Consider the following 72089-nt stretch of genomic DNA (forward strand, 5'->3'; position numbering starts at 1 on the left):
ACCTGCCTCATTAAACCCTGAGACACAGAAGGAGACCCGTCACTCGTAGTCCCCTTGGAACTACTATCCAAGTTGTTATACTTGGGCTCAATTCTGAAAATAAGATAAGAATCGATTAGAATTCCTATATCCTACAAAGTTAACACAATCATTAAAAACTAATCATGTCAACTACAACTCTCATGGGTCCAGGTCTGTCCTACCACACCGACACGAAACCATCAATGGTTTGCCATGGTTTTACTGAAATTGTCATTCCAAGAAAAACACAGATCACCGCCAATAAGTCCCCGTCTATCAACAGAACAACCGTCGACCTACTCTACCCATTTCCTACATCCTATACTCTGGTATGTACACAAAGCTACACCTAACCAAGTCTACAAGATCTAACCACCTAGTTTTGCTCTGGTACCAAGATGTCACACCCCAAACCCACAAATGGGTCCTAGGTGTGATTTAGTAACCTAACCTGTCTCTGTATCATTGAAAACATACATGATACTATACTGAATGAGGGCCTGACCTCGTGGAGTACACGTAAACCCTATACACATTCACATACAAATCCATATACATCAAATACGTGGCAAAAATATTCTTTCTAATACATACAACGTACCATATCAGAGTCTATACATATCGTTGCTAGTACGGTGTCCACTCACACCCATCAGTGACCAGCTGGAACAAACAGGCAATATTTCACACCCTCGGATATAGAGTCAGACACTCTCGCACACAGTATTTAGCCGAGATATGGCATTTGCCCACGGTAATTAGCCGAGACGTGGCAAAATTTCACAAAACCTGGAACAATTTTGGAACTCATGTTCCTATACCCATTAGCGTACGGTAATTAGCCGCCCCTAGTTGTTTTACAAAACTTGGAACATTTTACATACAACAGTTTATTCCACATATATTTGAGAATACACAAATCATATCATTTTCAGTTCGAGAATACAGTTTAATACAAATATGTTGATTTAGGTGTAATCCTAAGAGGGGGGTGAATTGGGTATTTTAAAAAATTATTTGAAACTTATTTACCAATCAATCCCTATTTCTATGTTTAACTAATTAATGGCTGGAATTTGATGTTGAATTGAATTACTAAATCAATGAATTCCCTTTTACCCAATTAAATGCGTGTAAAGTTATTCAACATACACAAGCAAGCAAATACGATGCAAAAAATGAAAAGGATAAGGGAAGAGAGAATGCAACCACTATTTTACGAGGTTCAGCCAACCCGGCCTATGTCCTCGCCTTGAGCAACCCACTCAAGGATTCCACTACAATCCCTTCTCCTTAAATTGGGACAGAGCTTCCCTTACAATCCGCTGCATACAAGAGGTACAGCTCCCTCCTAATCCGCTGCTTACAAGAGATACAACTCTCTCCTCAACCCCGGTTCACAAACCAAACCTTGAATATAATTTAATCTGCAAAACACACAATATTGCTTCTAACAAAGCTAGTGAGTACAATTCAAAGTCCTAGTACACAATCATATGATGAAACTTGAAGTTCAGAATGTATGGAAACGATACAATCGTTTTATGAATGATTATACTTCAACACACAATACTCTTTTTATGAAATCTCCCAAATAAAGATATATTTAAGCACTTTGGAGAATTTTAGGGTTCTATTTCACTTTGCAAAAATGCACAAATATATTTGATGTGAACTTATTAATAAAAACTTTGTCTTGAATATTAAATCAATCAAAATCACAAAGTTTTCTTTCAAGTATTCAATCACACAGTGATCTTTGTAATAAGCCAATACATACATATATATAGATAATGATTTTCAATGATCACAAACTGAATATATTTTTTTTTCAGAAAATATCCCTCAATAAAATGTATATTTATAAATACCAAGGATATTTAATCAAGCGTTAATATATCTAAAATATAGATCCTTTAACAAACACACACTTGAATCAAATCATTCAATCAACAACACAACCTTAATCAAGCAATGATCTTGTTTAAAATAACTATGTATATGTATAGGCACTTTCAAGATCAATCTTTTAATCAAAATAGATTTTTCAATAATAAGCTCTATGAGCAATATATATATATTTATATACTATTGAATCAAAAACCAATCAACCAATTGCTAAAAAACTTTCTCAAGTATTGATCTTTTCAAATACAATTTTTATATATGTTTGTGCACACTCAAGATCAAACTTTTCTAATGAAAATCAAGAACAAATGATGGGATGAGAAACTCTTGAAAATATTAACTTGAATGATCAAACCTCAATACCAAGTTGACAATCAAGATGTATAAGAGAGATCCCTTTGAGATTCTGAGTTGATTTGCCCAAGCTCGATGAGTAGAAGTTGAAGTGTAGGCAATCGTATATCAATAAGAGCAAGTTTCTCAATATTCTTTCAATAAGATGTGTTCTTCTTTTCTTGTGTGTCTTAGCTTTGTCCTAGGGTTTAGATATTCAATATTTATAGTGTCTTACCCTTAGGATTGATCTCAACCGTTGGATCAAAGAAAAAGCTCGCGAGTTCTTTTAATAAAAATTTGATTTTTAAACTTTCCCGCGACTTCAGGCTACTAATGTTGAAGTTCAGGCTCCAAAAGTGACTTCAGGAGACTGAAGTTCTAGGGTCAGGCAACCGAAGTACCTCGTCCTTCTTGCTGTGTTTTCCCATTAATTCTTCAGGCTATCGAACTTAATCTTCAGACTTCTGAAGAAATTCGTCAGGCTACTGAGGGTGAGTTCAGGCTACTGAAATCTCTTTTTTCTTAATTTTTTTTTAATTTAAAAATCTATTTCTTTCTTTCTTGGCTCTTTTATAAAGGTAATTTCCAAGGTTTTAAGAATATTTTTAAGTCCATGAAAGTCCCCTAATGATATACATGAAATGCATGAATCCTAAAATCATTCTAAGTTATGTTGAGCCTCAAATTAAATCATACAAGAATGTAAATACATAAGTTCTAAATACCCATTCCCAAGATGTTCTTGAACTTTGCCGCTTGCATCTTGATTCTTGTACTCTTTGATTTCTATGGAGCTTGCCAAAATGTAGCAGCTTTACTTTATGGCTTCCATGACTTGTTATCTTTCCGTGCATGCTTAATATAGGTCATGTTCACAAATTCAATGCATAGATTAAATACCAAGTGATTTGACATTATAAAAATCATATTGGACTCGTAGAGTCAACAAAATACATGTACGGTCATCTCAAAACTACAGTTTTATACAACATACAATTTTCCAATAAAAATAGAGATGATACCCGAAACCCCCAATTTTTCCCAAAACCTGTAACCTGGAAATCCCATATTTTCACGTGATAGATTTTTCCAAATAAGTAGCCAAAATGTACATACGAACATAAACTTCAAGTTTACTGATCTTGATTTCAAAAATGATTGATATAAATAGAATCACCTTACCTGTTCCTGAATACCACAAACTCGAACTCTATGGCTCCAAAACTACGAACCGAGATCCCAAAACCTAAACATCCAAGAACTATACTTCACTATAATTCTTGCTACTACATATATACCAAAACAAAAATGAAATCGGACCCTTACCTCGGTTTTGGGTCAAAACCCAAAAATCCTCGAAACGAATTTCTGATCCGCTAAAAACGTAGAGATTCCTCCCCTGATCCACGCAGTAACGTCAGATCGTTGAATCAAGCGATGAACAACGAAGAATCAAAGAGAGAAGGAGAGATTCGGCTAGTTCTAAAGAGAGAGAGAGAGAGAGAGAGAGAGAGAGAGAGAGAGAGTTTTAGCTTTCTTAGCAACTAAGCAATGAAGGAGAATATTTATAGCCCCTTTGACCTGGCCAACCTCGTCGACGAAACAGCGCCTTCATTAACGAATCATTAACACATTTCATCGCCGAACCGGTTCCTTTGGCGATGAACCCTATTATGATATTTTACAACTCGTTTAATATCTTTTCGTCAACGAGGCTCTGAATTTCGGAGATGAAGAGTATAAGGGCCTTCGTCGACGAGAACAATGGCTTTGTTGATGAAGCCTGCTAATTTTACCTTTTTACTCTTTTTCATTTATTCAATCTACATATCTCGGGTCGGGTTCATACAATTTGTCCCATGACTAAGCAACATCGCTTGCCATTTCCTTCAAGCATTTCGGTGACTACTTTTAATTTTCATCTTGTTCATGCTGATATTTGGGGACCTTTTTTTTGTCGCTTCCTTATGGGATTTCGTTATTTTCTTTCCATTGTAGATGATTTCTCTTGATGTACATGGATATTTATAATGAAAAATAAAAGTGAGACATGTATGCATCTTCATAATTTTTTTATTCTTGTTGAAAATCAGTTTCATACCTCAGTCAAAATTCTTTACACTGATAATGGACAGGAATTTATTATGTTTGATTTTCTTACTTCAAAAGGAATAATCCATCAACGCATTTGTGTTGCTACACCTTGGCAAAACTCAGTTGTTGAACGAAAGCATCAACATTTACTTAATGTTGCCCGTTCTCTTCAATTTCAAGCTCATCTTCCTTTACCCTTTTGGGCAGATTGTATTCTCACTGCAGCCTATCTTATAAACCGAATGCCTACTCCTCTTTTGTCTAACAAATCCCCTTTTAAAATTCTCTTTTCTAAACTTCCTTCTTATAATCATTTAAGGGTATTTGGTTGTTTATGTTTTGCATCAACTTTATCTTCCTCGTGTAACAAGTTTGATTCTCAAGCTCGAAAGTGTGTATTTCTCGGTTATCCTTTTGCTATCAAAGGTTACCGATTGTTTGATCTTCAATCTCATAAATTTTTATTTCACGAGATGTTATTTTTCATGAAACACAATTTCCCTTTTCATCTCTGCCTCCTAATATTCTCACATCTACTTCTAATTTTCTTTCTTCTTTAGTTCTTTCATATCCCTATGATGATTTTTTTTCTTTTCTTTTCCTTCACACACCATGGTCTCTCCTTCAAACACTTTGGCTTCTCCATTTAATTCAGTTTCTACTGATTCTCATGTTCCAATTTCTGATCCTCCTCGACGTTATACTTGTATTCCTTATCCTCCATTATATCTACGCGATTATCACTGTAATCTGGCCAATGTTTCACAACCCAGCAAATATGTACTTCATTGCTCTCGGCCTTGAAAACTAAGGTGTAGTCCCAAGAGGGGGGGTGAATTGGGTTATTAAAATTTTCTTTTAATTCTTTTTATGAATTCTTAATCTCTTGTTGATTTATCAAACACATAGCAAAAGCTTAGTTATTTATTCAATCCACAAACCAACACTTCAACACAACACAAGTAATACTTAAACAATCAAACAATCAATTAAGCAACTAAAGTAATCAACCACAAAATACCTAATCAAATATAATTTGCAGCACTTTATCAATTTTCGGCTCAAGGTACTTGGTTGTAGCCTTGTGAATTTATGTAAGCCCTGTATTGAATGAAATTTGTTTGCATTCTCTTAATTAAGATTTTTGCAAACGATTAAACAACGTACTCCCCTTTGGGTTTCTGCAAAAGTTTAATCAAAATGTACTTTCTTATATTAAGAGTCTTCTTTTAATCTCAATTTTTTATTTCAACTACTTGCACTTTGCATACACACAACACAATGTATATAGATGCTAAAAATAAAGATAAAAGAAAGAGAGACACAGAGATTTTTATGAGGTTCGGCTTATCCCTAGCCTACATCCTTGCCTTAGGCCAATACCACCTAAGGATTCCATTAGAACACTTCTTTCCGGGTGAAGCAAACCATTACAAGTGATACCCCACGCTTAGTCACTCCTTCAATAGGCTAGAGCAATGCCTCTCCAAGCAATACCCCACGCTTGGTTCAACGATCCAACAACCTAGAATCGTTAAAGAAACTACAAGACAAGAACAAATTCTTTATGTACAAGAGATGCTCTCACATAGAGCTGGTTAGTACAATTTAAATCTATATACTTCAATCAAAATCACGATATGGAAAAATGAAGCTCAAGAAGATATTATCAGGGTTTTTTCTTAGTTTTAAAACTCAGTTAAGAACACAAGAACCATGACCTTTAAATCAGAAAAATCTCAGTAGTGAAATTTAGAAATTGATTGCACAAGAAAGCTTTGAGATAATTGGGAAATTTGAGAGCATGAAAGCTTGATTGCTATATTTTCTTGGTGCAGTTAATTCTTAGCCTTGGGGGGTTATTTATAGATGGGAAATCAAGTCTATTTCATGTTCTCCAAGTGACTTGGAGTGTTTCCCAAGTTTATAGAAAGTTTGGAGCACAAGGAAAATACGAATTTGAATTTAAAAACTTTTTTAAAAAATATGTCCATTAATAGTATTTAGTAAACTAAAGTGTCGGGTTCAGTCTTCTGAAATACTTTAAAACATTGAAAAATTCAGTCTAGAAATAGGGTCAGAAGACTGGGGTGAAGAGTTCAGTCTTCTGAGGATATAATGCCTCCTTAAGATTTCTCCAGAAAATTCTTAAGTAGACTAAACTTAATCTTCAGTCTTCTGAAGAAATTCTTCAGTAGACTAAAGTTAAACTTCAATCTTCTGGGCAGACAAGAACTTCGGTTTCTTGACAACTTCGATCCCCCTTCAATATTTTGGTCGTAAATTTTTCTATATAACTCCAAATTATATGCTCTTGGTATCAACAAAAATCTAAGAGAAAATCCCACAACTTTCATGTTTAACACTTTTTTGAATAAGGAGTGTTTGATAGAGAAAAATGTACATCAATGCGGATATAGAAAAAATAATAGCATTTGGAAAATCCTATTTTTGGTGCTTTTCATTCCAAAAATAATTTAACCTTTTTGAAATAATTTTTGACCTTATAAAAATATTTTTCAAGTATTTTAAAAGGTATCTAGGTCCAAGAAATTAACCTAAGAGTTTCATGCATCCATATTGAAATTGTTTGAAGTACTTACATAAAGACTCTTAAGACTTTGACATTCTAAGCACTTAAGTCTTCATGCTTGTCTTTCTTTGGCTTCATCTTGTCTTCAAACTTCAATATTGTAAAAACTCGACCCGAGTTATATAGATTGAATAAATAAGAAAGGGTAAAAAGGTAAATTTTGCAAGCTTTGTCGACAAAGTCATTGTTCTCATTGACGAAGGCCCTCATACTCTTCGTCGCCAAAATTCAGAGTCTCATCGACGAAGAGATACCGAACATGTTGTAAAATATCGGAATAGGGTTCATCGCCGAAGGAGCCGATTAGTCAACGAAATGTACCGATAATTCATCGACGAAGGTGCCATCTCGTTGACGAGCTTGGCTGGGTGAAAGGAGCTATAATTATCCTATTTCATTGCTTAGGTGCTAAGAAACCTCAAACTCTCTCTTTCTCTCTCTAGAACCAGAGATCTCTCTCTCTCTCTCTCTCTCTCTCTCTCTCTCTCTCTCTCTCTCTCTTCGATTCTTCACTGTTCATCACTTGATTTGTTGATCAAACATTACTGTGTGAATCAGGGGAGGAATCTCTACATTTTTAGCGGATCATATCTTCATTTCGAGGATTTTTGGGTTTTGACCCAAAACTGAGGTAAGGGTTCGATTTCAATTTCATTTTGGAATATATGTAGTAGTATGAGTTGTAGTGAAGTATAGTTCTTGGGTGTTTAGGCTTTGGTGTCTCGATTTGTAGTCTTGGTGCCGAAGAGTTCATATTTTGGTATTCAGGAAAGGTAAGAGGATTCTATTTATCTCAGTTATTTTTGGAAATCGGAAATGATAAACATGTAGTTTATGATGGTATGTATGTTTTGGTTACTTATTTCGAAAAATTTATCAAGTGAAAATGCGGGATTTTTGGGTTACAGTTTTTGGGAAAATTGGGGGTTTTGGGTATCGTCTCTATTTCTGTTGGAAAATCTGCATGTTGCATAAAACTGTAGTATTGAGATGACCGTACCTGTATTTGTATTAAACTGTATTTCTCGAACTAAAAATGATATGATTTTTTGTATACTCAAATAAGTGTGGAATGAAATGTTGTATGTAAAATGTTTCAAGGTTTTGTAAAACAGCTAGGCGCTGCTAATTACTGTATGGTGATGAGTATAGGGACATGAGTTCCAAAATTGTTCTAGGTTTTGTAAATCAACTAGGGGCGGCTAATTACCGTACACTAACACCACGTCTCGGCTAATTACTGTCGGCGAGAGTGTCCAGCTCTATATTCGAGGGTGTAAAATATCGCCTATCCTTTCCAACTGGTCACCGATTGGTGTGAGTTACACCGTACTGGCAACGATATCCCTGTGAGGCTTCAGTTATTGCAGGGAATCGGGTGCTTAAGTGTGACAACACTGATCGTATGTTTGGTATCATATGTACTGGACTGAATTGTGAAAATACTGGAACTGTATCATGTTATGTTTTATGTTGAATAACACTTGTATGCCACACACTGATATATAACCTACTTTCTTCCTTACTGAGAGTTGTCTCACCCCGAATATACAAATGTTTTTCAGGTCCTTTGGGTAGTCGAAACTAGCATCCTAGCATCCGGAAGTGGGGGTGTCGTTTAGCTACGTTTGGTACCTAAGTAGGTACGAGTTTTGTAACCGGATTGTCAATGTTGTGTTTTGTAGACACCCGGAGTATGTATTGTATTTTGGGATGTATATTTCCAATTATGTATAGACTCTGGTATGGTATGATGTATGTATAGAAAGAACATTTCTACTGCGTATTTGATGAGTATGGATATGTATATGAATGTGTGTAGGGTGTACGTGTACCCCATGGGGTCGGACCCTCATTCAGTGTAGTATCATGTATGTTTTAATTGATACAGAGATAGGTTAGGTTACTATATTCACAACTAGGACCCATCCATGGGTTCGGGGCGTGACAACTTGGTATTAGAGCTAACCAGATTGTTAGGTCTTGTAGACCTATTTAGGTGTAGATTTGTATACATACTAAAGTATAGGATGTAGGAAATGGGTAGAGTAGGTCAAGGGTTGTTATGTTGCTAGACGGAGACTCATTAGCGGTGTTCTGTATTTTTCTTAGAATGACGATTTTAGTAAAATCATGGCAAACCACTGATGGATTCGTGTCGGTGTGATAGAACAAATTTGGACCCATAAGAGTAGTAGTTGACATGTTTAGTTTTCAATGATTGTGTTAACTATGTATGCTATAGGAATTCTAACCGATTCCTATCTTACTTTCAGAATGGAGCCCAAGGATAACAACTTGGATAGTGGTTCCAAGGGGACTGCGAGTGATGAGTCTCCTTCTGTGCCCTGAGGTTTAATGAGGTAGGTTATACAGAAGATCGAATGGAGTGTTAGGAGACGTGAGCACTCTCCTATAGCTACGGGTTGTACCATAAGGTTCACTCATACGCACCCTCTGACGTTTATGGGAGGACCCGATCTGATAGTGGCAGAGAACTGGGTGTAGAAGACCGAGAAGATATTAAAAGTTCTGCATTGCATTGACAGCAGAAGATTCTCTATTCTACCTTACAGTTGGCAAGAGAAGTGGAAAGATGGTGGACAACTGTGAGTTTGCTTGAGAAGCAGAGAGTTGGTCCATCTGGTATGAAGTGGAGTCATTTCAAGGAGGTATTCTTCGAGAGATACTTCTCGGCATCCACTCGTGACATGAAGGCTAATGAGTTCTTGACCCTGACTTAGGGAACCCTGACGGTGCAGAGATATGTTGCTAGATATATCAAGCTATCTCGTTTCACGCCATATTTGGTCTTGAATGAGTATGAGAAGGCTCAGAGGTTGAGACTGACCTCCATGGGGATGAGGTGGTATAGGAACAAAAGAAGATGCTGATTTCTTCTGGTTCTTAGACTGGTCCTCGACAGGGACAGTGGAAGAAGAAGAAGAACTATAGTTCAGGGTAATGTTAGAATACCGAACGACATAACTCTCAGGGGGATCTATCCTCCGCACCATGCACCAGATGCCGTAAATGGCATGACAGTGAATGCCAGCCGTTTTGGGGTAACTGCTACAACTGTAGCAAACCGAACCACATATCTCGAAACTGTTAGGCACAGAGAAGTGACATGCCTGCAAAGAGCCAGAACCATGGGAGTAATCAGATGCCTTGGGGAAACTATTAGGAAAACACGTCTCCAAAGAGGGTGTACTCCCTTACTCTAGCAGATGTGGAACACGCTAGGAATGTGGTGACTGGTTCCATGTTATTGCTTTTAAATAGAACTGTTGTTTTATTTGATTCGAGAGCAACCCATTTGTTTATATCTTCTAGTTTTGTGAAACTATGTGGGGTTGCAACCCAAGTGATGGATGAGTGGTTGTCTGTGGCTACACCAACTAGGAGTGTAGCGATCTATAATAAGATGTTGGGAAACTGCCCAATGGTTATTTAGGGAAGACTACTACTGAGGAACCTAGTAGTGTACGACATGTGTGGATTTGACGTCATATTGGGGATGGATTGGTTATTCTCTAGTTATGCTGTGATCAATTGTCGTAGGAAGGTAGTAGTGTTCAGACCTCCTAGGGAGTAGGAGTATGAGTTCGTGGGATCGTGTGTGTGTTCAATGCCACAGATTCTATCAGCTATACAGGAGATAAGGTTGCTCTTGGAGGGGTGTCAGGGGTACCTAGCTTGTGTGAAGGAACCACCTTAGGATGATTTGAAACTTGAAGATATTCGAGTGGTTAATGAATTTCTGAATGTATTCCTAGAAGACTTGCGATTTACCTCTTGGTCGTGAAGTGGAGTTTGCTATTGATCTGCTACCAAGTAAGGTGCCGATTTCTAAAGCTCCATACCAGATGGCTCCAGCTGAACTTAGAGAGTTAAAGGAGCAGTTGCAGGAACTACTAGAGAAAGGCTTTATCAAACCTAGTGTTTCGCCCTAGGGAGCTCCGGTATTGTTTGTGAAAAAGAAGGACAAGTCGATGTGGATGTGCATTGATTACCATGAGATCAACAAGGTAACAGTGAAGAACCGATACACGTTGCCTAGTATAGATGATATGTTTGACTAGCTACAGGGAACACAGGTCTTTTCGAAGATCGATCTACGATCAGGGTATCATCAAGTGAGGGTTAAGACTGAGGATGTTGCGAAGACTGCTTTCCGTACCAGATATGGTCACTATGAGTTTCTGGTCATGCCTTTTAGGTTGACTAACGCTCCGGTGATATTAATGGACCTAATGAATAGGGTTTTCCATGAATACCTAGATCATTTTGTAGTGGTGTTTATTAATGATATTTTGGTATACTCTAGGAGTTTGAAAAAGCACGAGAACCATTTGAGGTTAGTACTTCAGGTACTATGAGAGAAGAAGCTATATAATAAGTTGAAGAAATGTGAGTTCTGACTGAATCAGGTTGCGTTTCTAGGACATGTTGTGTCGAAGGGTGGTATCTTAGTTGATCTTGGTAAGATAGAAGCAGTGGTTGATTGGGTGACACTGAAGAATGTGGAGGATGTTCATAGTTTCCTAGAACTGGCTAGGTATTACCGGCGATTTGTGGAGGGATTCCCTAAGTTATCTTGACGAGGAAGGGGATGAGATTTGATTAGACTGACGAGTGCAAGCAGAGTTTCCAAGAGTTGAAACATCGACTAGTCACTGCTTCAGTTTTAATCATCCCATATAAGGACGGTGGTTTTGTGATTTACAGTGATGCATCGCTGAAGGGGTTGGGATGTGTGCTGATGCAATATGGGAAAGTAATTGCTTATGTTTCTCGAAAACTGAAGGAGTACGAGAAGAATTACCCCATACATAATCTGAAGTTGGCGGCAGTAGTATATGCGTAGAAGATCTGGAGACACTATTTGTATAGTGTACAGTGTGAGATCTTCATGGACCACAAGAGTCTCAGTTACTTTTTCACACAGAAGGAGTTGAACATGAGGCAGAGGAGGTGGTTGGAACTAATTAGGGACTATGATTGCATGATTAGCTATCATCCAGGGAAAGCAACGTGGTAGATGATGCGTTGAGTCGGAATTTAGAGCACGCATCAATATCTGCAGTAGTAGGTCAATATCATATCAATCAGGATCTGGAGAGTCTTGGCATGGAGTTGGTGAATGGTAATCATCAGGCTTTCATTGCTAGCTTGGTGATCTAGTCGACATTATTTGAGAGGGTTAAAACTGCACAAGCGAATGATGCGGAGTTAGTCGAGGTTATAGCGAAGGTGTAGCAAGGGTTGGCTGTAGATTTTAACATATATGAAGGAGGTGTACTGAGATTTGGAACCAGACTATGTGTTCCAAACGACGAGGGGATAAAGATGATGATTCTGGAGGAGACGCATTGTTCTTTGTATACGGTACATCCGGGTAGTATGAAGATGTATCGGGATTTGTATGAAACTTTCTGGTGGAGTGGCATGAAGAGCGAGATTGCGCGATTTATGGAGCAATTTTTGACGTGTCAGCAGGTAAAGGCTGAACATCATAGACCGGCAGGGCCATTGTAGCCATTGAGTATTACGAAGTGGAAATGGGAGCACATCTCCATGGACTTCGTTAGCGGGTTACCACCAACATTTCACGGGCAGAATGCCATCTGGGTAATTGTAGACAAGTTGACTAAATCTGCTCACTTCATACTGATGAAGGTTAGCTACTCTTTGAGTAGGTTAGCAGATTTGTATGTGCAGGAGATAGTCAAAATGCACGGGGTATTGGTGTCCATTATTTTAGATAGAGACCCGAGATTCACTTTTCCATTCTGGAAGAGTTTGTAGGAAGCACTGGGGACGAAGCTTACTTTCAATACAGTGTTCCACCCCTAGACTTATGGACAGTCAGAGATGATGATACAGATCTTGGAGGATATGTTATAGGCTTGTATTTGATTTCGGTGGTAGTTGGATTCAATTTCTACCATTGGTGAAGTTTGCCTGTAACAACAGCTTCCAGGGTAGTATCGGGATGGCACTGTTCGAGGCATTGTATGGTTGGAGGTGTCGATCTCTTTTGTATTGGGATAAGGTTGGTGAACGGTAGGTATTGGGTCCCAAACTTGTACAACAGGCTTTGAGAAAGTTGGTTTGATCAGGAATAGGATTAAATCAACTCAGAGTCAGCAGAAGAGTTATGTGGATGTTCACCATCGTGAGTTGGAATTTGAGGTTGGGGGTAAGATATTTTTGAGATTTGCTCCGATGAAATGGATGATGAGATTTGGGAAGAAGGGCAAGTCGAGCCCGAGGTATATTGGACCATTCGAGGTACTGGAACAAGTGGGTCCGGTGGCCTAGAAGATTGCACTACCCCCAACGCTTTCGAGGATCTATAATGTGTTTCATGTATCCATGTTAAGGAGGTACATGTTAGATCCGTCACATGTGATTAGTTACAAATCTTTAGAGATTGGTGATGCTTTGGCGTGTGAGGAGATACCCATTCATATTTTGGACCGTAAAGTTCAAAAATTGCCTACCAAGGAGATACCATTAGTGAAGATGCTATGGTGGAATCACGCAATTGAGGAAGTTTCTTGGCAGTTAAAGACGAAAAATATGCCAGAAATATCCGCAATTGTTCCGAGTAATAGTTCTGATAGCAGGGTCGGGATGGATATGTATGCATGTATGTAATACTCTGTTATCGTAGAAGTATTATATGGTTAGTTTCTAGGAGAGTATGTGATATTGTGAGCTCCCGAGACAGTGTATGTATGTAACCATGGTATTCCTCTGCCATAAGTGAGGGTATGTATGTATTTGGGATGGGGCTGCTATGTGGGTGACTGTCGGCTCTTCCTAGAGTCGGGTGTGCATTTGGGTATCTAGTGAGTTGGTAAGTAAGAGATTGCAAATTTCGAGGACAAAATTTTTGTGAGGGGAGGTTGTAAAAACCCGACCCGAGATATTTAGATTGAATAAATGAGAAAGCGTAAAAAGGTAAATTTTGCAGGCTTCATTGACGAAGGCCCTCGTACTCTTCGTTGCAGAAAATCAGAGTCTCGTCAATGAAGAGATACCGAACATATTGTAAAATATCGAAATAGGATTCGTCGCCCAATGAGCTAATTCGTCGACGAAGGCGCCATCTCGTCGACGAGGTTGGTTGGGTGAAAGGGGCTATAAATATCCTATTTCATTGCTTAGGTGCTAAGAAACCTCAAACTCTCTCTTTCTCTCTCTAGAACTAGCGGGATTGCTCTCATTTTCTCTCTCTTCGATTCTTCGCTGTTCATCGCCTGATTCGTTGATCCGACGTTACTGCATAAATTAAGGGAGGAATCTCTACGTTTTTAGTGGATGAGATCTTCATTTCGAGGATTTTCGGGTTTTGACCCAAAACCAAGGTAAGGGTCCAATTTCAGTTTCGTTTTGGAATATATGTAGTAGTACGAGTTGTAGTGAAGTATAGTGCTTGGATGTTTAGGTTTTGGTGTCTCGGTTTGTAGTTTTGGAGACGTAGAATTCGTATTTTAGTATTCGAGAAAGGTAAGGGGATTCTATTTATGTCATTTATTTTTGGAGATCGGAATAGGTAAACAAGTAGTTTACGATTGTATGTAAGTTTTGGTTACTTATTTGGAAAAATTTATCTGGTGAAAATGTGAGATTTTCATATTACAGTTTTTTGGAAAATTGGGGGTTTTGGGTATCGTCTCTATTTCTGTTGAAAAATTTGTATGTTGTATAAAACTGTAGTATTAAGATGACCATACCTGTATTTGTATTAAACTGTATTTCTTGAACTGAAAACAATATGATTTGTTGTATACTCAAATAAGTGTGGAATGAAATGTTGTATGTAAAATGTTTGAGGATTTTGGAAAACAACTAGGGGCGACTAATTACCGTACGTTGATGAGTATAGGGACATGAGTTCCAAAATTGTTCCAGGTTTTGTAAATCAGTTAAGGGCGGCTAATTATCGCATGTTGAAACTATGTCTCGGCTAATTACCGTGGATAAGAGTGTCCGGCTCTATATTCGAGGGAGTGAAATATCGCCTGTTCTTTCCGACTGGTCACCGATAGGTGTGAGTTACACCGTACTAGCAACGATATCGCTGTGAGGTTTTGGTTATTGCAGGGTATCGGGTGCTTGAATATGACGACACTGACCGTATGTTTGGTATCGTATGTATTGAAACTGAATTGTGAAAATGTTAGAACTGTGTCGTGTTATGTTTTATGTTGAATAACACTTGTATGCCACACATTGATATAACCTGCTTCCTTCCTTACGGAGAGGTGTCTTACCCCGAATATACAAATGTTTTTCAGATCCTTCGGGTAGCTGAAACTAGCATCCTAACGTCTGAAAGCAAGGGTTCCATTTAGCTACGTTTGGTACTTGAGTAGGTACGAGTTTTGTAACCGAGTTGTCAATGTTGGGTTTTGTAGACACGCGGAGTATGTATTGTATTTTGCATTATATATTTCCAATTATGTATAGACTCTGGTATGGTATGATGTATGTATAGAAAGAACATTTCGGCTACATATTTGATGAGTATGGATATGTATGTGAATGTGTATAGGGTGTACGTGTACCCCACAGGGTCAGACCCTCATTCAGTGTTGTTTAATTGTTACAGAGATAGGTTAGGTTACTATATTCACACCTGGGACCCATCCACGGGTTCGGAGCATGACAAATATACCTTAAGCTTTTAGCAAGTTCTCTTTAATTAATATTCATGCTCTCATGATCTTCAAACTTTATTAGATCATTTTTGAATTCGTGTCTTAATATTCTTTAAGCTTCATTTGATCATCTTTCTTTGGAGTATAAGCTTTCAACAATCCTTGTGAGCACTTCACCTTGTATTTACATACTTGAGTCCTGAAATATCATTACTTAACCAAATATGTTAAGTTCCTCTTATTTGTCATCATCAAAACAAGATTTCAAGCCTTGTAAGGCCAACAGACCTTCTTCAGGTAAGCCCTATGATCTTAGTTCAGTTCTTTTATATACTTCACTATCTCCTTCCTATTACTCTTTTGTTCTTAATGTCTCTTCCATTGAGGAACCACAATTCTATCATGAAGCTATTAAGTTTTCTCATTGGAGAGATGCTATAGCTGCTGAGACTAAGGCCCTTGAAGAGAATAATACATGGACTGTCACTGCCTTGCCTCCCATACATCATCCCATTGGCTGTAAATGGGTATATTGGATTAAATATCAATCAGATGGATCCATTGAACATTATAAAGCTCGTTTAGTAGCTAAAGGGTATACTCAACGTAAAGTTTTAGATTACATTGAAACTTTTTCACCAGTTGCTAAGCTTGTTAGTATTCGGTGTTTACTTGCGATTGCTGCCTCCCAAAATTTTTATCTTCATTAGCTTGATGTAAATAATGCTTTTCTTCATGGTGATTTGTCTGAGAAAGTATATATGCAGCTTCCTCCTGGCTTTGCAGCTCAGGGGGCGAATATGGTTTGTAGATTAAATAAAAGCTTGTATGGTTTAAAACAAGCATCACGTCAATGGTTTTCCAAGCTTACATCAGCCCTTTTATCTTATGGTTTTACTTAATTAAAGGCTGATTTTTGCTTGTTTACTCTTGTTGATGGTGTTGATCTTACAGTTCTTCTCATATATATTGATGACATTATAGTTGCTAGTTCTAATATGTCTTCCATCATAACCCTTAAATCATTTCTTAATGAGAAGTTTAAGATCAAGGGTCTTGGTTCCTTATGTTATTTCTTAGGCTTGGAGGTAGCTCATTCTTCAAAGGGTGTTTCTCTTTGCCAGTGGAAATATGCCATAGACATTCTACAAGATTTAGGCGTTTTAGGATGTAGGTCTGTTGCTTTTCCAATGGTGTAGAATCTCAAACTTAACAATGAAGATGGTGAGTTATTTGCTGATCTGTTACCCTATCGAAGGTTGGTTGGTCGCTTGCTATATCTCACTATCACCTGGCCTGATCTGACCTACAGTGTTCATGTTCTAAGTCAATTTATGGCCAATCGATGCACTCCTCATTTACAAGCTGCTGATCGTGTCTTACGTTATCTCAAATCCAATCCTAGCCAAGGATTGTTCTTTTCAAGTAATTCAAGTTTTCATCTAAGTGCTTTCACCAACTCAGATTGGGCTAGCTGCTTTACCACTCAACAATCTCTTATTGGTTTCTGTGTCTTTCTTGGTTCATCTCTAATATCCTAGCATTCTAAAAACAAGTAGTATCCAGATCCTCTACTGAAGCTGAGTATAGGGCTATGGCATCTACTACTTGTCAGCTGGTTTGGCTAATGTCTTTACTTAGGGATCTCCATGTTTCTCATCCACAATTTGTAGTTTTATACTGTGACAACTAAGCTACTATACACATTGCGTCGAATCCAGTTTTTCACGAACGCACCAAACGTATTGAAATAGATTGCCATCTGTTTTGGGATCATGTTTAGTCTATTTTTCTTCATCTACTTTATGTGCCTTTGCATCATCACCTGGTAGATTTCTTTACCAAAGCTCTAGGTTTAGTTGTCTTCCATCATTTACTTGCCAAGTTGGGCATCATTAATATACACTGTCCAACTTGAGGGGGCGTATTATGAATTGTTGGTAGCAGCAAAACAGCAGTAGTAGCCTGAACCTGCAGCAGTAGCCTGAACTTGCAACATTTTGTTAGAAGAAATTTGTTAGCAGCATAAGAGCAGTTGGCAACAGCTATTTAATTTAGTTATAGTTATAATTTAGTTATCAAGTTGTTAAGTTTTCTGTTATTACCTTCTTGTGTATATACACTCTATTGTAAGCTCTTGACTGTAATGTAATATGATTGAAATTTTTCATAATTTTCATATAGTGTAAAATGGATGACATAGCAAAGATTATGGAATCGTTTTATTTACAAGATCTTTCAATATTCTTTGAAATGTGATGTCATGACACCCTTCCATATATTTGTATACAGAGGAAAAATGATGTAATTATAATTTCACCTTGGCTATGAATGACTCATTTCCACTACAAAAATAATTTCATTTCTTTGCTTAACCATGGGCATCTTAAATGGGAATTCCATTTCTATAGGCATCCTATTTTTTAGGCTAAATTGTCTCTACAACTTTGGTGGGTTAGATACTAATGTGCCATAAAATAATATTACAATATACTATTATGTTTATGATAATAAATTTTTACAATATTATAAAACCAAAAAAATGAAAAAGAAAGTAACAGTGATTTTTAAAAAGGTTTGCAAAAAAACCCAGTGGCTAAAAATTTTAGAATGAACCAAGGATTGAGTAAATTGAGTGAGATGGTTTGATTTCTTTCTTTTTCTATTGACCTAATTAGACAACAAAGTGGAAAGGAACACTCGCTTCCCTCCATTTTTTTTTTTTCTCAATTCCAGCCAAACACGAAACAAAATGAAAGTGCCCTGAAACCCATCGCCCTTACCCTCTCATTGAACCTGGTAGCTCTCGCCTTGCCTGTCACCTTCCGCAGGTTCGCCGCCCCTCTCATTGAACCTGGTAGCCCTCGCCTTGCCTGTCACCTTCCGCACGTTCCCCGCTAAATCATTGGGGCTTTAATGCTCGGACCCATCGGGGAAGAAGAAGGGAACGCACGATCGCAGGGGATGCAATGCATTGACGGCCGGGTTCATGGAGTTTCCATCAGACCAATCTGGAAGGCGACGCGTGTGAGGCGAAAGCCAGTTGCAACCACAGAGGACGAAACCCAGAAACGGAAACACGGCTCCACCCGCAAAAGACAAACTCGCAATTCTATCTCATTTTTAATGCTCTGCTCCCCTCGCATATAAAACAGGGGATGCTTATCAAAATCGCAGATTTTTCTGCGATATTCGCTTTTAGGTCTCCGCGCCGTCCACATAGGCTTGCCCTTTTCGTCTCTCTTTTCACTTGGTTAAATCACCAGTTTTCGAATTCCAATCTTATCCAGAACTTGATTTTTCTTATTCTGTGGAAAGAAGAAGATTTGTAGCTGCAATTCGATTAGGGTTTTCTTCAATTTGCGAAAATTATCAATTTTCTATCCTCCTCAAAACTTGTGTGTTTATTTTATTTTTCAGAAACGAGAAGCTCTACAACTGCAATTCGGTTCCGGCTTTTCTTTAATTTGCGAAAATCAGCAGTTTTCGACCCTCATTTATTGTGGTTTGTCGAAAAAGAAGCTCTGTGATTTGAAAATTTACCAGTTTTCGATCCTCCCCGCAACTCGCTTTTCGTGTTTAGTGGAAACAGTAACCCGGAAACTTATTCGCGTCCTGGGTGGTTCACACAAGCATCGATTGAGCGGCAATGGCGATTTCGGGGTCTGGATCGCACCCACCAGCAATCAAAACCGAAGCCGAGTTCGTGAGATGCGAGTCTTGCGGGTTCACGGAGGAGTGCACACCGGCGTACATAGCTCGCGTTCGGGACAGGTACGGCGGGCGGTGGATATGCGGCCTTTGCGCCGAAGCCGTTAAGTACGAGGCCCTGCGGTCGGAACGGCGCATCACCACGGAAGAAGCCCTCGACCGTCACATCAACATCTGCGACGAGTTCAGGTCCTCCGGAAAACCGTCGAGTTCGTCGGAGCACCCGATTTCTGCCATGGGGCGGCGGCTTCGGCGATCCCTGGACACTCCGGCGAAGACTCTCCGGTCCAATTCCAGCCGCGGGCTTGGCGGGATCGAGCCGGAGGTTCATCGTCCCAGGTTGCTTCGGTCCGGGAGCTGCTTCTCTGCTCTGTCCCGTTGAGCGATGGAAAGGGTCTCCTCCAGTCTGAATCCGAGGTAAATATGAGTTTCCAAGAAATGTGGCGTTGAAGTTTGAAATTTTGCGTCAATAACTATGGGTTTTAGGGTTTAATTTAAACCCTAAAAATCTTGCTTTTGAATTTTGACAGAGGAAGATGGGGGTTAATTGAAAGTTGAAACAGTGAAGTGTAATTTGAAGACTTCTTCAGTATGTGTGTATAATTTTGTTCTTGTTTGTTTCTCTGTTGTTCTTTACTTCGTTGACTGGTCACTTGATTTGACTTACCAAACATGGCGCTGAGTGAAAACTGAAAGGCAATTCCAAAATATCACTATATATCTATATTGTTTAATATGGCAAACCAAAATCCCCTCATGAGCTTGACTTGTGAAAAATTAATTTATTTTTTATTTTTTACCAAAGTATAAAATTATCACTTTTTTTTCATTTTTCTCACATTTATAATTTAGGAAACAATTAAAAAAATTGAAACACCTAGAAAAAAGGTAGCAACTTAATAGTTCTTAAAAATTTCTTTCTTATCCTTTCCTGAAAAAAAAATTAGGTCCTCCCATCAAGTACTACCAAAATATTTTAAATGATATACCTTATATGATAGGATACATATATAATTTGATGGGATCCATTATGTGGAGTATTTTCATTGGATGATAAGACTTGGGAGGACCATGATGAATCTCTTGGAGGACCTAATTTTTTCTCATCCCTTCCTATAATTTCGCACAAACCAAACAAATTAAGGTAAAACTTGCCTTCTTTAATTTAAATGAAAATTAAGTTAAAACTTGCCTTCTTTAATGAACCAATCTATGTTTTTGTGCCATTGGAATAAGGAACATATCCTTTAGGCCATTGTTTAAAGAAATCACCCTATGTTTGGAACTGAGAAATTCTTAGGCATAGGAATCAATATTTTCATCTTTGGTTATCAAGATAAGTGAGAAAGAGAAATAAAATCAAATCAAATTTATGAATAAAATTTTGATTTTACATATCATTAGTCTTTAATTTTTCTTAGGTTTTAGTCATGTTAAAATAAATATTCTTTTTTTTGTATTTAATAAAGAAGAAAAAAAAAATGAACCTTCTCCGTATTTTTCTTTTATTTTTTCAAACAAAATCCTTAATCCAAGCGACCCCTTAATAAATTCAGAGTGTTGACCTATAGATATTAATATTGTATAAAATGAGATAATAGCAATATAAATTACTTGGCTTTTATTTTTTAAATAAATAATTAAACCTAAGTTTTATAAATTATTTTTTCTTTAGAAAAATTACAAATCTATCAAAATTTGAGTATTATAGGTCTTAACCTATAATGTGCACTTTCTCTTTTTGTATTCTTAAAATTTTCCATGCCCCTATCATCCATAAATTTAATATAGATTCAATCTGAATAATTGACAATTTTAAAATTTAAATAGCATAAAATTACTTAATTTTGCTTTAATCATTTTTATTATTCCTATCTTTTCTATTTTTATAATTTTAAAAATAATTTTGAATGCATATGCCTAATATAAATATTAGTTTTTAGTATAAAACTCCCATATTGTAACTATTGTAAAATGATTTAAAATTTAATTACATTAATGCACATTGTTAATTGTTAAAGTTGTGTGATGTATATATGTTGGTTTTTTGACTCCGATCTCTATTTTGATGTTGACAAATACAAGTGTCTCATATATGTGCCTAGTATTTTAAATAAGTTTACAATTCATAACGCACACACAGAAGAGGAAGATGGAAGCCAGAAAAAACTTAAAGCTCACATCATACTGATGTATTCCATGAAGAGAAGAATAAAGAAGAAAGAAGTCATTTGTTTATTTCAATTGTAATTGCATTTGATTTTCATACTTTAGTTTGTAATAATGCATTTGCATGATATGACTTAATGCTCAGATAGGCCCTAAATTGACTTTAGGTCTCCATAAATACTTCATATTTTGATTGTGTTTATTACAAAAACAACTTTTGAGAATAAATCCTAACTTCTCCAAATTTCTTTTATTGCAAATCTTTGTTAGAGAAAAAGTTTATTACATTTTGATCTTTAAAGTTTTTATTACATATTTAGTTCACATCAAAGATCATATATGTATTGTTTTTACAAAAAAATTTTTAGAGCATAACCCTAAGTTGTCCTACAGTTTTTATTAAAATATATTTTAGGAGAAAATTTTTATTAGGGGCCAAATCTTTGAAGCATTTATTATATATTCTTTTCAAAGATTACAAAATCATTTTTTTTTTAAATACCCTTACTCTACTGAGCTTACATCATATCATAAGAGAGTGCATATATTTGAACTTTTAACGTGTACATCTTTACTTTTATTTAGAAGCATTTTATTATGTACAAAAATATTTTTTACATGTATCGGTTGGATTCAACCTGTTAATTGAACTAGGGAGTCTCAGCCCCGTAAGTGAGACCGGTTAGGTTCAGCCCGAGAAACTGAACTGGGGAGTCTTCCGGCTCAATCTTGTAATTGAGCTAGAGTTTACCTCGCTCCGTAAGGAGAGATTGTAACGATTTCTACTTCGCTCGTTTAAGTGAGTAGGGATAGTGTAATTCTTAGGGGGTATACTCAAAGCGAGAATGTAGACTGGTTTGGTTGAACCTTGATAATAAATATCGTGTGTCGCTCTATCTCTCTCTCGCTCACTCTCTCTCTCTCTCTCTCTCTCTCTCTCTCTCTCTCTCTCTCTCTCTCTCACTCATTTAATTATTGCCCTTTAATTTTCATATATTTATGCTTGTTTGTTCAATGCTATAATTATTCGCATGCACACTCTATTTCAAATGAGATATGTTCTATGTGTATGTCTGCATTTATCGTTTTATTAATTTACATACACGTTTGTATTATGAATGAAATATGAACTGTGATGAATCAGTGTAAATGTTTAAATAAGCCAAAATATTTTGAAACCCAATTCACTCCCTCTTGGGATCACACTAAAGTCAACAATTAGTTTTAGAGCCTCGTTACAAAAAGGTTAACCGCTTATGCTAAAGATCGCAATGACTCATTTTTCAGTGTATCCCTGTTTTGAGGGTTAACCCTTTGCAAATCCTCCACTGCTTTTATTGAAAAGATTTTACCATCCAAAATTTGAAAATACCATTGTAAAATCAAATGATTGGAGGATTTGTAAAGTGTTTGTCAGAGCTTATCATATCCCATTGAAAATTATTTCAAAATATATGTTTACCAAAATCTGAAAATGAATTGAATTTGCTTGACATGTGTTTTAATGCATATCATTTGTGTGCCTCGCATATTTTTACTCGTTCTTAAATGACAATCATCCTTGAACTATAATGCAAGTATGTGTGCATGCAAATATATAAGGGGAGGTTAAGCCCCACTTTTAGGAAAAACGAATAAGAACTTAATGCCTAAAATCTCACGCATGCCAAGTAATATTAAGAATGATGAACATGTGATTAATGTGCTTGAATGAAATTCATCCTTAGATGTAAATGTACTTATGTGTACCTGAAACTATACCGAGGAGTTTAAACCCCATCCTTGCCAAGAGGATTAATGCTACCTGACCCGTGGACTCACATTATTACTATTTTTACTTTTGAGTCCGATGTTTCCTTAAGCTCCCTGAACATCATATCCCGTCTTCATTGAATTATCCTTGATATGGATTGTTCTTGGGGCATATGAACAACATGCATGACTCGATATTTTATTTTTAGCGCATGTGTGTTCTAGGAAATATTTTACTGGTGGAACACAAATCATTTAACTTATATCTAGTAAAATTAGTTTATGAATGAAAAATAGGACTTATACTATTCAATCGCTTAACAGATTTTCACAATTAGTAAACAGTATAAGTAATTAACTATATCTAAATACATATTCAAATTGATAGGGGGAGCATCTTAAACTAAAATTCTATCTTGTTATGCTCACTAAAATTTTTGGCTTAGATCTGTATTAACCTTATTGGAAATTTTGATTTAAAATATATTAGTTTGCCACGGTGTCTTAGGTTTGACCATATGATTCTTGTCTAAAGTGTCCTGAAAAACATTGCTTGTTTGGTCTTTTAATTAAAGTTTCGTTTTCAACAAGCATTGCCCCCAGTATTTATTAAAAATCATAAGGGGATATATAGTTTTATACATATATATTTATTTATATATACATTTTTAAAAAGCAAGAATTAAACTTATATAGAATATATTTTTTCTCTTGCTTATGTGCTTAAATGCTTTCATGACTTATACTTCGTTGTATTAAATCTTTATATCATGAAATATTTTTTAAGGGGTGTTGTATAACTTGTTCATGGATCATATATGAAATGCATATGAACTAGTTAGACAGATTTTATGCTCAAACCTATTTTTTCTTATGCCGTATGTTTTTAAATTCTAATCTTTTGCGGAGACTTACGTTATGCTTAAATTGAAATGGTTTGTATATAATTCTAGTCTGATCATGTTTATCATGTCATTTTAAATTTAAATGACCATTTATACTATTTGTGTTATGCCAAAGCTGTTACATCAAGTAGGGGGAAAGTGTTCTAAGAAAAATAAATATCATTTTTAAAAGGGGGGAAGTTCTTTTTTCTAAGTCTGTTTTAAATACTCAAAATGTTTTCTAATTAGCTTAGCCTTTTTGCTAATGACAAAAGGGGGAGTGTAAAGACCCAGAAAAAAAAAAATAATAACATTGAAAATGATAAAGGAAAAAGGAAAAAGAAAAGAAAGAGAAAGAAAAATAAGGAAAATGAAATTTGAAAGGGGCATCAGCAGGGACTCGTTGACGAGCGCCCTATGCTCGTCAACGAGGAGATGTCGAGAGTAGGAATTTTAGACCATTAAGGGTTTGTTGACGATCTCATTATCTTCATCCACAAACGCGCTTTTTTGACTCATCGAGGAGTACACGTATCTCGTTGATGAGGACATGTGGCCAGCAGTCTATATATATGTTAAAATCAAATTTTCAGCGTGGATTTCACTTCCTCTTCACTTTCTCTTTCTCTAACTTTTGGCTTCTCCTCCTTCTCAATACATTTCCAGCCCAATTTTATCCCGTTTCAACGATTAGGAACCACCACGATGATCTAGGGGTGATTCTCTGCAAGTTGATTAGAGCAGATTGTTGATTTGGAGTCTTTGGGCACCACTCCAAAATCAAGGTAAGTGAGTTATTTTAAGATTTAAATAATTATTTGGAATATGTAGATCTAGGAAATGTGTTAGATGATAAATATATTGGGGTTGAGTTGATTGAACTAGGGATAATGCAATTTCAGGGTTTGGATTTCTGAACATTGCGGGCGTGGTTTAGGGTTTTCAGCAAGCTACTTAGGACACAGGTAAGGGGATAGATTAAGTCAGGTATTTTTAGTAAATTAATCATTGAATATACAATATTTGATTTAGAAAGGTATATATATATATATGAATTAGTATAGTTTTTGGGAATACTGATGTTGAACTGAGGAAACTTTGAAAACATATTTAATATTATTTTGTCAGCAAAATATGTTTTCTCAGGCCAGATAATTTATTACAGAGTAGTACTCACTTGTGTGTGACATGAGTATAAATTTTATTGTAAATAATGGTATGTTAGAATATTTTATGAATTCACAATACAAGCATGATTTGACGAAAGTTTTTAGAAAAACTATAAACAGTACAGAAATTATATTTTTAGTATATTATGATTCTCAGTCGGTGTAGATGCCGTGATATTCAGCCGGCGCAGATGTCACGATATTCAGTCAGTGCAGATGCCAAGACTAGATATATTTGTAACAGACATTCATAAATATTATTATTATGACAGATTTTACAAAGAATCATGAAATTGTATTATTGCAGTTATTAATGAAATATACTATATTGTAGCAGAACCCTGATGGACTAAGTATGTTATGAGCACAGTACCGTAGCTAGTTAGCCAGATCAAATAGTGTAATCCTTGTGGACCAGGATGGGTGGACCAGGTTGGTGTTAGCCGACAGTGCAACCACACTATTCATAAAGTGTTGGGTCGGAGGCTGATTAACCCCGAAGTGTTGCGGAAAGCAGGATACCCACATGTCCTGACCCAAGAAGTGTTGCGGAGATTAGAATGGGCGGACAAAGTTGGGTGGGCAATCGTCTGTAGTTATGTCATGTTTGACTTAGCCTAGTAGGCTAGCCATGGTTAAGTCCAACCCTCGGGCCGCATAACCCGATCATGTGGGGTTAATTCATGATTTAGCCTTCCATCTAAGGTATAATTTTAGTAATATATCGATATAGCAGATGATTTCTATGTATACAAAAATTTAGTATGATACAGTATGTTATGTTGATTTACGATTTATTCAGATTTATACAGAACAATTTTACCATACTTGTCAAATGCAGTTAAACTATGTACAAATTTTCCTTACTTATCAGCTATAGTTTATCACGAACAATATATGTTTATAACACAATAATACTTACGCTGCCACACACTGATATTAGTCTATTTTCCTTACTGAGAGGTGTCTCACCCCATAAATACAAATATTACAGGAAACCCAAATAGACGAGTGGACTGAGCTCCGAGATTATGGAGGCTGATAGTACTATCCTGGCTGAAGGATAAGTAGTTGGATTGAAATCAGGATGGATTTTTAGGAATATGACATTAGGGTATTTATGATTCTTTTTGGGATGTATATGTGTATTTTGGTCACAATAAAACTCTGGTATTGTATATAAGGTACATATATTACAGTTTTTGCTACATAGTTGACATGTATGTATAAATTGGTTGATCCCCAATACCACTTTGGGTCCAGGTTGACTTTGATTATATTTTATGGTATTAGAGTTCTGTTATTATTATTATTATTATTATTATTATTATTATTATTATTATTATTATTATTATTATTATTATTATTATTATGTGGACAAAAATATATAGTAAGAATTTTTAGGGCATTACAATTGTGGTATCAGAGCCTAGGTTGCTAGATTTTGTAGACTTTAGTGCGCAGCGGAAACAATACCAAAGTATAGGAACTGATTTTGAAAGAGAATAGGAAATAAGGGAGATCAAGATTTTAGTGAGTCAATGTTGGGAAGTTTAAATAAGAATTTAGGGTTTTGTTCCGCAGTTGGAAGCAGGATTTCCATAGTGGTTTCTGTGTCTTTCTTGGGGTGACAATTTCAGAAAAGCCATATTGTCTGGTTGTGTTTCTAAAATTGCAAGACTGAATCTTAAATTGAGAATAATGATGTTAGGTTAATTGATGATATGAGATTTTAGTTAGATAAATATATTAGTTATGTTATAAAGGTAGGGTCCTCGGATTACGTTTATTTTCTTTTCAGGATGGACCCTGAGGTACCAGTGCTCACGCCAGTGGTGATGATGGTGCAGAGCCCTCTAGTATGGGCGGTGGTGATTCAGACATAGTTATGCACAGTGTAACTCAATAGGTTATAACTGAGATTGCATGGAGCTCTAGGGAGTAGGGAGACCCATCAGTAGACTAGGACTGCACTATATAGCAGTTCGCCAAAATAAAGCCTCCAACTTTTTCAAGGAGTGTGGAATCGATTGCAGCAACTAGGTACAAGAAATGGAAAAGATACAAAATGTATTGCACTGCATCCATGAGCAGAGAGTATTATATGCCACCTACTGACTTATAGGGGAGGTTGAGCATTGGTGGTCGGTTGTGAGACTCCTGGAGGAGCAGAGATCGGTACCTATATCTCTAACCTGGAGCCGATTTAAAGAGATGTTATTCGATCGATATTTTACTGCCACCACTAGAGAAGCAAAAGTGGAGGAATTCTTGAACCTGACTCAGGGGTATCAGATAGTCCAGCAGTAGGTAGAAAAATTTATTGTACTGTCCTGCTTTGCCCCGTACATCGTTCCTAATGAGGCAAATAAGGCAAGAAAATTTGATAGAGGCTTGAGGTAGAAAATTTATGAACAGGTGGTGGTGTTGAAAATATAAGATTTCGCAAAGCTGGTAGATAGGGCCGCCATGGTGGAAGCGAGCAGGCAGAGGGGTGTTGAGGTGCAAGGCTAAAGGAAGAACCCACATTTCCTGGATCTTAGGAGGGTTCTAGCCGAGACCAATGGAAGAGATGTGCTTATCGTGGGAGACAGAGGTAGGAGATGGGGAGTCGCAAGATGCAAGGTGAGCAGACTTATCCCGTTTGTCCTAGTTACGGTAAGAGACGCATGGGAGAGTGCCAAGCAGGGAGAGTGTTTTCTACCAGTGCGGTAGACTGGGTCACTTGGCACGAGACTATCATGCACAGCAGAGTAATGCTTCCGCTCCCAGACCATTCCAAGGAAATATCCAAGCTCCCGAGGTAGTCAGTAGAGGAATACTGCGTAGGCGCGAGTCTACACATTGACACCGGGTGATGTTAAGGCAGCTGGCGATGTGGTGACAAGTACAATTAAAATTATTTCAAATAAAGCTATTATTTTTGTAACAACCCTGACCCGCCACATGGGCCCGAAGTGCTACTTTAGTGACATCAGTGTACCTGATACCTTATTCATCAAATATAAAATACACATATGCAGCAGAAATAAAATATAAAATCCTCAAATTACATTACCAGAGTTTTAATTATCTTTATACATAAATATATCCATTTTCGCATAATTACATCCCACAAAACTAAACAAAAATAAAATCTCTATCTACACACTACCTACATAAAATTTACATCACTAGCCCGGCTTCTCTAGCCTGCTAGACCCGATCTCTAGAATTCCCTGAAAAGATAGTTTGTAAAGTAGGGGTGAGACACAACTCAGTAAGGAAAAGACTAAGTTAATGTCAGTGTGTGGCTAGCATGCAATTAGTGTACAAAAAATAACTAGTTCATTAAATAGATAAACACATTTATGAAAACATTCTTATTTTACACTCACACACACAATTAGCCGAGGATAGGGAAGATTACCCGCCCATACAAGTAGCTTCGCTCTGCTCTAGTACCATTACTGCTACCAGGACACTCACCTTTCTCAGTAAGCCCTCGAAGTTATCTTATTAATTAACTGTATTCACATAAATTAGTAGATATGCACATAAGACACTCCCTGTGACAAACATGCCATTTACATCCCCATGGCACGGGTTGTGCGGCCCAAAGGATGGACTAAGCCTGGGAGATCAATCCAAACAAAGTAAAAAACAACATCCTCTGCAAACACATCTGCAGGCATCCACAACAAAGTTGCAAGTCCGACGCCCTTACTTCAACCTCACACAGGCAGTCGGTTGGACCCTCTACAATTCTATCTAGATAGTGTGGGTGCAGACCTATACATGCATAAGATAGTTAAGATGCATGGGGTACCGGTGTCCATTGTATCAGATTGAGACCCAAGGTTTACTTCTCAATTTTTATCGAGTTTGCAGGAAGCACTGGGGACAAACTTACTTTCAGTACAACATTCCACCCCCAGACTAATGGACAGTCGAAGAGGACCATATAGATCTTGGAAGATATGTTGCGGGCTTGTGTGTTAGACTTTGGTGGTAGCTAGATACCTTTTATGCCATTGGAGGAATTCGCCTACAACAATAGCTTCCAGGCTAGTATTGGGATGGCACCGTTCGAGGCTTTGTATGGTCGAAGGTATCAATCTCCTTTGTATTGGGATGAGTTTGGTGAACGTTAGGTGTTAGGACCTGAACTTGTGCAGAAGACATCTGAGAAGGTGGGTTTGATCTGGGAGAGGATTAAATCAGCTCAGAGTCGGCAGAAGAGCTACGCAGATGTTCGCCGCCGTGAGTTATAGTTCGAGGTGGAGGGTAAGGTATTTCTGAGAATCGCTCCGATGAAAGGGGTGATGAGATTTGGGAAGAAAGGCAAGCGGAGCTCGAGGTTTATCGAACCATTTGAGGTTTTGGAGCGAGTGGGTCTGGTAGCCTATAGAATTGCACTACCCCCAACACTCTCGAGGGTCCACGATGTGTTTCACGTATCCATGTTGAGGATGTACATGTTGGATCCTTCACATGTTATTAGCTACCAGGATGTGGAGATTGAGGATACTTTAACATATGAGAAAATACCTATTCAAATTCTGGACCGTAAAGTTCAGAAGTTTCGTACCAAGGTTATATTTAGTTAGTGAAGGTATTGTGGCATAATCACGAGGTTGAGGAAGCTTCTTGGGAACTGGAAACGAAATACGCTAGAAGTATCCATAGTTATTCTGAGTATGTGTACATTACCCTACTTTGGATTGGGATAAGTGGTTAGTCGTTGGGAGTGTATTCTATTGTGAACTCCTGAGATGGTTTATGTATGTAACCATGGTATTCCTTTACCATAAGTGAGGGTACGTATATATTGTGATGGGGCTCCGTTGTAGTAGTCACCAGTTTCTTTCTAGAATTGCGTATATGTATTTGCTTGTATGTTGAGTTTGTGAATGAGAGGTGGTAAATTTCGAGGACGAAATTTTTGTAAGGAAAGGAGGTTGTAAGAACCTGAACCATGATAGATGGGTTTAATTAATTAAATGAGGGGCAAAAAGATAAATTAAGCAGGCCTCCTTGACAAATCCATAGTTCATCAATGAAGTCTTATGGATACTCAGAGACGAGTTTCAGGGGCTCGTCGACGAGGAGAAGTTGAGGTGTTTCGAAAATTCGAAAATCCTAGGCTCGTTGACAAGGTCATGGTCTCGTTGATGACAAGACTATAAGGCATTGTCGACGAGGACACAATTCGTCGATGAGAACGAATGAGTCAAGGGTACTATAAATAGATATTTTCATTACTTGTTAGTTAAGAAATCTCATTTTCTGTCTCTATCTCTCTAGAAACTCAACCTGCTCTCCATCTCTCTAGATTTCTTCGCTATTCGTCGCGAGATTTGTTGATCCAAAGTTACCACGAGAATCATGGGAGGATTCTCTACAAGCTCTATGGATCAGATCTTCATTTTGGGTGTTTTCGAGTTTTAGCCCAAAATCGAGGTAAGGCTCGGTTTTCAATTCTGATTCGATAGTTTTGTACACAACAATGTTGTGAGTATTTTCTATACTATACGTTGTAGGTTTTGGAACTCGGTTTGCTGTTTAGGGGCCTTGGAGTTCGAGATTTACCGTTTAGGGAAAGGTAAGGGGATTCAGTTTATGTCGGTTATTTTTGAAATCGTACTCGGTAGAACTATGGTTCGCGGTCCTGTATGTGTTTTGATTACTCATTTGGAGGGATTTAACGAGTAAAACTATGAGTTTTTCATGATTACAGTTTTGGGAAAAAAAGGGGTATTGGGTTGCATCCCTGGTTTTGTTGGAAAACCGTATGTATATGATGATTTATACAGTGTAATAGGGATGGTCGTGCCCTGAATTTATGTAAATTGTATATGTTTGGGAAACCATGATTTTAGATTACCAAATGGGTGTGGTATGTTTGGTTATATGAGCATGCATAATTGTGTTTTTATGTGGAATGCAATCGGAACTGAGTTTTGAGTTGTTCTAGGTACTGAGAGTATCCGGCTCTATATCTGAAGGCACATGAAATCGTTATCCATAGGTTGGTAAAGTGTCTGACTCTATATTCGAGGACGTGAGCCTTACTGGGTGATCACCGAAGGGTGTGGATCAACCAGTTTGTACCGGTACGATGCCATGGGAGCTTGGGGTTTGCATGTGCCGGGGACACCGAGTACTCTTGGTCGGCCGGGCCGACGCCGGTTACTACGGGCTGGCTACGGGCCAAAGGGTGTGATGACACCACTTGATCATGTGTGTGTGCTTGTATGCACTGTGTTGAAACTAGTATTGGAACCTGCATTTAACTATGTATGTTTTGCTATTATGATAACACTTGAATGCCACACATCGATATAACCTGTATTCTTCCTTACTGAGAGGTGTCTCACCTCTACTGTACATACATATTTTCTAGGTCCTTCGAGTAACCGGAACTAGCGTCCTTTGAGTTGGGAGCGTAGTGGTCGGTGTATTGTGAGAGGTACTTGGGTAAGTACTAGGACTGTTTCGGGTGGTCTTTTGTGGTTTTGGCTGACACCCGAATTGTGTTTGTATTATGGACTTGGATTTCCGTGTGTATAGACTCTGGTATGGTACCATGTATAATGTCATGAATGACTCTTTTTCCACTGTTTATGTTATATTGTTTATGGATATGTATAGGGTGTCTTGGAACCCCAAGGGTTGTACCCTTATTTATTGTTCTGTATCTTTGGATGATTTGTTGGATACAGGGACAGGTTAGATACATTTCCACCCCTGAGTCCCATTTCCGGGGTCGGGGTGTGACAGAACAACTTCATCACAATTATTGAAGACGTAAAAATGTGCCTTTACTAGGTCCTCCATATCAATGAAATCCTATACTCGTCCACCCAACGACCAAACATTTTCTTGAAATACAGAGCTGATGAGTTTTTCATCTTTAGCATTGCCATGAATGTCTGTATTTCACTTATCACAAGTGAACCTTGTGTCAATATCATGTAGATACATTAAGTGAAATGCAAGACATTCACTGTCAATATATGTATCAATGATTAAACCTTCCGGCTGTGCCTTATTGCGCACACAATTCTTTAAAGTTGATAAGAACTTGTGCATTTTACATAACATTAGTGACGTCTACAAATAAAGCAAGAAAATCATGTGAACATTGTTGTATCATAAAAATTACCTCTTAATAGGATACATCCAATGATATTGAACTTGTCTTGCAATGATGACCTCCATTTGTAAATGGACGGCTAGGTGGACCATAACATCAAAGAAAGTTGGTAGAAATATTTTCTCAAGTTCGCATAGTATGATTACAACGTCCTCCTCTAATCGTTTAAGTACATTTAAGCTCAATTTCTTTAAGCACAATTGTCGAGAAAAAATTTCCCAACTCAATAGGCATTGAGCAAACATCATCAGTTAAGTATCCATGAAGGGAACCTAGTAGAACCCATTGAAGAAGGACATGACAGTCATGAATTTTCATTCCTAACATCTTACCTTTCTTCGTGCTTATGCATCGAGATATGTTAGATGCATATCCATCAAGGAATTTCACTGATTTTAACAATTCAAAGAAATTAATTTTTTCATTATTCAAAAAATGTGTAACATGCTGATGACATGAGAAGCTTGTCCCCATCATGAATCAGGTGCAACTCTAGTCGTATTCCCATTTTCTTCCACATTCCAACAATGTAGCAATCACATTCTCACAAATGTTCTTTTCAATATGCATAACATCCAAGTTGTGGGATAGTGTAAGATCTTTCTAGTATGGCAACTCGTGAAAGATGCTTCTCTTTGTCCAGTTTAACTTATTCTCAGCACGTTTCCTTTTTATATTGCACGGTGCTTTCCTAAATTTCTCATTTCTTATCAACTCCAACTGGTCTAATATCTCTTCCCCACTTAGTCGATTTAACTACAACCTTCGTCCAGGTTTTCCATTAAAGCTTTTATTAGAATGAGTCTTCTAAGGATGTCCAGGTGGTAAAAAATGACGATGACACATAAAGCATAACTTTCATCAATGTTTCAAGGATAAACACTCAGTATCCTTATTACACACTAGGCATGCTAAGTATCCTTTTGTGCTCCACCGCGATATATTGTCATAAGCGGGGAAATAATTAATTGTCCACAACAGTGCAACGTGCAGCTGAAATGTTTTCTCACTTTCCACATCAAATGTCTCCACTCCTTTTTCTCATAGTTCTTTCAACTCATCAATTAATGGTCTCAAGTAAACATCAATATCATTAGTAGGTGCCTCAGTCCATGAATAAGAAAAGACACGTAAATAAACGGTTCTTTCATACATCGTCATTACGACAAATTATATGACATCATCATAATTGGCCACATGCTTTACGGGTTGTTCATGTTACTAAAAGAATTGAAACCATTTGAAACAAGGCCAAATATGATGTTGCGAGGATCACTAGTAAACTACAGATGCATTTAATCAAACTTGGCCCAAGCTTCCGAGTTCGTTGGATGGCTAAGGGTGTTTTCTTCTTGAAAACGTTTCTCTTCATGCTATCTCATATCTGCAACAATCTTTCTGGACATGTATAATCCTTGAAGCCTCAGTATTAATGGAAAATATTGCAAAATTTTTTTAGGGGATCTTTTTACCCTTCTTCTGATTAGTTTTATACCTCAATTCACCACATTCTAGACACTCGTTTGCATTATCAAATTCACCATAAAAAAGTGCGCAATCATACCTATATGCATCTATTGGAGTGTAATCGAGACCCAAATCACATATGTATGTCTTCGCCTCATAAAAATATTTTCGAAGTGTTTTACCATTAGGAAATTCTACCTTAATTAGCCTTAAATTCATGTTGAATGCACTCTGTGATAACCTATGCATTGTCCTTGCATGAAGCAACTTTATCAGTTATAGTTTGGATATAGGATTTAACTCACTAGGATTGCAAGGTATGCTACCTACTGGAGTAGATTCAAGACCAGTACACGACACATTACCATCCTTTGTGTCCACTACATTCCCCCTTTGCAAGTCACTTAACATTTTGATTAACCCATCCAAACATGTATCACCACTTCCTATATTGGCCTCCTCATCTTCTTCTTTATCATCATTGCTTATTGCTTAGAATCACTACAAAAAATAAAATTATTAGTGAATGATCAGAATCGTCACTAATGATCACAAAATCGTCACTAATACTATTAGTAACGGTTTTGTGATTATTAGTAATAGTTTTGAATTAGTCGCTATAACTGCAGTTACTAATACTTATTAGTGACGAATCCTAAAAGCGTCACTAATAATAGAGTATTAGTAACAGATTATAACTGTCACTAAAACCCTAATACCGTCACTATAAATTCTATATTGGCTCAGCTCAAAATTGTTACTAATAGTATAGTATTAGTGAATGTTTCAAAATCGTCACTAATAGTAGAGTATTAGCGATGAATTTCAAAACTGTCACTAATAATATAATATTAGTTACAAATTTAAAAACTTCAAATCATCACTAATAATATAATATTAGTGACAAATTTCAAAACCGTCACTAATAATTTACTATTAGTGACAAATTTAAAACTATCACTAATACTCGGGCTTTAGTGACACTTTTGAAATTCATCACTAATACTCTACTATTAGTGATGATTTTAAAACCTTCATTAATACTTAAAAAATGGATAATTATTAGTAACGTCGCTAATAATTTAAAATTAATAATTTTTTTATCATTAATTCTTATAAAAATCTATAATTACATTTTCGCATATGTAACATTAAACCATAATAAATAAAAATTCATAAATTATTCAAAATTCTAATTCAAATTCAAATAAAAATAAATTATACTAATTCAATTAAAATACAGAAATTCCATTTGCTTAGATAACAAAAAAATATTTAAAAAAATCAAAATTCAAATTCAAATTCAAATACAAATACATTATATAAATTCAAATTAAAATATAGAAATGTCATCTCTTCAGATAAAAAAAATACAAAAAAAAAAAAAATTCAAAACGCATCCGATTGTAGTGCATGACATCGTGCTAATGTTGTGATAGCTGTGAACCCTAAAAATTAAGAAATATATATAAAAAAATTAGTATACGATTTTTGAACATAGATGTATACATACCATAAGTATCAATGATTTGATAGCAAAATAATCGAACATTCGGACACATGCAAAAGAAAAAATTAGAAGAAAAAAAACTTGAGAGAAGTATAATAATTTAAGTGCAATTATGGGAAACGTACATTGGAGGAATTACTGATGAGTTCGCAAAAATATTTAGTCATTCAGTGCATTATGGATAGTAATCTGCAATGCTGTTTACATAAAGGATGAAATTTAATATTCGTTTAACTTTCACTCATCCTTTCAAAAATATTTTAACATTCATTTTTATCATAATTATCTTTGTACATGATTTTATTTTGAAAAAATTTTAATAAAGTTTCAGTAGAATGTTCAGTGCATTATGGATAGTAATCTGCAATGCTGTTTACATAAAGGATGAAATTTAATATTCATTTAACTTTCACTCATCCTTTCAAAAATATTTTAACATTCATTTTTATCATAATTATCTTTGTACATGATTTTATTTTGAAAAAATTTTAATAAAGTTTCAGTAGAATGTCATCTATAAATTGGACATTTTCCCATAAAATATGTACCTGAAACCTGGTTGTTTTTAGCAAATAAATCATTTCAAGTATGCAACAACCTAAATCTACTACCAACATGCAATTCACAATATACTGCATCAGCCATGCAGTTGGCATTTAACACAAGCATGTATTCCAGTTGTAACAAACAAAGTTCCTGGTTTTTTGAATTACCGCCAGGGGTGGTGGGGTTAAGAATTTTTTAATGAAGCAATAACTATTAAGGGTTTGAAAGATGAAAACTTGTAGTTAGTAAGCTATGAGTGTCAAGAACTAGTATCAGCAATGTAAAGAATTTGTCTTCATAGTCCAACACCCTATGCAAGAATGATCTTCTCAATGCCAATACCTAAACGATCACATTTATCCTTAATTTTAACAACATAAAGGGAAAGTAGGCAAGATAAAAAATAGGAACAGCCAAGCATTAGAAAACAAATTCCAATAACAAATGCTATTCTAAATTGTTTGTAATGATATCTGTTAGGAGATTGTTGTCTAAAGAAGAAAATTCACTTACAATAAACGAAATTCTTTCCTGAGTTCAGGAATTGAAACATATCGAACTTACAACTTTGTCCAAAATGCCAAGCTTTGGATAAATGTTGAAAGAATTTTGACATATCACAACCATAGGTAAGAATCTAGTAGAGTAGAAACCACCACAACCTAAGAGGGAGGGAGGGAGACATAGAGAGAGAGAGAGAGAGAGAGAGAGAGAGAGAGAGAGAGAGAGAGAGAGAGAGAGAGAGAGAGAGAGAGAGCTACATCTTGAGAGCATATTGAGATTTTTTGCTCTTTAATGAGTTTAAAAGAAGGAAGATGACAGGCAAGAGAAATAGACCCGTACAAGGTCTCCTACCAATTCATAAATGCCGATGGTCATTGTTTACTTAACAAAATAACAAGGCCTAGCTTAATATATGTAAAAGTTAAGTTAAAAATCAAAGAAATAAGGTTGTAGCATAGGGCCATCGACCAACCACTCCTCCTCTTTGATTTGGCATCATCGAATAGCAGTCGACCGACCTATATAAGCGATCAATCAAGCCAATGAAATTCAAAATTTGAAGTTATTTTCATTTGATTGGGCAATGGATATGGGTGTGTTACCAAGTGTTCTCGAAATTGCCATGTGTTGTTTGACGACTAAAGTGACGGGAAGTTGTTGGTTGGTGGTTGTTTGTTTGACTTTCAATTTTTGAAAATCAAATTCAAATGTTGTTTCCCTCTATTCTTGGATAGGTCTATAACTGCATACTTTGAGGAGAGTTTTTGGATGCATCCAAATGGGAGTAAGGAAAGAGAAATACAAAAGAGTTCATGCATATTTTAGGGTTAAAGAAAAAATGTTGTAACTTGAAGTTTGTGAAGAGAATTCCATCACTCCTTTTTCTTACTTAAGGATTCCTTGAGGTGTGAGCAGTGGTTAATTTACCTCCACTTGATCTAAATTGATTACAATAACACAATGCCTATCACTTTTGTCCATTTTGTGTTTTTACATGTAATGCATATATGTGTTTACATATGATATTGGTGTTTGTTCTATGCATATAATTTACATTTCTTTGATTAGATCATGTCATCTCAAGATGTTAAGAGTTCATGAAAAAAATTATTTGAAATAATATTTTTTCTTTGAAGATGAGCATGTAGACAATTGATTAACTTGTAGGCATATGGTTGATCGGCCCATGATATTTTAGAAAAGGTAGTCACTGCGTTGCAATAAGAAGTTGACCGGCCTCTGCATGTGATTGAGTGACTTGTCTAGAAGCCATTTTGACTTGTCTAGAAAGTAGTTTTTCTTTTTTCTTTTTTTTTTTGTAGAACAAATAAAGAAAAGAATAGTCGTAATAGACAAATGATCAGTCATTGCCGCAACTTTACTATTTTCCCTATTTTTGATTTCTTCTTTTGAAAAATGAACTTAAAGATGAGACACACACGCATACATACCAGACAAGTATGATTGTAATTCTTAGAATGAGTGTTTTATGGTGCAAGACCTTTAAACTCCATTTAAAGAAATCTTAAAGGTCTATCTTCCAATTCACAATGGTGCTCCCCGACCTAATATCTTTTCAAAAGTGTTTCTTTTATTTTACCTTTTCAAAAAAAATAAAATAAAGTATCAACTCCATTTTTAAAATAGATTGGTAAGTTAAGGAACCAAATACTTGGTCATTTTAATTTTTTTTTTCAATAATCATATGTTGGCTACCAAAACGGGCAGCCGAGCTTGGTATTGACAATAGGAAAGATCTTATAAAGCAACCAATCTTATTTTTTTAGTAAAAAAATAAAAATCCAAATATTAACCCCAAAAATGACTATTTTATGAGATAAAAATCCACAACTTTTTAAGCTCAATTTTTGTGATTTTTTTTCAACTCTAAAATTCTACACTCTTCAAAACACCTAATATAATTTTGCTATCTACAAGATGTCCCGAAGGAGTTGTTCACTAAATTATCTGGGGTCTCTCAAAAACACTGAATTTTGTGATTGTTTGCTATATAAACATACATCAATTGAAAAATGCACGAGAACAATAATGTTCAATTAAAGCGTATATAAATGTAAGAAGGTTTGTAGGTTTCAGTTGATGAATATAGATGTTGATGGAAGGTAGGTAGGGGACGCTTTATCTCGATGATGTCCTTGCATGGAAAATTAATTAATTTGACTTGGCCAGCTAATTGATGGGTGGAGGGGACTCGCTCAGTCACAGTTGTGATTGAAATTTAATGAGAAAACACTCAATTGCACACAAACATTCTTTGATTTTAATAATAATATAAAAAATACCAAAAAAACTCTCAAAATGCACAAGTTCTTCTTCTCTCACGGGTTACTCTCCCTCTTCTCCACCACATACTACATGGAAAAAACGAACACCAATTAATAGGAGAAAAAGTGGTAAATGTTGAGGATTAGCCGGCGTGATTTGCAGAGGTGATGGCTGCAAATTTTCTTCTGCATAGGAAATGTGGCCATTTCTCATACCTACTTCTTTGACTTCTTCTTCAGCCTTCTTCAACTTCTTCATCTCACTTTCTTCATCTTTTTTATTTTTTATTATTTATATATTAATATGAGCCCCATCAAGCTTAATATTCAACACTAATCAGCTAGCTAGCTAGCTAGCACCTCGTAGATTCATGATATATGTTGTCCAGAACAGCAATGACTCCAACAACAAAAGCCTGGTCGATCCCTGGGCTCATAACTACATGGTACACATCCTTGCTGCTGCTCATCTTCATCTCCTTGTTCTCCCCAACCTGCACGCGTTCACTTCAGTTCATTCAATTGACTCGAAACAAATTAACTCAATATTCCACATATCACACTGGCAATGAAAACTAATTTTGGGACTCTGCAGTGAAATTTGGGTACCCAAAGAGTTCATTGAATGGTCACTCTGGTTATGCATAATTTAATGATTATGATGTTGAAGATTAAATGAGAACAGCAATAGTATTTAACGTACGTACCTGAGCCACAATGCTGCCGTTGTTGTGAATGATGGTGCAAGCTCTTTCCGGGAAAGAACCTCTGACCTCAAAATCCCAGTCTGTGCCCATGCAAAGGCGGGGTTCAGTGCAGATTCTAATAGCATGGTTCCTCGCGAAGCAGGAGTGGGGCTCTTTTAGGCTGAAGACCTTCCTTTGCATTCCTTCATAATCCAAACTGTAACCCTTCCATTGCCTGTGAATGCTCAGTGCTTGAATCCCCCCTTGCTTCGACAATTAACATGTATAAATCAAATTACTGATTCAGATTTATAAACAATACATTACATACACACACCTATAACATACAGAGTGTGTGCAATTACAAAGCACCCTAAAAAATTATTTAGAGGACTAATCCTTCCATTTTATTCATTAATCTGTTCTTTAAATGTACAGCGTGTGACAAACCAATCCAACTCCTTATATATCACATGTTAACAAATGTGAAACCCATCACCAAATGTTTCAAATCTGAAAAAAAAACGACACATGGATATGTGGAGGGTGAGGTCCTCCTTACTTTCTTTGTATTCCCAATTAGTTAAACCCTATTTTGTTTAGATTTGAACTTTTTCGATGAAAAAATTAATTCGCCTAAAATTTAAGCTTGTCCATTCTTCCATGTAGCATTTGAAAATCCTCCAATAATAAGATATTGTATTGATGTTAGATCCACAAAGATAATGTAGGATCCATATCATTGTTGATCCACACAAAGTACTCCTTGATCCAATTATTGCCAACATGACATCTTGTGATGGAGGATTCCGAATCCTACATGGAGATAAAGTCTTTCTATAACCTGTTTTTTTTTTTTTTCATATCAGAAGTTCATTAACTTTGCACTACACAATAGGGTAAGCCATCACCTTCTCACATTGTCAAGTGTTTTAAACCGGACACTAATTGTAATTAGCCTATTCAAACTAATCTACTCCTGAAAATAAACATTTTGCAAACCAAACATAATCTTAGTTTTCATTATAAGAATGAGAGTAATGATGTTTGAACTCTAAATTTTTTATGGTCATGGAGGTTTGATACCACTAAAAAGAGTCAATTAACATAAGAGCTTAAGATTAATGTTATGTGCTCTCTTCAACATCACGTCAAAGAATTTATTCAAATAAGGTATATTTTTTGGTAAACACCAACGATATGATTATCTTTTACCCAAATTCTTACAAATAATTTGTTAAAAAATTTTGCACAGCACAGGACCATTGTCTTTGTTATCAATCATATAGGCTCAGTTTGAAATTTGGAAACTATGAGGAAAAGAAAAGAAAAGAAAAGAAAAATATAAAACATCTAATTTAGTTATCAAAGAAAGTAAAATAAAATATATATCAAATCAATGAATAAAAATCTGATTATATACTTGATTAATATTTATTTTTTAAAAAAAAAAATTAATTATATTCTAACAAACTTTTTATTTTCAGTTGTGTTTGATATATAGATGAAAAAATATAATGGAAAGCAATTTCCTTAATTTCTTTTTCTTTTCCGGCTCATAATGTTCTGTGGAGGTGGACATAACTAATAAATTCCTTAATTTTCCTTCTGTTTTTTCCTAAAGATCTTTTTAAAAGAATTGATGTAATTAATGCACGCGTATAAGTAAATACCTGTTGACGGATGAGAAGCAAAGCGTCACCTTTCTCGTCCCTTACCAAGAGCTCCCCCTTTTTGCCGAGAATGCCACAGCCATCGACCCTGAACACTGGTATTTGGCGACAGTTTGTGACCACGAAACCCCCTCCGTTCACTACGTGCGGCCTCTTCCTCACCGTCAGCACCACCGGGGAAGATGAACAGTACGCCTTGCTCACTATGGTCGTTGCCATCTTTCTGTCTCCGTGTCGTTCACTTTCTCAAAAAAGCATATAGCTAGATGTGCCAAAGTCCTGAACCAGCTATATGATACTCTTGATTTGCTATATACGACCTATTTATAGACATGAGTGCTGTGGGAAAAAGTGAGTTAAAGGATTCCACGTATTGTCAAAAAGAGAGAAGTGTACGTTTCAATGGAGGCATCTCAGTTGCTTCGCGCGCTTGCATTGGAAGGTTTGGCAGGCTTTGACCAATTGATTAACGAACGTTGTACATGTATATGGAGAAGGTAGTGGAATCACTTTGACTTGAGTGTCGTATTGGCGAACCCCAAATAATACGTTCAAATTGATGCATGTATCCGTTATTGCTTCTTTTACACGATGTCCCAGAGAAATTATACAGGGAACTTATCCCTCCACATATCTGTGTGTTTATTTTTTTAATTTTGCACTTAATAAAAATAGGTTCCTTTTTGATATTAATGAAGGTATGACAAATTTGTCACATGTATAACATTAAGAAAATAGGCACACGGACATGTGGAAGGGAAGGTCCCCTATATAATTTCTCCATTGATAGACTCAGCTTGTTGGGATGTCCCGTTACCCAGATGGCAAGGTACCACGTTGCTCATGTCTGATCGGCCAATAGCAACATTCACCTCTGAGTGACAACCCCGCCAACAAAGAAAGCAATAAATTGAGCCAATCATCTCTTGTAAAAAACTAAATTTCACATAAAATTTAATTTAAAACTTTTACAAAGTATAAAATTTCATTTTAGCAATTCAATTTATATAAATAAGAAATATGATTTAATGTGAGTCTAATAATAGAGTCTCGTAACATAAAACTTTTAATTAAATGAAAAATAAAATGACCCCCAGAATTTAAAAATATAATTACAATAAAAATACTGATAAAATTTATAAAAATACAAAAAAAAAAAAAATAGTAAAAGTCATTTAAGAAATCATTTTTACCGGTCAATTTAAGTTATTCATCCGTTGAACTTGATGTGCTCAATTTAATTCTTGTAGGACGAAAGTAGATGGGAGATACGTATCATATACATGCATACAAGATGTCGTATTCCTGTGTGCGATCGTCGTCGGTGATCTAATTTCATTAAGCCGAGCAGGAAAAACGAAAAAGGAACGTGGGCTTTTGAAATTTGGTAGCTATATGACTGACAGACGGGCCGGGGAATATCTCAGAAGCATAAGAATCTCGGAAAGGTATAGTTGGTGAAGGCTTCATCTTTTAGGAGACTTGCTTAGTTCGGGTAATACAGCTATGTATATCTGTTTTTGCCTACATTTGGCGTGCCACTTAATTTAATCATTTTCTTGTGTCTCGATGGTGGATGAGATCATTTTTCAATATGGCAATTGTCTGTTGGGATGAGAGTGGGGGCTCTCCCCGCCCCCGCGCCTGGCGGTGGTGGTGGTGGAGGAGAAAATCATGTATGTTGTGAAATATGACTCACATTGTAAAATAAAGCATGAAAGAAATCAGGGTGCAGCAGAGTAGTGTTTACATTCTACTTGAAATTGTCAACAATTTGGCTCGGGACAGGCAGTGCAGGTTTCAAATTTGAATATTTGAATGTTAATACGGCTGGGTTTCAAGGGGAAACCTTTGAGGAGGCGTATACATACATAGAATACGCTGTATATAGAGAGCCAAGGGAGTCAAGTGTGGTTGAGAGTATTATTGAGAGGGTTCTTGTATTACTCTTATAATTTACACAAGAAGATAGTGAATTCTTACCGTTTACTCCCGTGAATGTAAATATTGTCGAACCATATAATTTCTGGTTTCTTTGTTATTATTATTGCTTTCATTTACTTGTTGTGGTTGTAGATTGTTTTGTATTTTCATCAATAGATTGCTACAGTGTGTGTGTTTGATCCTTTACAAATATCAAATATGCACAGCGAAATATATATATATATATATATATATATATATATATATATATATATATATTCCGTTGTGCATATTTAAGGGGTTTTGCACAACAATTGGTATTAGAGCATTGTTATAATGACATTTGGATCTTCAGCTACGAAATTTGACATTGTCAAGTTTGATGGACTTAGGAATTTCATTTTGTGGTAGAGAAGGGTAAAGGATCTTTTGGTGCAGCAAGGCATGATCAAGGTTTTATACATAATTCAACTGGAAGTCATGGATGAAACTGTCACGATGTTCCCAGACGTGAATTGGACGAGGTGGTAAAAGGTGGTTTTAAAATGATATTTTCGTGAAAAAAAACATGGTGTAATAGAGTCGCCACTAACCTTTTACTATGATTATAACACTTGATTATTACTCAATTAAGGATAAAATCTGTCTGCATTACCAGAGTCAGACTCAGGAGTTAGGTTATGCAAGGGGAAGGTATTAACACCCCCTACACATCCGTTCTTACGAACGGTGCTCATTAATCAAAAATTAATTAAACTTAATAAGCCTTCGAAATTACTCCCTTTGAAAAATTGTAAAGAAATGCACAATGTAAACACCGTATAAATGTTCCCTCAGAACCGGAGCATACTATACTCAGATGTCTCCCTTTGAAATCATTGGGATCGAAAAATTGAGAAAATAGAGTACAAAATATACTCCCGGTATTTGAAATTTCGTAGGGTTTTTTTAAGTATGAAAATACTATTCCGAAAGATTTTGATACTTCAAAAGAGTGTCGAAAATGATCTTTGAAAATTTGGTGATTTTTTCCTACTTTTAATTAAATAACAAAAAGACAATTAAGCAAAAAAAACAAGAAAAACAAAAATCGAGTCAAAAATATTTTTAGAATTTTCTCCTTAATTTTATAAAGTTTTTGTGATTTTGATTTTTATGGATTTTTGGAATTATTAAAGTAAATAAAATAAATAAAATAAGAAGAACCGATGGAAACCGGTTCAGGGGGGAAGACCAGTCAAACTTTGACCAGTCTAAGGGAAATCGGTTTAAGGTCCAGGTAAGGACCATGCCACGTGTCAATAGCTAAGTGGATGGGTCAACAAAGACCCAGATGGGCTACGTGGCACCATCATGGCCTCTAATCGAATGGCAACCTAACAACTGCGGGAAAGAACGTGTGCTTCTATGTGTGTAGGGAATAGGTGACCCACGTGTCACATGGTGTATAGAGGGGCAGAAATACGAAGAGGCATCCACCCCGGGGCAATCTTGGTCATTGTTGGGAACACATATCTGACGGTGGGGCAAGAATGTAGTGACTTGAAGAATTATGGTATTTAAATAATAAAGAGGGAGAAAAAGGAAATTAAAAAAGGGGCACAATGCTCATCGACGACGTGACATATCGGGCTCGTCGACGAGGGTGTGCTTCGTCGACGAGAAAATACCGAGAGGTTATTTTCCCATCTCTGAATTTCGTTGACGAGAAGCAGACGTTCTTCGATGAACGTACTTCTTGACCTCGTCGACGAGGTGACATGGCTCATCGACGAAAGCCAGTGTATAAATAGCTCTACACATGATTTTATAGTTGATGTTTCGCGGAGAAACTCTTTCTCTCTCTCCTCTTCAGTTTCCTATCCTTCTCTTTAGCTTTATCGGTCTGTTTTTTGTCTGATCAACGATCTGAAGCCGCCATGACACTCCTGGGAGAGTTCTCTTCAAATCTGTTGGAGTGGATCGTTGGTGGGGTTAATTTGAAATACAACCCAAATTCAGGGTAAGGCTTTTATTAAGTATTTGACCTTCCCTACAATTGTAGAAAACGTAGTACGTGTAGAAACATTGAATTTTTGTTTTGGGAAATGTTGATTTCAGGGTGTTGAATGGGGAACCCTGCGAGTGCAGGACTAATTATTTTAGGGGCTTTTCAGGAATCAGGTAAGTGGATAAACTAAGCTAATTGTTTTATTAAAATATATGTATAATCTTACAACATTTGGTTTGAGGAAAATATATATATGCATTATGTTTGGGAAATATTACTGTAAATGACTATATGTTTTAAATATATGTAATACTCATTTTGTGTGGCATGAGTAGAATTTATTATGAATTACTATTCTCTGGGAAAATGTCAAATACAAAGTTTTACAAATGATATACCGACATACGGGCCAAGAGTTTTATACTGGCATACCGACCGAGGATGTTCTTACATGATATGCCGGTGAACGGTCTGAACCATTTATATGATATGTCGGTGTATGGGCCGAACCTTTTATTTGATATGTGATACGGCGTAAAGGCCGTGATTGATAAAATATGAAATGCCGACGTAAGGGCTGATGATTTCCATGTTATATATGAAATGTGATATGATGATATTTAAATGAAAATTAATATTATGGAATAGCAGTGTATCACAGCTTGAAATATGTTATATGTTATCGGAACCTGATTGACTTGATTTAGGCTTGCACGTGCACGGTACCGTAGCTATGTGTTCAAGATCATCATAATATTGTGTTATCACTGTCGTACGGGGCAACGTGAGGATGGATAGTTGATGTGGTTTATTTAAGTGTTGGCGCCCCTAGTTTACAGACCAGGTTTGGCAGACCCATCGTACTTACAAACATTTACTTTAACTTGGCAATGGTTGGCCAACCATTATCAGGTCTCGCCTTCGGGCCATACAACCTAGTCATGTGGGGTTAAGACATGACACCAGCCAACTAACCTTTGAGGGTTGTTTTTGTATTATTATTATATGAGATGAATGATGATTATGAAAATTCGGTATGTTCTGTAATGCTATGATTATACATGTTTTTCCCAGAAATGATACAAACAGTTTTACTAAATATGCTTATGTGTGCTTTTATATATAACACAAATATACTCATGTTGTCACAAAATGGTATTAGTTTATTTCCCTTACTGAGAGGTGTCTCACCCCAAATTATATAAACATTTTAGGAGCCCGAGATAGGAGAGCGAATAAAGCTCCATAGAGATAGTTATAGCTGATCTACCCTTTCTGAAGGGTGAGTATTTACTAAAGTCAGACAGATTTTTGGGCGGAGACCCTAGGGCTATTTTGGATACTTTTGAGATGTGTGTATCTATATGATGGTTGTAGTAAACTCTGGTATTGTGTTAAATGGTACTTTTAGATGTATATGATTTTATATTTTCTGCTACTTAGGCTTTCGTGTTGTGTGTCTGATATATCCTTGGTACCCATGAGGTCAGGTTGATTATGATCTGCTAGAATTATTATATCAATTTTATTATTATGGTGAAAAAATGGTAAAATAAGTAGGTCGTTACAGTTTGGTATTAGAGCTTAGGTTGCTAGGTTCTGTAGACTTTAGAGTGCAGCGAAAACGATACCAGAGTATAGGAAAATGATTTAAGGTTTGTTTCTATAGTCTAGAGGTAGGACTTTCATGGTGGTTTCTATGTTTTTCCTAGGGTGACGATTTTAGGAAAACCATAGTAAACTATTGTCGAGTTGTGTTCCTAGAATGTAGGACTAGAGTTAGGAATGAGTTGAAGAAGTTAAGATAAGTAACTATGTTAGGTGTGTAAGCTATAAGTATATGGTTCCTAAGTTACGTTTATTGTTTTCTAGGATGGATCCAGGAGGAGGTAGTATCCATGCGAGTGGTAGTGATGGAGCATGGCCCTCGAGTGCAGGCGGGACTGATTCCGGCGCAGTACTACGCAGCGTAGCTCAACAGGTTATGACTGAGATCGCTAGGAGCTCCAGAGAGCAGGGAGGTACGTCTGTAGGCTATGGGTGTACTATATAGAAATTTACTAAGATGAATCCTTTGGCGTTTTCATGAGGGATTGATCCTGCAGCTACCGAAAATTGGATGCAAGAGATCAAGAAAGTTCTGGCTGTATTGCAGTGTACGAAGGAACAGAGGGTCCTCTTCGCCACCTATAAATTGACAGGAGAGGCCGAGAGGTAGTGGACTGCTGTGAGATTTCTAGAGCAGCAGAGGACAATGCCAATAGCGATGACATGGAACCAATTTAAAGAATTATTCTTTGAAAGGTATTTTCCAGCTACTATCAGGGAGGTTAAAGTGGAGGAGTTCTTGATTCTGAAGCAGGGACAACTGTCAGTCCAGTAGTATGCTGCGTGGTTTATAGAACTCTCTCATTTCGCTCCGTATATTGTGCCTGATGAGGTGAAGAAGGCAAGACAATTTGAGAGAGGATTGAGGAGAGGTATATTCAAGCGGATGACAGTGCTGAATATACAGGATTTTGCTAAGTTAGTTGACAGAGCAACCTTGGCAGAGGTCGGTGAGCGTATGGATGCAGAGGAGTAGGGACAGATGAAGATATATGCATCTTCAAGCTATCAGCAGGGTCATAGGTCAGGTCAATAGAGGAAAGGAAACTATGGCAGAGGACGAAGAGAGGAAATTGGGGATCGTGAGGTTCAGACAGTGCAGAATCCTCCTCTTTGTCAGACTTGTGGAAGGAGACACTAGGGAGAGTGTTGACTAGGATGAGTTGTTTGCTATCGCTGCAGTAGAAAGGGACATCTGGTGTGAGACTGCCCTTTACCACCAGATATCGCTCCTGCTCCTAAACCATATCGGGGAGGCTATCACGCACCACTTGGAGGCCAGTAGAGGAATATGGCTCCAGCTAGAGTTTTTGCTTTGACGCCGGGTGATGCTAAGACAACCGGTGACGTGATGACATGTATGGTTAGCATGTTTTCCTTTAAATTCAGTGCATTATTTGATTCAGGTGCCACACACTCGTTTGTGTCTTTGGGGTGTGTTAAATGATTACGTGTCAAAAGTGCAAAATTACGCATCTTAATCCGGGCATTACGACTTATATTTTTAATTAAATATCCAATTATGTCCAATATTTTAATAAAGTACCGAATTTATCATTTTTTTAGTTTTATTCCATAATTTATGAATTTTTGGTAATCTTTTATCGCAGGAAAATTCTCGAGAATCAAAACCAGTACCTGCTCGTAATTCATGCATAACTTTTCTGTCCAAGTAATGATCCAAACGATTCAAACTTCTAGAGAAAGAGAAAAGGATTATCTACAACTTTCATGTTTTGAGTTTTATGAGAAACAGGCTCCAGAAAGGTCAAATTTGGATGTGAACAGAGAACAAAAAAAAAGAAAAAAATAATAATAATTAAAGTGTTGACGTGACCCAGCCATGCGGTTGTGCGCTGGGTGCTGGGTGTTTGAGTGAGTTTGTGTTTCTTTTTTTTTATGCCTTGAAAAGTCAAATAAAGGGAGAAGAAAGGAAAGAGAAAAAAAAAGAAAAGGAGGTAGGGTAGGGTTGAAGAAATTTAATTCTTTTGGAGGGGGCCAGTAGCTGTAGTCTTCTGGGAAGTCTGCGCGCTGATGGACAGCAAGGAGACCTCCTCACGGTCAGCCCTCCATTGATCTCTCTCTCTCCTTCATTTTCCTCTCTCTTCCTCTCTCTCTTTGAATTAAATATTTATTATGGATTATTCTCATTGTTAAGTCTTTAGTTTACTTTTATTTAAAGTTAATGTTGCGATTAAATTCTGGTTTAAGTTGATTAGAGTGTAAATTTATTCCATTGTTGAAAAATCTTTCTTATTAGATTAATTTCTGCTTTACTCCCTCTTTTACTCTCTCTCTCTTGAATTTGAATACTTGTTTGTGTTATTGTTGAATCTTATTTGGGTTGTTTTATTATTAAAGTTAGTTTGTTTTTTATTTTAAATTAAAGTCATTAAATCTAGCCTAAGTGATGCTTTGTGTTGAGTTTGTTTGCTACATTTATTTAATTTAAAATTAGTGTTGGATTTAAATATTTGTTCAAGTAGTATCTTAGGTTAGTTTATTTAATTTATTTGTTTAATTGTATGTTAGTTATTCTCCTATTTATACACGTTATGTTCTTGTTTTAGGTTTTAATTTGTTTCAATTTCATCACGAAATTTCAAAACCCCGAAAACTTTTGAATCTGAACCATGTTCAGTAAAATTTATTTTCTTATTTTCTCTTTTTTTGTTTTGCGCTAGTTTAAAACTAATCTGCATCCCCCGTGGAGACAATCTGACCTATTTGGACTAATTATTACACGACGTAACTCCTATACTTGGAATAGCCCTAGTGCTACTCATTTTTAGAAGTGAGTCAAGTTTTTGGCGTCGTTGCCGGGGATTGCTAGAATTAGTTTCATTCTAGTGTTTTTCCATTTATTTTGATTTCTCTCATAATTTGAAAACACTATGTATATATATATAATATTTTCAAAAAAAAAAAGGGCAATTTTTTTTTTTTTATCATGCTTGACTGCTGCTATATTGGTGACTGTCTACTATTTGGGTTGATGTTTGATGCCTTGGATTAGAGACATTTCACATAGGTTATACAAACTGTCACCTAATACAGGTAGTAGGTTTCCTATTTCTATTGTAAGTGAGAACATTGAAATTGATTTGAGTGATCTTTTTTAAGAGAATTTTGAGGAAACCATGGCTGAACCTCCACCTGCACCTCACACTTTGAAAAACTTTTTGCAGCCTACACGCACCACTACACCATCCTGCATTGCTTTGCCAAATAATGCACCGAATTTCACCATTAAGCATGGTGTTAGCTTTACCGTGAACCCAAGAGGGGGGGGGGGTGAATTGGTATTTTAAATTTTATCTTCTAGGTATTCCTCCTAATAGCAGTATGTTCACAAGCCAAGGGTCAATCTAGTGCAAATAATGTAAATATACCAGAAATTAAATAAAGCAGTTTAAACAATCATTCAAGCACCAGAAAGCAGTAAAGAGAAGATGACATGCAGATATGTTATCGAGGTTCGGCCAACTGCCTACGTCCCCGCCTTGGCTAACCAGCACAAGGATTATCACAATACCTTACTCACTTAAACGGGTGGAGCGGCACCTATACAAATCAGGTCAAATTACCACAGGGCTGACCTCAACCTTTACAACAATCCTTACCGGGCTGGATTACCGCCCCCTCAGGCCACGCCTGGAATCACTCAGATATACAATCAAAGGTATAATACAAGAGTGCTTTCACGTAAAGCAGATTTGTACCACAAATGCGCACACACACAAACACCACAGATGATTTAAATAATGTAAGCTCAGTGTGGTCTAGATGGTTCGACTCTCAAACAATTTTTCTATAAGTGACGTACGCACGTGAGAGTGTCAATAGTAATCTGTGTACTTCAAAATATTCAATTAAGCGTGTTCATACAGAGTATCAAACAATCCTCAACATAATCAATTAATAGAATGTGTCAATCATACGAATGTGTATATGCTTGGATTGCAAAATATATATAATCTTTGTTTTCGGCAAATGATATATATATACTTATATAAATGATACCACAAAGATTAGTGTAACAAGCACAAATATCTTTTCACAAATAGTTCAATAAATTCCACAAGATATTTGAGTAAGCTTGAAATATGTTTTTGCAAATCAAAACAAATACACACTTCCAAAGACATTGCAATGATAATGCAATACTTGGGAAGTCACCACAAGTCTTTCTTAGGGTAGGCTTATTGGCAAGGCCTCCTAAGAAGACTTAGGTTACGCTCTCAAAAATCGATTCAAATATGCGACAATATGGAGAGCTAACCTCTAAGCAATAATACTCAATACACTTACAAATGATTTAGATAGATGAGGAAGGTAAGCTTGAGTAAGTATCAAAACAAATGTGAGTAATGAGAGGCAAAAATGAGTATTTTGGCTTGAGAGAAATTTTCTTAATCTTTTTGCTAATCCGTACTTAAATCACCAAATGAAGGAGTATATATAGACATACTAAAAATTTTGACCGTTGGGGACTTATTAGGGATTTTTGGAAAAGATTAATGACACTTAAGATAATTTAACCCCGTTAAAAAATTATTAACTGCGGTAAAAAATGGGAGCAACCCGAGAGGTCCGGTCGACCAGGACTTAACTAGCTCGGTCGACCAAGGCAATTTTGAACTGAGTGGCTCAGTCGACCGGAGAGGGCGATTTGCCAAATTTCCGAGGTTCGGTCGATCGGGGCCTTTTTGAACTACAGGGCTCGGTCGACCAGGCAGTTGGGAATTCTCCCAAGACCCCTCGGTCGACCAGGTAGCTGGAGTACAAATCTGGTTGGTCGATCGGGAGGTCAAAAATTTGACTCCTAGGAGGTTCGGTCGACCGAGGTCAAATGACCTATAAGGGCTCGGTCGACCGGGCTTGGGTCAAATAGTTGACCCAGACCGGTTTCGGTTGACCAGGCCAAGAATGAACTGTTTTCGCCGGTTGACCGAAAGTGCACCAAGTGTGCATTTCGGTCCCTTCTTGCAACATATAAACCCTATTCAAGTGCCTATTACATACAAGTGTAAAGGTGAGTGTCCTAAGGTCACTTGGGGTCCAATTTGAAATCACCGAAAAAGTCCGGTGTTGGTCGACCGAAGGTCGACCGAAGGTTCACCCTAAGGTCTTTCTATGGTTCGGTTTGAGCTTACAAATTAAATCATGCATGTGATGTGTGTGAGCTTATTACAAACCGAAAACCCTAATTACTATTACAGACAAATTTCATTTAAAAACTATTACAATTAAGAGTATGAAATTGTCTTCAAGTCTTTAAGCTTTTCACGTGCCACTGAAGATATGCTAATATGAACCTACACATGAACTAGATATTTATTAAATACAATTGTATTTGTCATTATCAAAACCAGGGTGTGACCTATAAGGTCAACACATGGTATGTTGTCAGTAATACCTCAGTTGCACGGGATGGATTCTGAGAGTCCTTACCAGCATCTGACCGATTTTGAGTTGGCATGTACTACCTTCATTACTAGAGTAGGAACTGATGAATACATTAAGCTCCATTTATTTTTATTTTTTCCTTGAAAGATAAAGTGAAGGTATAGTTTAATTCTCTAAGACCTAACTCTATTTCTAATTGGACTGACATGCAACGTGAGTTCTTACATAAATTTTTTGCCTTTTTAGAGAACCCAGTTCCTACAGGAGCAAATTAGTCAGTTTATGCAAAGAGGCGATGAGACTTTCTAGGCTTGTTGGGAAAGGTTCAAAGAGCTGATTAATATTTTTCCGCATCATGGGTTTGAGTCTTGGAGGCTGGTAAATTATTTGTATACTGCCCTCACTCCTGATTGTAAGCAGTTTGTTCAGAATATGTGTAATGGGGAGTTCTTCAACAAGGAAGCAGATGAGGCACTAGCATTCTTTGATTACTTAGCTGAAAGTGCACAACAGTGGAATACACAATCTGATCGGGCACCAACGACAGTGCAACCTCTCAGGGCAATTGGTGGTGGAGGTAGATATGAGGTAAAGGAGGAAACTGATATTTAGGCTCGTATTGCTACATTAGCTAGGAGGGTAAGGTTCTGGAATTAGAGAAGGTGAAAGCAGCGAAATCAGTTGAGGAGTGCTCTCTATGCTCTGACTCTAGCTATAAGGCCCAGGATTGTCCAATTATGATAGTAGTGCATGAGAGTAGGTGTGATCAGATTCAGTCAACAAATTGGGTTAACAAAGCTCTCATTCAGCCCTTCTCAAACACTTACAATCTGGGATGGAGGAATCACCCAAATTTTTCATGGAGGAATGATCAGGCTGGTCAATCTTCTTCACAATTTCAGTAGCCTCCCCAGTCCTTTGCACCACAGTCTCGGCACCCATATCAGCCACATCTGATTTCTTAACACTACTCACCTCTAGGATTTCCATCTAATGTTGCACTCGTTCCACCAAAAAGGTCTCTTGAGGATACTCTTCAGCAGTTCATGCAAATTCAAGCCACAACTAACAATGAACTGTGAGGCGCCATTAATAAGATCAGTACACAGTTGAGTACCTTAGAGAAAGGGAAATTTCCAGCGCAGCCTCAGCCTAATCCTCAGGTATACTGGCAGCAACAACAACTAGTGCATAATGTTTTAGGGGATTCTATTAAGACGGCAAAGTCCGTCATTACTTTGAGAAATGGGAATGAAGTCCCCCAACCCAAGATATCTACTGAGAGGCAAACATTTGCCCCGACACCAGAAGTTGCAGTTGAGGCAGATGAGACCAAAGAAAAATCGAAGGAAGTACGTCCAGAATTGAAGAAGTCAATCGATGTGGAGGCCAAGACTAGTAAAGAGTACCAACCTATGGTACCCTATCCTCAAAGGTTGACAACTGGTCAGAAGAACAAATACCATACTGAGATTCAAGAGATCTTCAAACAGGTGAAGATTAATATTCCGCTTCTAGATGCCATTCAGTAGGTTCCTTCATATGCAAAATTTTTAAAGGACTTGTGCACAGTGAAGAGGAAATTGAATGTAAAGAAGAAGAATTTCTTGACAGAGTAGGTTAGTGCATTGATATTGAGTGAAACTCCTCAGAAACTCAGAGATCTTGGTTCTCCCACCATCTCCATCATGATCGGTGAATCTCGCATTGGGAGAGCTCTACTTGATTTGGGGAGTAGTGTGAACTTGCTACCATTCTCAATATATTAGCAGTTGGGGTTAGGTGAGCTGAAGAAGACCTATATTGTGCTACAGTTGGCTGACATATCAGTGAAGAAACCACGGGGTGCTATTGAGGCTGGATTGGTTCAAGTCGACAAATTCTACTACCTGGTGGACTTTGTTGTTTTGGATATGCAGTAGCCTATCTCTACCATTTCCCAAGCACCTATCATACTTGGACGCCCATTCCTTGCGACCTCCAATGCATTGATCAATTTTTGAAGTGAAGTGCTAAAGCTCACAGACATTGGAGATGAACGTGTTCAATGCTTGCAAGATGCCTAGTGGTTATGATGACTCTAAGGTACGTGCAGTTGATGTGATAGATGATTTTGATATTTCAGAGTTGTTATCAGTGTTTGGTTCTGACCGTGCATTTGAGAATGACTCTCTCGAGTAGCTTGACGTTTTTGATGAGACAGTTCCTTTGTCTAGAGAGTTGACAGAATCTAAGGGGCAATGCATGGAGATAGATGGTTCCCCTCAGTTGTTAGATGCAGGTTATATGAGTAGTTGGCGTAAGCCAACTTTTGAAGCTATTGACTTACTAGAAGTCATGAAGTCATTAGAAGAAGAAGTCCCTACACTTAAGTTGAAGCCACTACTTGAGGACTTGAAAAACATTTTTCTGGGCCCAGATGAGGGCACATTCCCTATGGTAATTTCTTCTCATCTCACTTTGAAGCAGGAAACTGAGTTATTACAGGTATTGAGGCAACATCGAGGAGCAATAGGCTGGACTATTGCAGACATCAAGGGTATTGATCCTGCAATCTGTACTCACAACATCTTTCTAGAAGGAGATGCAAGGCCAGTTCATGATGCACAGCAGAGATTGAATCCATCCATGAAAGAGGTGGTAAAGAAAGAAGTGCTGAAACTATTAGCTGCTGACATCATCTATCCCATCTCCGAAAGCAAGTGGGTAAGCCCGATACAAGTAGTACCAAAAAAATCTAGTTTGACTGTCATTGAGAATGCTAGTGGAGAGTTGATCCCATCTAGGAAAGTAACGGGTTGGAGAATGTACATTGATTATCGTAAATTAAATTTGGCTAGCTGAAAAGATCACTTCTCATTACCTTTCCTAGATCAGATACTCGAAAAAGTAGCTGGTAATGTTTTTTATTGTTTTCTGGATGGTTTTTCTAGGTGTTATCAAATTGCTGTAGCACTAGAGGATCAAGAGAAGACCACATTCACTTGCCCCTTTGGTACTTACGCCTTTAGTAGGATGCCATTTGGATTATGCAATGCACCTGCTACTTTCCAGCACTGCATGATGAGTATTTTCTTTGACATGTTAAATGAGATGTGTGAAATTTTTATGAATGATTTTTCTGTGTTTGGTAAGTTTTTTGACACTTGTTTGAAAAACTTGACTGCTATTCTAAAAAGATGTGAAGAAAAGAACTTGTTGTTGAATTGGGAAAAGTGTCAGTTTATGGTAAGTAGTGGTTTGATACTGTGCTATTTAGTTTCTGAGCGTGGTATAGAAGTCGACAGAGCCAAGGTAGAGTTGATTTCCCAATTACCTGTCCCTAAGACAGTGAGGGATATTCGTTATTTACTTGGCCATGCCGGCTTCTATAGGCGTTTCATTTAGAATTTCAGTAGTATTGCTAAACCACTGTGTTCTTTATTGCAAACTGAGACTGAATTTTTATAGAATGATGCATGCCAACAGGATTTTGAGACACTAAAAAAATATTTAACCATGGCACCCATTATGCAAACCCTTCAGTGGGACCTGCTATTTGAGATTATGACTGATGCTAGTGAGTTAACTCTTGGGGCCGTTCCTTGTCAAAGAGTTGATAACAAACCTTTTGTCATCTACTATGCAAGTCGTACCTTGAATGATGCTCAGAAAAATTATACAACCACTGAGAAGGAGTTGTTGGCTGTTGTGTTTGTCGTAGAAAAATTTCGCTCTTACGTTAATGGATCTCCTGTTATTATTTTTACTGATCATTTTGCGTTGAAATATTTGCTGGCAAAAAAAGATGCAAAGCCTAGGTTGATCAGATGGATTCTACTTCTTCAGGAGTTTGACATCACCATTCGAGATAAAAAGGGAGTAGAAAATATTGTAGCTGACCATCTTTCTCTTCTGCAGCTACCTGATATATTTGTGTCCCTTTCCCTCTTAAATGATGATTTTCCTGACAGTGTCTTTTTGCAGTGTCGCGCACCCCTTGGTTTGCTGATATTGTGAACTACCTTGTCACCGACCGAATGCCAGACCATTGGGTAACTCAGGACAAGCGTAAATTCCTTGTAGAGGAACGTCACTACTATTTTGACAATCCATATCTGTTTAAATATTATTATGATCAATTAGTTCGCAGATGTGTGCCCGATGATGAATTTACTTCTGTGATGCATTTTGGTCATAGTGGAGCGTGTGGAGGCCACTTTGTTGCAAAGAAAATTATTTCAAAAATTTTACAAAGTGGACTCTATTGGCCTACTATGTTCAAAGATGTTGAAAATTTTTGTAAAACTTGTAAGGTTTGTTAAAAATTAGGGAAAATCACAGTAAAGAATGAAATGCCTATGTCTCCTATTTTGACTCTTGAAATTTTTAACTGTTGGGGGATTGATTTTATGGGACCATTCACAAACTCTTTTGGGAATTCTTACATTTTAGTTGTTGTGGATTATGTCTCAAAATGGGTAGAAGCTATACCTTATAGAACAAGTGACCACAGGGTTGTTATCCATTTTCTTAAGGATTATTTGCATGTTTTGGCATGCCCAAGGCGATCATTAGTGATGGAGGGTTGCACTTGGTAACAAACCGTTTGAAAAACTCATGCAAAAGTATGGAGTGACCCATAAGGTCTCTACTCCATATCATCCTCAGACTAATGGTCAAGTTGAGTTGGCCAATAGAGAGATTGAAATCATACTTGAGAAACAGTGTGTCCTAATTGAAAAGACTGGTCAGAAAAACTTGTTGATGCACTCTGGGCCAACTGAACTGCATTTAGGATGAATTTAGGGATGTCTCCCTATAGGTTAGTCTACGGTAAGGCATGTCATTTACTTGTTGAGGTTCAGCATTGTGCTTTATGGACTATAAAACAGATTAACTTTTCACTTGATGACGCCAAAGGATTAAGGAAATTGCAGGTATGTGAGCTTGAAGAGTCCAAGAGGGAAGCTTATGACAATGCCCGCTAAGCAAAGGAGCAGATGAAGTTGCTGCATAATAGGAAAATCAAAGACAAACAGCTTTTCCCTACTCAGCAAGTGCTTCTTTATGACTCCAGATTGCATCTGTTTCCTACGAAACTGAAGTCCCGGTGGGGTGGTCCGTACATCGTTGAAAAAGTTTATTCCCATGGCGTGGTAGAAATTGTAGATCCAAAGAATGGCAATAGCTTCACAGTCAATGGCCAGCATCTCAAGCTCTTCATGACTCCATTCGATCCACATAAGGAGGTCTTGCTTCTGCAAGACCCCAGGGGAGTCCTCTGACCTTTCTTGGGTACTCTTTTCTTTTTCTTTTTGTATTATTTTTTCTTATTTGCATCTTTCATTTATTTTTCTATTGTATTTTTTGGTTGTGACTCTCTATTGTTCATTTTTTTTTCTATTAGTTTGTTTCCCCTATGCATATCTTTTCCCTTTTCCCCTATGCTTTCACATTGAGGACAATGTTTCATTTTAGTTGGGGGGAGAGAATTTGCATGCCCTAATAGTGTGCTTCCACTTAATGAGTTTTAATGTGATATTTGCATATTATAGATGTTTGCATGTTGGTTAGGCCCACCTTTTGGGAAATACTGGTATTGAGCTCAGAGCATGTTGAATTCCTTATTTGTGAACGTTACATGCCTAATTTTTTTTTTTTTTCTTTTTGAGGATATGGAACATGTAGGATGTAGAGCAATCAAAGTTTGAATCAAAAGAGAGTTTTATCCATTTCATTTAGTTGTAACCAAGAGAAGGATGTTGAAAGTCTTGCTACACACATTACATAGGTTAGAAGACTTAAAAAGACTACCTTATACCATTTCTGGTTGATATACACTTCAGTTGTTTGGGACTCTAATGAACCATATCCTAATTGCTTAGAAAAAAAAAAAAAGTTTGAAGCAAATGAAAACAAGAAACAAGTCAGGGATGAGTTGCAAAAAGAAGAAAAAAAAAAAAAAAAAACAAGGAAAACAATTGTGTATTGGAAAGGGCTACCTATTACCAGGGCCCCAACTAAACAAAAAAGTGGGTACCTTTTAAAGTGTAGTAGAAGCCACCTTTGTACATTCATGCACTGGAAACAGCTACTTACTACCGGGGTCCTTACTAATCAAAAAAATTGATGCCTTTTAAAGTGTAATAGTGTGAAAGCCGCCAATACAATGGTTTTGAATTAGAGTAACACCGTGTGGTTGTCTTATACTAATTGATTGTGTTTGAAACCATTAATGTTTGCTGGTGGTCAATCTTGGAATTTTGAATCTCTCTTGTACACGTGAGCTTTGTTATACTCCATTACCTTGGTTGTTTTACTAAATGGTGTATAAATCTTCCAATTGAGACGTTACTTGGATTAATCTGTGTCATGTGTTCCTAAACTCATTAAGCATATTTCATGGCATGTAATTTTCATAAGTATTGAAATTTAGTGCGTTTCCCCTAGTTTGATTGCATTCACGTTATTTGCTAGGGACTAGAAAAACGTTAGTTTGGGGGTGTGATTACGTGTCAAAAGTGCATAATTATGCATCTTAATCCGGGCATTACGGCTTATATTTTTAATTAAATGTCCAATTTCATCATCCAATATTTTAATAAAGTGCTGAATTTATCATTTTTGAATTTTATTGCATAATTTATGAATTTTCGGTAATTTTTTATCACGAGAAAATTCCCGGGAACTAAAACCGGTACCTGTTCGCAATTCATGCATAACTTTCCATTCGAGCTCTAATTGATACGATTCAAATTTCTAGAGAAAGAGGAAAAGATTATTTACAACTTCCATATTTTAAATTTTGCAAGAAATAGGTTCTAGAAAGGTCATATTTGGCTGTGAAAAGAGAACAAAAAAGAAAAAAAGAAAAAAAAAAAGAATTAAAATAATAATTAAAGTGTTGACGTGACCCGGCCATGCGGATGTGCATTGGGTGCTGGGTGTGTGGTTGAGTTTGTGTTTCTTTTTTTTATGCTTTGAAAAGTCAAATAAAGGGGCAAGAAAGGAAAGAAAAAAAGAAAAGAAAAGGAGGTAGGGTAGGGTTGAAGAAATTTAATTCTTTTGGAGAGGGGCAGCAGCTGTAGTCTTCTAGGGAGTCTGCGCGCCACTGGACAGCAAGGAGACCTCCTCACGGCTAGCCCTCCATTGATATCTCTCTCTGCTTCATTTTCCTCTCTCTTCCTCTCTCTCTTTGAATTTAATATTTGTTAAGGATTATTCTCATTGTTAAGTCTTTAGTTTACTTTTATTTAAAGTTAATGTTGCGATTAAATTCTGATTTAAGTTTATTAGAGTGTAAATTTATTCCATTGTTGAAAAATCTTTCTTATTAGATTAATTTCTTCTTTACTCCCTCTTTTACTCTCTCTCTCTCTTGAATTTGAATACTTGTTTGAGTTATTGTTGAATCTTATTTGGGTTGTTTTATTATTAAAATTAGCTTGTTTTTTATTTTTAATTAAAGTCATTATATCTAGTCTAAGTGATGTTTTGTGTTGAGTTTGCTTGCTGCATTTATTTAAAATTAGTGTTAGATTTAAATATTTGTTCAAGTAGTATCTTAGGTTAGTTTATTACTGAAGGACTTTTGTCTAGGTTAGCTTAGTTAATTTATTTGTTTAATTGTATGTTAGTTAGTCTCTTATTTATGCACATTATGTTCTTGTTTTAGGTTTTAATTTGTTTCAATTTCATTACGAGATTTCAAAATCTCCAAAAATTTTGAATCTGAACCATGTTCAGTAAAATTTGTTTTCTTATTCTCTTTTTTTGTTTTGTGCTAGTTTAGAACTAATCTGCATTCCCCGTGGAGATGATCTGGCCTATTTGGGCTAATTATTACACAACGTAGCTCCTATACTTGGGATAGCCCTAGTGCTACTCATTTTTAGAAGTGAGTCATTCAACTATGTGGAGAAGAAACACAATTATTAGATGTTGAACTATTAGTGACTACACTGACTAGGTCAGTAGTGAGGTGTAGTAGGATGCTCTGAGGTTGTTCAGTTGATGTTCAGGGGAAAGTCTTGTCTGCTAATTTAATAGTATTAGACATGCATGGGTTTGATGTAATATTTGGTATGGATTGACTAGTAGCTAATTTTACAAGTATAGATTGCCATTCACGAGAAGTGATATCCAAACCTCCAGGAAGAGCAGAATTCAGGTTTATAGGGTCGCGAGTGCGATCCCTGCCTCAGTTAGTTTTAGCTATTCAGGCGAGGAGACTACTACTGAGTGGTTGTCAGGGATTCGTGGCCTTTGTGAAGGAAATGTCAGGGAATGAATTGAAACTTGCTAGTACACTAGTCGTAATGGAGTTTACAAATGTTTTTCCAGATGAGTTACCAAGCTTGCCACCTGATCATGAGGTAGATATTCCTATTGATCTGCTTCTAGGTACAACGCTGATTTCTAAAGTACCTTACCGAATGGCTCCAACAGAGTTAGTAAAATTAAAGAGTCAGTTGTAAGATTTTCTTGATAAGGGTTTTATACGACCTAATGTATCTCCATGGGGAGCTCCAGTTCTATTTGTGAAGAAGAAATACAGGTCTATGAGGATGTGTATAGAATATATAGAAATTAATTAAGTGACCATTAAGAATAAGTATCCTCTACCCCGTATAGAAGATTTATTTGACCAGTTTCAGGGTACACGGGTGTATTCTAAGATTGACTTCAGATCAGACTATCATCAGGTGAAAGTGAAAGCAGAAGATGTATCAAAGACGGCCTTCAGGACTAGGTATAGACATTACGAGTTCCTTATTATGCCGTTTGGCCATACAAATGCTTTTACTATATTCATGGATTTAATGAATAAGATCTTCTATCCATATTTAGACCAGTTTGTTGTTGTGTTCATTGATGATGTACTAGTCTATTCGAGAAGTTATGAGGAGCATGAGACGCATTTAAGGCAGGTTCTATAGACGCTCAGGGAAAGGAAGTTGTACGCTAAGTTCAGTAAATGTGAATTCTGGCTTGACAAGGTTGTGTTTTTGGGGCATGTCATTTCAGGAGATGGTATTTCTGTGGATCCTAGAAAAATTGAGGCGGTAGTGAATTAGCCTAGACTGAGGAACGTCCAGGAGATTAGAAGTTTCTTAGGGTTAGCCAGGTATTACCATCATTTCATTGGGGATTCTCAGCATTATCAGAACCTCTGACACGACTGACTAGGAAGAATTTCAATTTTAAGTGGGACAACAGCTATAAACAGAGTTTTCAAGAATTGAAGCAAAGACTTATCACAGCACCGATGTTGATCATCTCGTCAGGGGGTGAGGGTTATGTTATCTACAGTGATGCGTCATTGAAGGGACTTGGTTGTGTATTGATGTAGTATGAGCGTATGCTTCCATGCAATTGAAAGAGTATGAAAAGAACTACCCTACCCATTATCTTGAATTGGCTGCAGTAGTACACGCATTGAAAATTTGGAGGCATTACTTGTATGGTGAGTGGTGCAAAATCTTCTCTGAACATAAGAGCTTAAAGTACTTTTTCACTCAGAAGGAACTGAATATGAGGCAGAGATGATGGTTTGAGCTTGTTGAAGATTTTGACTGCACTATCAGTTACCACCCAGGGAAAGCGAATGTGGTAGTTAATGCTTTGAGTAGGAAATCTATGGGACCAGCATTGGCAGCTATGGAGATCCAGTAACTGATCATGATGGATCTGGAGAGACTCGCCATATAATTAGTTGAGAATGGTTCTCAAGTATGTATTCTCAGTCTGGTGGTGCAGCCTACTCTACAGGAAATGATTAAAGCTGCTCAGAAAGATGATCTAGAATTAACAGAGGTGTTAGTCAAAGTGCAGAATGGTTAGGGACAGGAATTTTGTATTATAGATAATGGAGCTTTACGATTCTGTTCTAGATTATGTGTTTATGCCGATGCAGACATCAGGAAGACCATTTTAGAGGAGGCTCATAGATCTTTGAACACAGTTCATTCCGACAGTACGAAAATGTATAGGGATTTGCGAGAGTTGTATTGGTAGAGTGGTATGAAGAAGGAGATCGCTGAGTATGTAGCACAGTGTTTGACCTTCCAGCAGATAAAAGCTGAAAACCAAAGACCAGTGGGCCAGTTGCAGCCATTTTTTATCCTAGAGTGGAAATGGGATCACATATGTATAAACTTTATTTCAGAGCTGCCATCGGCGTTGCATAGCCAGAATGCGATTTGGGTGATTGTGGATCATTTGACCAAGAATACCCATTTCCTTCCCATCAAGATTAGCTACTCGATGGACAAACTAGCAAAGATACATATATTTAGGAGATAGTCCATTCTCACGGTGTGCTAGTGTCTATAGTGTCAGACAAAGACCCATGTTTCACGTCACGATTTTGGAGGAGCTTGTAGGAAGCTCTAAGGTCTTAGTTATCTTTTAGCATGACGTTCCATCCTCAGTTAGACGGGCAGACTGAGAGGAAGATTCAGATATTAGAAGATATGCTTCGAGCGTGCTTGCTAGATTTTAGGGGTAGTTGGACTCAGTTCATGCCGCTAGTGGAATTTACGTACAATAATAGTTATTAGGCCAGTATTGGCATAGCACCGTTTTAGGTGCTTTACGGTAGAAGATGTCGTTTTCCTTTATTTTGGGATGAAGTGGGTGAGCAGCGCGTTGTGGGACTAGAGCTTGTTTAGAAAGCATGTGATAAGGTTCGGCTCATCAGAGATAGAATCAGTGCAACTCAAAGCCGACAAAAGACTTATGCGGATAATCGCCGTAGGAAATTGGAGTTTGATGTCGGTAATCATGTATTTTTTAAAATAGCTCTGTTAAAAGGGGTTATGCAATTTGGGAAGAAAGGTAAACTTAGCCCTAGGTTCATCAATCCGTTTGAGATTCTAGAAAAAGTGGGGCCGGTTGGCTACAGATTAGCTTTGCCACCTGTGTTATCCAGGATCCATGACGTATTCCACATTTTCATGTTGAGGAAATATGTCCCAGACCCTTCTTACGTGATCAATTATAGTGAATAAGAGCTCAGTGATTCACTAGTTTTTGAGGAGGTGCCAATACAGATTCTTGATAAGAAAGAACAAGAATTACGTAATAAGAAGATTCCTCTAGTGAAAGTCTTGTGGAGGAATCATGCAATAGAAGAAGCTTCTTGGGAGCTTGAGGAACAGATAAAGCATAGATATCCACAATTATTCAACAAAGTGTAATAGTAGGTAATGTTTCTTTTGCAGGTATATGTAATAGTTTAGTTCACTGCAAAAAAATTGGTTTTTAGTGACGAAAGTATTAGAAACGAATTTAATTTTATCACTAAAAGTCAGTATTAGTGACGGTTTTTAATAATCGTCACTAATAGTTCAAGAATTAGTGATGGTTTTTTCAGCCATCACTAATACGACACTATTAGTGACGGTTCTACAACCGTCACTAATACTTTCGCCACTAAAAACAACGCGGTAAAAATTTCCGCGGGGAAATTTTACCGGGAAAATATTAGCAACGATTTTATTATATTAGTGACGATTTTAAAATCGTCACTACTAGTGTTTTTATTTAAAGAATATTAAAAATAAATGGTTAAGGGTATTAGTAACGATTAGAAAAAACCGTCACTAATAATTGGTATTAGTGACGTTATTCAAATCGTCACTATCAGTGTTTTTATTTAAAAAAATATTTAAAAAGAAATAGTTAAAGGTATTAGTGACGGTTTGGGAGTACCGTCACTAATAAGTGGTATTCGTGATGGTTTTGAAACCGTCACTACTAGTATTTTTATTTAAAAAATTATTTTAAAAAACTAATTAAGGGTATTAGTGACGCTTATCACAAAGCACTAATAAGGGTTATTAGTGACGGTTTTTAAAACTGTAACTACTAGTTTTTTTATTAAAAAAAATTATTTTAAAAAATTAGTTGAGGGTATTAGGGATAGTTTGGTAGAACCGCCACTAATAATGGGGTATTAGTGATGGTTTTGGAACTGTCACTACTACTTCAGACTTTAATTTCAAAAAAATCCTAATGGCCCCTAACCCGCGCCGCGGCTCTTACCAAGGCCTCCCTCATCTCTGACCTCTGACCTCTCAGCTCTCCCTCGCTCAAATCTCAATCCTCTCCTCTCCTCTAGTGCCCTGCTACGTGCTGGACCTACTGGTGCTGTGAGCCTGCGAAGTGCGAACGATCCCTAGCTCGAGTCGTCGTCTCCTCTAGGCTCCACGGACCACAACCACAGTCATCATTCATCCCCGTCATCTCCTCCAGGCTCTCGCTGCTCCACGGTAAGATACAATGCATTTTATGTTCTATTTTTTTGTGCTACCTTTATCACCTTAGTGCCTAAAAAGAGTTGATCCATTAAGGGGCTGTAATTTCGGTCTATTGTCTAAGTAACTAGTGTGTACGAGAATACTGCTAAGGTCCTTGGGGATAGCTTGAGTTTGGTCATTTGTGAAGCCATTTTACATGATCAGAGTGGTGTTTTTTTTTTTTTTTATTAGCTCCAGCTGAGCTAACAATGAACTATAGATCAAAATCCAATCCAGAAGAGAACAAGTCCCTTCAACCAAGTATTCAAGGGCAGCACCTCACTTAGACCCCAACACTTCATCTCACATTCTGCTTCTCACTTCTCACACTAGAAGTCCAACAACTGTATGCAGATCTAAAAGCCATAACAGATCACAAACTTCCATTGCAGAAGTACCAATCCTGCAGGATAATTAAAACACCAACACAAACCTTCCAGATTAAACTTGAGACACTTCTTCACTAACACACTCCACCAGTTAAAACTCATGTTTGAATTAGGAACCACCAGCATCAAAAACCTGCAGGTACAGAGTATCAACCCTGAATTTAATAAATTCAGACTCATGATAAAACCTTATTCTAACCACCATAGGGACTTAGCAGGAAAAAGAGTCACTAACAAATCACAAAAGATCCAGCAACCCAATGCAAGATCGAAAAACACTAATATATCACCATGAGCCTATCCTAAAGGAAATTGAAATTAAATAAACTTCTATTAAACAAAACAACCCTCACTGGACACTCACAACATTCAAGTCTCGAAACTTCAAACCTGAGCCACCAGTAATGAATCACACCATATACATCTTCTAGCACTACGAGGTTAAGTCTGCAGCCAAAATGAACTGACAACCACCAGATCACAAGCAACCAGCACAAGACACCTAACTTCTCGATCCCACAGAGCCCAAGACACCTAACTTCTCTTGAAATTATCCCATGAAGCCCAAGACACCTAACTTCAAGCCTCAGACCGCCATTTGCAGTCTAATACACACTACAGCATCATCAATAGAGGATAGTGCAGTTCAATCTAATATCTTTACTTAAATCTAATATCTTTACTACAGGTATTAGAGATAATGATCTTGATGAAATTATGGAGTTAACTGGTTTTTCTCGTGGTGAATTCCCCTTTCGTTATTTAGGCATCCCTCTAGCATCAACTAGGTTGAATGCAATGCACTACTCTCCACTAATCAATAAGATATCCAATAATATTGATGCTTGGCCAAAGAATACTATCTCCTCTGCAGGGAAATTAGAATTAATCAACTCAGTTATTCAAGGTTTAGAGTGCTTTTGGCTTCCAATTTTTCCCATTCCTAGCTCTGTCAGAGAGTTTATTATTAAGCTGTGTAGGGGGTTTTTATGGGGTGATAGGAAGAAACCCTTAGTGGCCTAGAAGGATGTGTGTTTACCAAAAGAAGAAGGGGGATTGGGAGTTTTTGATCTCAAAACATGGAATAAAGCTATCCTCATAAAATTTTTGTGGAATATTCATGATAAAAAAGATTCTTTATGGGTGAAATGGATAAGTCAGAATTATTTGAGAGGCTGTAACATCTGGGAGGCTTCTTCTAAATATGAGGACTCTCCTTTGTTTAAGATGATTATTGAAATTAAGAACAACATACTGCTGCATTGTAGAGACCAACGAGAAGCTGATTACTAGTTAAGGATATGGGTGATTGGTGACAAAATTTCATGTTCAGAAGTCTATCATTTCTATAAAAGGAAAGAAAGTAAGGTTTCGTGGTTTAATGTTGTATGGATGAAGGGTTGCACTACTAAACACTCCTTTATTCTCTAGCTTAGTGCAAAAGGTAGACTAGCTACTACTGATAATATACATGTGGAAGGGATTAACCATTCTTGTTGCTTTTGTAATACGAATGAGGAAACAATAGAACATCTCTTTTTTAAATGTACATTTATAGCTTCAGTTTGGGGTCACCTGAGGAGTTGGTTGGGCATTACAAAAGCTTTAACCACACCCACGGCTTCTCTAAAATGGATGCATAAAGAAGCTAGAGGTACAGGGGTTCAATCAGTGGGTAAACAACTTTGTTTTGCTGCCACAATGTATTATTTATGGCACTTCAGAAACAAGAAGATATTTGAAGGTAAGGTCACTCCTTTAGAAGCCATCGTTCGGGTCATTCAAATGCATACATAAAGAACTGTATTTGACATATTTCCAAGTTTTTAAAAACTTGGGAACCGACAAGATGTGAGTGATCATGCGATAACAGTTTTAAAGAAGGAACTAAGCTATGAATCTAAAAGGTCTATTTGTTTATAGGCATGGTTTTGAATTGTATTGGTAGGATTCTTTTGGAATTGGCCTACTATGGGGGCTGGAGTAATAGTTTTCAGTTCCAGGTGTCTTCAATGGTTCTCCTTGGTTCTGTTCTGTTTTATAATAGATCTAATTGAAGTTCATTATAAGATATAACATAACATGGCCTAACATTTGTTAGTGTGTGGTCATAAGACACATTTTTCACATCCATCGTGATAGTTCTTTATAAATTAATGCTAGTAGAAAGTAAGACAAAGAAATCTAAAAAAGAAAAAAGAAAATAAGTAAGATAGAGATAACACAAGAAAAATAGGATTTAGTGACTTAAATTAGCAACAAAATCTAACATCTTAGGCCCTATTTGGAACGTAGAGAAGAAGAAAATGGATAAATTTTAAATAATAGAATCTACCTTTTTATCAGATAAAATGAGAAAGAAAATAGAATATATGTAGCAAATTAATGAATAAAAATTTAGTTTAAAGATTCATTATTTGAATCTTTATTTACAAATTTTTTTAAAGTGGTGAAGGCCAAAATAGAAGAGGAAAAATGCATAAAACAAATTTGATAACCTTTTATCTTCATACTAAATAATTAGAATTCGTTTGTGCATAGACAAGTGATTCAATTATACAATTTATATTATAAACTAATTTTTCTTTTTCTTTCTTTTTCTTGGCCAGGTATTAAGAGTAAATGTTTGTTAGAATATAGATATAGAGCGATGAGAATAAGGCAAGCACAAAAATAATTAAAAATATAAATCAAAACGCGAACTATTTCGCAGGTTCTACAAAAATTTGATTGAATAAATATGAAAATAATTGTAAGGTGATTGTAGCTATTGACTAGAAAATTTTATTAAGTTGGTTAACCAAAGAATTATGATTAAAGTGTCACATCCTTCATCAAGGATAGAAATCCTAAAAGTACAACATAATAGGGTAGCAAATGTGGCTACATTTAGAGTCAAGACACTCCAAGTAACAACGTCGCATGTGAGTTAGGTCTATTTGTTAAAAAAATAGGTATGAATATCTCAATGTATTCATTCAATTCAACCAGAAAATAAAAACTCAGTTTGACATTAGTATTCAATATTTTCAATTGAATATTGTATTGGAGTTTATTCAAAATGAGCTTTAGTTTTTTTTTTCTTGGCCACAGTGGTCATTCATAAAAATTCTTGCGTACATACTCATCAGGATGGAGTTTGTGAATGGGAAAATAGACATTACTTGTCATAGCATGGTTTGTGCTCTTTCATATGCATGTTTTTATAATCCTCTAGACTAATACTCTTCTTAAAGAATGTTTTTTGCTTAATGGGATGCCCTCCAATGTTCTAAGGGGACAAAACTCCCTTCTTTTTCATGTACTAAGAAACATCCATATTCTCTTTTGTGCTTTATGTATTTCGGTACGACATGTGTTCTACTCATGTTTCACATAATGGTTGAGACAAATTCTCTATTTGGGTTGTTAAATACATGCTTGTACCCTTAACTTCATATCAACATTGTTAATGTCACATCTCATATATTGTGTTTTTGTCTATGCCATGCTCATAGTGGCATAATTTGACTATTTTTACTATTGTTGAGATGTATCTCTATGAATCAAAGTTGAAAGTGACTATCAACTTAGTTGAAGTAACTCACCAACTTGTTTTTAACCATTGATTGGGAAAAAAAAAAAAAAAAAAAAAATCTGAAAGAGATCCATAGAGATTAACCTTGGAATAATTAATTATTTAATTACATAGAATCGTATAGTGATGATCTTTTCTATATTTTGTTTATTATTTTGAATATCACTTATAAGATTATGAATACATTCAACAAAATAAAAGAAAAAAGGGAAAAAAGAGAAGACAAAATAATTTACGTGATTCATATGGTGTTTATGTCAATAGAGTTGTTATAAAAATTTCTACTACTTCATGAATAAAATGTTTTAGTGTTTTGATCCTTGACTCCACGTATAAATAATATTAATATATGCATTAAAAATAACCTCATATACATGGACTTTGCATTGGGTTAATAAGAGTCATAAGACATCCATCAACCATGCATGCATCATTATTTTCACCATCACTGTCTTTGAGGAACATGAAAAATAAGATCCTTATATCAAGGAAGAGTCCCATCTAAAGAGAAAAAACCAAAGAGGGAGGAGTCGATGAAGGAAGGGAGGGACATAGATTAAGGAAAGAAAGTCTTCAAGCCTTTGAGAGAGAAGAGGCTTTGATTCGTCAAGTACATGTAATTTATTTATATATTTTTATTTAAAAATTAAAATTCTCAAAAGGTTTACACCTTAATGCCATAAGGCTTATGCCTTGCCTACTTATCACGGGCTCCTTATGCAAAATTAATTATTGTCATTTCATGTGTGCATCGAAGCTTAGACCCATTCAAGAATGGTTACTATACATTCATGCCTCATCGTACATGTGGGACAAATCAATTGTTAAACTTCAATTGAGTATTAGTCATATTATGTAGACTAATAATCAATTGAACATGTCGATTATTTGTTTCATTTACGATTAGTCATGTTCGTATTTCAATCATTATTGAATTGTCCAATGTGGACAGTTTAGGAAGTTGTATTTTCATTTTTGTCATTGTTCATGCTTTCGTCATTATCATTATATATTTCGATCGCGTCTCTACGTGTGTTCTCTGGGTGCATAGTGGGGTGTGGTGACAATTTGTTAGTTATGGAAAACTAGCAGATGATGTGCACTTCCCCCATCTCATGTACTTGGAGAGCCATGGGGAGATGCTGCTGAAATTTATAATGACTACGACGAAGGAATTTGAGCGATTGATCACAATGTAATTGCAACATTCCTGAATGGGATAGGATTCGTACCCTTTAGACAAAAGGTCGTTGATTATAAGATTCACGATGCATGTGTCATAAACATTCTGACAATGTAATCAACACCATTTACTTGAACATGTTATAGGGAATTAATGAACATGGATAAGAGTTGGATGAACGCTCGGGGTAGGTTTTTGCTAGAATACGTGAAAGGGGTATATGATTTCATAGAGTTTGCGTGTCCTCGTGCTGACGGTGCTAGTAGAATAAGGTGTCCTTGCTAGAAATGCCAAAACATAACATTCAAACACATTGATCTGGTCCATTCACATTTATTAGACTTTGGAATGGAGAAAGGTACACAAGATGGGTGTTCCACGGTGAAGATTAAATAGTTTAGAGTGATGATGATGACGATGAAGATGAGGGGGAAAATATAGTAGGTGGTGATACACGTTTGGAAGGGTTAATCGAAATGTTAGGTGACTTACAAAGGGGGATTGCAATGGACACGGAAGACGTCAGTGTGTTGCGTACTGGTAATGAACCTACTTCAGTAGGTACCATACCTTGCGATCCTAATACGTTAAATCAATTTGGTAAACCATTTTCTAATCTCGTGAGGGATGCACGGGTGCCCCTATATCCAAACTGTAGAAAGTTCTCAAAATTAGAGTTACTGATAAAGTTGCTTCATGCAAAGACAATGCATGAGTTATCTCAGAGTGCATTGAACATGCATTTAAGCCTCATTAAGGTAGCACTGCCTAATGGTGAAACATTTCCAAAGTCCTTTTATGAGGCGAAGACATACATGCGTGAATTGGGTCTCGGTTACACTACAATACATGCGTGTAGGTATGATTGTGCACTCTTTTATGGTGAACATGAAAACGCGAATGAGTGTCCAGAATGTGGTGAATCGAGGTATACAACTAATCAGAAGAAGGATAAAAAGATCCCCCAAAAATTTTTGCAATATTTTCCATTAATCCCATGGCTGAAATGATTGTATATGTGCAAAAAAATTGCTATAGATATGAGATGGCATAAAGAGAAACGTCTTCAAGATGGAAACACCCTTAGCCATCCAACGGACTTCGAAGCTTGGGCCAAGTTTGATAAAATGCATCCGTGGTTTGCTAGTGATCCTCGCAACATCAGACTTGGCCTTACTTCAGATGGGTTCAATCCTTTCGGTAACATGAACAACCCGTACAACATGTGGCCAGTTATGATGATGTCATACAATATGCCACCATGGCGATGCATGAAAGAACCCTTCATTTATATGTCTTTGCTTATTCCTGGACTGAGGGCACCTAGTAATGATATTGACGTTTACTTGAGGCCATTAATTGATGAGTTGAAAGAACTATGGGAAAAAGGAGTGGAGACATTTGATGTGCAAATTGGGACAACATTTTGGATGCATGCTGTACTTTTGTGGACAATTAATGATTTCCCCGCTTACGGCAATCTGTCGAGCTGGAGCACAAAAGGTTACTTAGCATGCCCAATGTGTAATAAGGATGCTGGGTCCTTATTCTTAAAGCATGGATGCAAGTTATGTTTTTTGTGTCATCGTCATTTTTTACGACCTAGACATCCTTGGAGGACTCGTGGTGTCAAAAGTTTTAATGGAAAGTCTGAACGAAGGTTGCAACCAAACCAACTAAGTGGGGAAGAGATATTAAACCAGCTCAGGTTGATAGAAGATATGAAATTTGGGAAATCACTTAGCAGTAGAAAAAGGAAACGTGCTGAGTGGGAGTTAAATTGGACAAAGAGAAGCATCTTCTTTGAGTTGTCATACTGGAAAGATCTTCCACTACACCACAACTTGGATGTCATGCACATCGAGAAGAACATTTGTGAGAATGTCATTTGTACATTGTTGGATATAAATGGGAAGACAAAGAACAACACAAATGCTCGTCGGGATATGGAAGATATGGGAATACGGCCTGAGTTGCATCTGATTCATGATGGGGACATACTTCTCATGCCATCAGCCTGTTACACATTTTCGAAAGATGAGAAGAATAATTTCTTCGAATGGTTGAAATCAGTGAAGTTCCCTGATGGATATGCATCGAACATATCTTGATGCATAAGCACGAGGGAAGGGAAGATGTTAGGAATGAAAAGTCATGACTGTCACATCCTTTTTCAATGAGTTCTGCCCGTTTTCCTTCGTGGACACTTGACGAAGATGTTCGCTTGGTTCTGATTGAATTGGGGATCTTCTTTCGTCAGTTGTGCTCCAAGAAATTAAGTGTAAACGTACTTGAACGGTTAGTGGAGGACATTGTGATCATACTATGCAAGCTGGAGAAAATATTTCTGCCAGCATTTTTCGATGTGATGGTCCACCTAGCCATCCATTTACCAATGGAGGCCATAGTTGGAGGACCGGTCCAATATCGTTGGATGTATCCTATTGAGAGGTAAATTATAAAATCGTACAATGTTCTCATGATTTCATTGTTTTTTTCTTTTTTTTGTGTACAAGTCACTAATGTTGTGTAAAATGCACAGGTTTTTATCCGCTTTGAAGGGGTATGTGCACAATAAGGCACGACTGAAAGGTTAAATCATTGA

General features: G+C 36.8%; 2 protein-coding genes across 2 annotated transcripts; one reads left to right on the forward strand and one right to left on the reverse strand.

The window, feature by feature from the left end:
- Nucleotides 1-18255: 18255 nt before the first annotated feature.
- On the forward strand, nt 18256-19958 carry LOC131157453 (uncharacterized). The gene has a single exon (XM_058111628.1). The coding sequence runs from the start codon at nt 19277-19279 to the stop codon at nt 19718-19720; it is 444 nt and encodes a 147-aa protein (XP_057967611.1). The 5' UTR covers nt 18256-19276; the 3' UTR covers nt 19721-19958.
- An 18777-nt stretch (nt 19959-38735) lies between these two features.
- Nucleotides 38736-41422, reverse strand: LOC131157454 (protein LURP-one-related 6). Its single transcript, XM_058111629.1, has 3 exons — nt 41122-41422; nt 39470-39715; nt 38736-39256 (listed from the first exon to the last, which is right to left on the reverse strand). The coding sequence occupies exons 1-3, from the start codon at nt 41338-41340 to the stop codon at nt 39116-39118; spliced, it is 606 nt and encodes a 201-aa protein (XP_057967612.1). The 5' UTR covers nt 41341-41422; the 3' UTR covers nt 38736-39115.
- Between the last annotated feature and the right edge of the window lie 30667 nt (nt 41423-72089).

Source organism: Malania oleifera, chromosome 6 (genome assembly GCF_029873635.1).
Source record: "Malania oleifera isolate guangnan ecotype guangnan chromosome 6, ASM2987363v1, whole genome shotgun sequence".
NCBI classification, from domain to species: Eukaryota; Viridiplantae; Streptophyta; class Magnoliopsida; order Santalales; family Ximeniaceae; genus Malania; species Malania oleifera.

Bases quoted from the DNA above. Each gene is read 5' to 3' on its own strand.
- LOC131157453 (XM_058111628.1), top strand. From the start codon at position 19,277: ATGGCGATTTCGGGGTCTGGATCGCACCCACCAGCAATCAAAACCGAA.
- LOC131157454 (XM_058111629.1), bottom strand. From the start codon at position 41,340: ATGGCAACGACCATAGTGAGCAAGGCGTACTGTTCATCTTCCCCGGTG. The intron at 39,716-41,121 runs GTATTTACTTAT...TAATTGTCGAAG, and splicing joins TGCTTCTCATCCGTCAACAG to CAAGGGGGGATTCAAGCACT. The intron at 39,257-39,469 runs GTACGTACGTTA...GAACGCGTGCAG, and splicing joins ACGGCAGCATTGTGGCTCAG to GTTGGGGAGAACAAGGAGAT.